The following is a 72,089-nucleotide window of genomic DNA, read 5'->3' as shown; positions in this document are numbered from 1 at the left end:
GCTAGGCATTGATTTCGTCCAATTCCGAGAATATTTCCTTACTAGGATTTCTGGAACCAAAAACAGCAGAAAACAGCAACTGGCCCTTCGGCATCTCGTCAATAGGTTAGTTCCGGAAAACGCATAAATATGACATACAGTATGCATAAAACATGTAGATATCATCAATAATGTGGCATGGAACATAAGAAATTATCGATACGTCGGAGACGTATCAGCATCCCCAAGCTTAGTTCCTGCTCGTCCCGAGCAGGTAAACGATAACAAAGATAATTTCTGGAGTGACATGCTATCATAACCTTGATCATACTATTGTAAGCATATGTAATGAATGCAGCGATCAAAACAATGGTAATGACATGAGTAAACAAATGAATCATAAAGCAAAGACTTTTCATGAATAGTACTTTCAAGACAAGCATCAATAAGTCTTGCATAAGAGTTAACTCATAAAGCAATAATTCAAAGTAAAAGGTATTGAAGCAACATAAAGGAAGATTAAGTTTCAGCGGTTGCTTTCAACTTGTAACATGTATATCTCATGGATAATTGTCAACATAGAGTAATATAACAAATGCAATATGCAAGTATGTAGGAATCAATGCACAGTTCACACAAGTGTTTGCTTCTTGAGGTGGAGAGAGATAGGTGAACTGACTGAACATAAAAGTAAAAGAAAGGCCCTTCGCAGAGGGAAGCATTGATTTCTATATTTGTGCTAGAGCTTTGGTTTTGAAAACAAGAAACAATTTTGTCAACGGTAGTAATAAAGCATATGTATCATGTAAATTATATCTTACAAGTTGCAAGCCTCGTGCATAGTATACTAATAGTGCCCGCACCTTGTCCTAATTAGCTTGGATTACCGGGATTATCATCGCAATACACATGTTTTAACCAAGTGTCACAAAGGGGTACCTCTATGCCGCCTGTACAAAGGTCTAAGGAGAAAGCTCGCATTTGGATTTCTCGCTTTTGATTATTCTCAACTTAGACATCCATACCGGGACAACATAGACAACATATAATGGACTCCTCTTTAATGCATAAGCATGTAGCAACAATTAATGTTCTCATATGAGATTGAGGATATATGTCCAAAACTGAAACTTCCACCATGATTCATGGCTTTAGTTAGCGGCCCAATGTTCTTCTCTAACAGTATGCATGCTCTAATAATTAAATGAGTGGTAAATCTCCCTTACTTCAGACAAGATGGACATGCATAGCAACTCACATGATATTCAACAAAGAGTTGATGGCGTCCCCAGGAGCATGGTTATCGCACAACAAGCAACTTAATAAGAGATAAAGTGCATAAGTACATATTCAATACCACAATAGTTTTTAAGGCTATTTTGTCCCATGAGCTATATATTGCAAAGGCGAATGATGGAAATTTAAAGATAGCACTCAAGCAATTTACTTTGGAATGGCGAAGAAATACCATGTAGTAGGTAGGTATGGTGGACACAAATGGCATAGTGGTTGGCTCAAGGATTTTGGATGCATGAGAAGTATTCCCTCTCGATACAAGGTTTAGGCTAGCAAGGTTATTTGAAACAAACACAAGGATGAACCGGTGCAGCAAAACTCACATAAAAGACATATTGTAAACATTATAAGACTCTACACCGTCTTCCTTGTTGTTCAAAACTCAATACTAGAAATTATCTAGACTTTAGAGAGACCAAATATGCAAACCAAATTTTAGCAAGCTCTATGTACTTCTTCATTAATGGGTGCAAAGTATATGATGCAAGAGCTTAAACATGAGCACAACAATTGCCAAGTATCAAATTATTCAAGACATTTTAGAATTACTACATGTAGCATTTCCCGATTCCAACCATATAACAATTAACGAAGTAGTTTCAACCTTCGCCATGAACATTAAAGATAAAGCTAAGAACACATGTGTTCATATGAACCAGCGGAGCGTGTCTCTCTCCCACACAAGCATTTTATTCAGAGAATGAAAATAACAAAACAAAAATAAAAGCACACAGACGCTCCAAGTAAAGTACATAAGATGTGACCGAATAAAAATATAGTTTCAAGAGAAGAAACCTGATAAGTTGTCAATGAAGAAGGGGATGCCTTGGGCATCCCCAAGCTTAGACGCTTGAGTCTTCTTAAAATATGCAGGGGTGAACCACGGGGGCATCCCCAAGCTTAGACTTTTCACTCTTCTTGATCATAGTATATCATCCTCCTCTCTTGACCCTTGAAAACTTCCTCCACACCAAACTCGAAACAAACTCATTAGAGGGTTAGTGCATAATCAAAAATTCACATGTTCAGAGGTGACACAATCATTCTTAACACTTCTGGACATTGCACAAAGCTAATTGAAGTTAATGGAACAAAGAAATCCATCCAACACAGCAAAAGAGACAATGCGAAATAAAAGGCAGAATCTGTCAAAACAGAACAGTCCGTAAAGACGAATTTTAAAATGGCACCAGACTTGCTCAGATGAAAATGCCCAAATTTAATGAAAGTTGCGTACATATCTGAGGATCACGCACGTAAATTGGCAGATTTTTCTGAGTTACCTACAGAGAATTCTGCCCAGATTCGTGACAGACATAAATCTGTTTCTGCGCAGTAATCCAAATCTAGTATCAACCTTGCTATCAAAGACTTTACTTGGCACAACAATGCAATAAAATAAGATAAGGAGATGTTGCTACAGTAGTAACAACTTCCAAGATACAAATACAAAATAAAAGTACTGTAACAAAATAAACACATGGGTTATCTCCCAAGAAGTTCTTTCTTTATAGCCATTAAGATGGGCTCAGCAATTTTAATGATGCACTCGCAAGAAATAAGAGTTGAAGCAAAAGAGAGCATCAAAAAGCAAATTCAAAACACATTTAAGCCTAACATGCTTCCTATGGATAGGAATCTTGTAAATAAACAAGTTCATGAAGAGCAAAGTAACAAGCATAGGAAGATAAAACCAGTGTAACTTCAAAAATTTCAGCATATAGAGAGGTGTTTTAGTAACATGAAAATTTCTACAACCATATTTTCCTCTCTCATAATAACTTTCAGAGGCATCATGAACAAACTCAACAATATAAGTATCACATAAAGCATTCTTATTCACATGCATAAAAGTATCATTACTCTCCACATAAGCATAATCAATTTTATTAGTTGTAGTGGGAGCAAATTCAACAAAGTAGCTATCATTATTATTCTCATCATCAAATATAGGAGGCATATTGTAATCATAATCAAATTTATCCTCCATAACAGGCGGTACTAAAAGACCAATATCATTATAATCATCATAAATAGGAGGCAAAGTATCATCAAAGTAAATTTTCTCCTCAATGCTTGGGGGACTAAAAAGATCATGCTCATCAGAACCAGCTTCCCCAAGCTTAGAACTTTCTATATCATTAGCAACAATGGTATTCAAAGTGTTCATACTAATATGTCCCATGGGTTTTTTAATTTTCGCATCAAACCATCCATGTCTTAAATCAGGAAATAGAATAAGAAGCTCACTGTTGTCCATTATGCCAAACTAGTGTAAACAAGAAACAAAAAGATGCAATTGCAGGATCTAAAGGAAATAGCTTCGAGCACACACACAACGGCAACAAAAAAGTACTTAGTTACCTGGGACCGGAGTATGAGTGCCTTTTACCTTTCCTCCCCGGCAACGGCGCCAGAAAATTGCTTGATGTCTACGGGTGCTTCTATTCTTGTAGACAGTGTTGGGCCTCCAAGAGCAGAGGTTTGTAGAACAGCAGCAAGTTTCCCTTAAGTGGATCACCCAAGGTTTATCGAACTCAGGGAGGAAGAGGTCAAAGATATCCCTCTCATGCAACCCTGCAACCACAAATCAAGAAGTCTCTTGTGTCCCCAACACACCTAATAGGTGCACTAGTTCGGCGAAGAGATAGTGAAATACAAGTGGTATGAATGAATATGAGCAGTAGTAACGGCGCCAGAAAAGTGCTTGCTGGCGTGCAGTTGATGGTAGTAATATTGCAGGAAGTAAAGATGCAGTAAAACAGTAAACAAGCAGCGATAGCAGTATTTAGGAACAAGGCCTAAGGATCATACTTTCACTAGTGGACACTCTCAATATTGATCACATAACAGAATAAATAGATAGATGCTAGACTCTACACCCTCTTGTTGGATGATGAACACCACTAACTGTGTAGGATTACACGAACCCTCAATGCCGGAGTTAACAAGCTCCACAATATTCAATGTTCATATTTAAATAACCTTAGAGTGCATAACAGATCAACATAACCAAACCAAGTACTAACATAGCATGCACACTGTCACCTTCACACTACGAAAGGAGGAATAGATCACATCAATACTATCATAGCAATAGTTAACTTCATAATCTACAAGAGATCACAATCATAGCCTACGCCAAGTACTACACGATGCACACACTGTCACCATTACACCGTGCAGGAGGAATAAACTACTTTAATAACATCACTAGAGTAGCACACAGATATATTGTGATACAAAACACATTGCAATCATAAAGAGATATAAATAAGCACTTCACTATACCATTCATAACAGTGAATAAGTATTCTGTGAAATATAGCCTAAGAGACCCACACGGTGCACACACTGTCACCTTTACACACGGTCGACGAGGCGGTGACACAACAGGGGGGCGCGGCCCAGGCCCTGGCCGCGCCGCCCTATCATCTGGGCCCACCAGGGCTCCCTTCTAGTGGCTCTCGGGTGTTCTGGAAGCTTCGTGGAAAAATAGGATGCTGGGCATTGATTTCGTCCGATTCCGAGAATATTTCCTTACTAGGATTTCTGGAACCAAAAACAGCAGAAAACAGCAACTGGCCCTTCGGCATCTCGTCAATAGGTTAGTTCCGGAAAACGCATAAATATGACATAAAGTATGCATAAAACATGTAGATATCATCAATAATGTGGCATGGAACATAAGAAATTATCGATACGTCGGAGACGTATCACCCCCGCCCGCCGTCCCCTGGCCGGCCTCCTCCTCGCGCCCCCGCCCACCAAGCTCCCTGGCCGGCCTCCTCCTCCCGCTGCCCGGCCATCTTCCCTGCACACACGGTAAGATTTCTTTTTTTTATTTGTGTATTGGTTTTAGTTGTTGAAATTGAAATGTGTAAGAAAATAGTAATTGAAATGTGTAATTGTTTTGAATTAGAAAGAAAGAAATAGTAATTGAAATTGAAATTGAAAGAAAGAAATTGAAATTGATTTGAAAATTGGAAAGAAATAGAACTGAAATGGAAACGTGTAATAGAAATAGAAATGAATTTGTTTAATAATGGAAATAGAAATGCAAATGTGAATTTGTTCTAATAATGTGAATTATTAATAGGCCATGTGGTGACCGCCTCGTCATGAGCACCCCGGCGTGACGATCCCGGATCTTGACGCGCTTCTCGACGGTTGCCGACATCGACACTTGGTTGTTGGACTACTTCCTCTACAGCCGAGGGTGAGCTAAATTTCCAACTTCTTCTCCGCATTTTCTTATGTCACTAGATTCATTTTCCAAGTCCAGTTGCGTAACCTAGGTGTCACTTCCCGTCCGCGAGCGTTACGCGGATAAATATGTATTAGTGGTCCGCATATTTTGAACCGTAACGCTTGCGGCATTTACGGGACAGTCGGCGGATGCGTAGTTGTCTATGTTTTCCATGTTCTACTCCGGTCCGAGTCAGGATTTCGGCGGCGCCTCCCCGTTGTTCTCCGGATGCACATCCTCTCGGCTTTTTGCCGAGACGTGTATCGGGAGAGCAGTGGGGAGGTGCTGCCGAAATTCTGACTTGGACCGGGGTAGAGCATGGAGAACGTAGCCAACTACGGATCCGGCGGCTGCTAGGAGCCCACCTAGTAGAGATGTAGGTTGATGCATGCGTTTCGCCCGGTAAAATAAATAAAAATATGATGCATTTAATTTCCTATTTGATATAAATGCTATGTCTGTGGTTTGGCTCCAAATAAAGCAGAGGATGACTGATAATGGATGGATGTACCATGAGCGTGTTAGTGCGACTGAGAAAACAGATGAGTGGACAAGGAAGACCCATTTTCTAGTGAATGAGTTAGCGCGTGGTACAAAGGGGCTGGTTCGGGCACTTTGCCCCTGTGTTCGCTGCGTGAAGCGTCAACGTCGTGGGAAGGATGAAATGTATATACACCTTCTGCAATATGGGTATATGCATGGGTACGTCACAGAAATCGACTTTGATGAGCGCGAACATGACAGAGGTGAGGTGATGCGGCAGCGGCTCAATGGCAATGAGTACGATGGAATTAGAGACTTTCTAGATGATCTCGTCCATGCCGATGTCCCGGATTCGCCACCTTCAGAACCGGAGGCGCCGCCAGAACCGGAGGCGCCGCCAGAACCGGAGGCGCCGCCAGAACCGGAGAGGCCTTCTACGATATGATTGCCGCGGCTAAGAGGCCTCTGTACGAGGGCGCCGTGATTTCTCAGCTCGATGCCATCTCCCAATGTCTAGCCGACAAGACCCGGTACAACACCACCCGTGAGGGCTTTGAAGCAAGTCTGAAAACAACTGGTAACATGTTGCCCAAAGATCATTGTCTGCCTCAAAGCCTGCACGCGACGAGGAGAATGATGAAGGACCTCAACATGGATTATCAAAGGATAGACTGTTGTCCGAAAGGCTGCGTTCTATTTTGGAGACAGTATGCGGAGGACAAGTACTGTCCCATCATGCTTGATCTAGGTATGAAGAGGTAACGGGAAAGGATGGTCGGTGAGGCGATCCAAGCACCGCAAAGTCGATTCTTCGATATCTCCCATTCATAAAAACAATCCAGCGGCTTTACATGCACGAGGAGACAGCCAAACAGATGACATGGCACAAGTATGGGAAGAGATTCGTGGACGAAAACAAGAAGTTGAAGATGGGACATCCATCCGATGGTACGGCATGGAAGAACTTCGATACAAAACACCCGCTTAAGGCAGCCGAGGCTCGGAATGTCAGAATTGCGATAGCAACAGATGGCTTCAATCCATATGGTATGTCGAATGCCAATTACAGTTGTTGGCCCGTGTTTGTTATTCCGCTCAATCTCCCTCCCGGAGTCCTAATGACGAGGAAGACCATGTTTCTGTCGCTGATCATTCCAGGCCCTCATTACCCGGGGAAGAATTTGAGTGTCTACATGCAGCCGATTGTGGAAGATTTGAACCACTCTTGGCACCACGGGACATTGACGTATGACCGAGCATCGAAGACAAACTTCTACATGAAAGTTTGGTTGCAGTATACCATGCATGACATGCCCGGGTACGCCCTAACATGCGGATGGTGTACAGCTGGTAAGTGGCCATGCCCAGTGTGCAGGCATCGGCTTGAGTTCCTTTGGCTACAGAAGGGTCGCAAGTATGTTGCGTTTGACACGAATCGACAGTTCCTCAAAAGGAGGCATCCGTTTAGAGAAGACAAAAAGAACTTCAAGAAGGGCAAAGTTGTGCATGAAAAAAAGATGTGCCGAAGTTTGATGGTACACTTGTTGAAGCCGAGCTACGTGCTCTCGTGCCGGCAGCGACGCCAACTGGCCATCAATTTGAGGGATATGGTGTAACGCACAACTGGACTCATGAGGCGGCCTTAACGAAGCTCGAGTATTACAAGGACCTCGAACTTCCCCATAACATCGATGTGATGCACACTGTAAAGAATGTCGCGGAGTCCGTCTTTCACACATGCCTGAACATTCCCGGGAAGTCAAAGGATAATGTCAAGGCTAGAGTCGATGTTGAGATCCTCTGTGATAGGGAAAAATTACACATGAAGCGTCCTATTGGCCGTCAAAAGAATTGGTTCAAGCCGCATGCCAACTTCTGCCTTGATTCCATCCAAAAGAAGGAGGCATTCAGGTGGCTCAAATACGTCGTGATGTTCCCTGATGGTTATTGCTCGAATATGAGTAAGGGAGTTAATCTTTCGACGGGAAAAGTCACCGGGCTCAAGAGTCACGACTATCATATATGGATTCAGCGGCTCATGCCGGTGATGCTTCGAGGGTATTGATACGTCTCCGACGTATCGATAATTTCTTATGTTCCATGCCACATTATTGATGATATCTACATGTTTTGTGCACACTTTATGTCATATTCGTGCATTTTCTGGAACTAACCTATTAACAAGATGCCGAAGTGCCAGTTGCTGTTTTCTGCTGTTTTTGGTTTCAGAAATCCTAGTAAAGAAATATTCTCGGAATCGGACGAAATCAACACCCAAGTTCCTATTTTGCCCGGAAGCATCCAGAACACACGAGAACCGCCAGAGGAGGGGCACAGGCCCACCAAACCCTAGGCCGGCGCGGCCAGGGGGGCCCGCGCCCCCCTATAGTGTCGGCGCCCCTTCGACCTTCTGACGCCGCCTCTTCGCCTATATAAAGCCCCTGGACCTAAAACCTCGATACGGAAAAGCCACGGTACGAGAAACCATCCAGAGCCGCCGCCATCGCGAAGCCAAGATCTGGGGGACAGGAGTCTCTGTTCCGGCACGCCGCCGGGACAGGGAAGTGCCCCCGGAAGGCTCCTCCATCGACACCACCGCCATCTTCATCAACGCTGCTGTCTCCCATGAGGAGGGAGTAGTTCTCCATCGAGGCTCGGGGCTGTACCGGTAGCTATGTGGTTCATCTCTCTCCTATGTACTTCAATACAATAATCTCATGAGCTGCCTTACATGATTGAGATTCATATGATGATGCTTGTAATCTAGATGTCGTTATGCTAGTCAAGTGAATTTTACTTATGTGATCTCCGGAGACTCCTTGTCCCACGTGTGTAAAGGTGACAGTGTGTGCACCGTGTGGGTCTCTTAGGCTATATTTCACAGAATACTTATTCACTGTTATGGATGGCATAGTGAAGTGCTTATTTATATCTCTTTATGATTGCAATGTGTTTTGTATCACAATTTATCTATGTGCTACTCTAGTGATGTTATTAAAGTAGTTTTATTCCTCCTGCATGGTGTAATGGTGACAGTGTGTGCATCCGTGTTAGTACTTGGCGTAGGCTATGATTATGATCTCTTGTAGATTATGAAGTTAACTATTGCTATGATAGTATTGATGTGATCTATGCATCCTTTCTTAGCATGAAGGTGACAGTGTGCATGCTACGTTATTACTTGGTTTAGTTGTGTTGATCTATCTTACACTCTAAGGTTATTTAAATATGAACATTGAATTGTGGAGCTTGTTAACTCCGGCATTGAGGGTTCGTGTAATCCTACGCAATGTGTTCATCATCCAACAAGAGAGTGTAGAGTATGCATTTATCTATTCTGTTATGTGATCAATGTTGAGAGTGTCCACTAGTGAAAGTCTAATCCCTAGGCCTTGTTCCTAAATATCGCTATTTGCTTGTTTCTTGTTTCTTTGCGTTACTACTGCTGCGTTACTACTGCTTGTTTACTGTCCTGGGCAAAGCACTTTTCTGGTGCCGTTGCTACTACTTATTTATACCACCTGTATTTCACTATCTCTTCGCCGAACTAGTGCACCTATTAGGTGTGTTGGGGACACAAGAGACTTCTTGCTTTGTGGTTGCAGGGTTGCATGAGAGGGATATCTTTGACCTCTTCCTCCCTGAGTTCGATAAACCTTGGGTGATCCACTTAAGGGAAAACTTGCTGCTGTTCTACAAACCTCTGCTCTTGGAGGCCCAACACTGTCTACAGGAAAAGGAGGGGGCGTAGACATCAAGCTATTTTCTGGCGCCGTTGCCGGGGAGGAAAGGTAAAAGGTACTCACACTCCGGATCTCGGCTACTAAGCTATTTTCCGGCGCCATTGTAAGTACTCGAAGCTATTTCCTTTAGATCCTGCAATTGCAACTTTTTGTTTCTTGTTTACACTAGTTAGGCATAATGGAAAACAACAAAAATATGAGAGATCTTTATGAACTTTATCTTGAATTAGGACATGATGTGTTTGAAGAGAGAATTAAAAAACCCATGGAACTTTATATGCATGCTAATGGGAATGTTATTAATATGAATGCTTTGAACACTATTGTTGCTAATGCTATGGAAAATTCTAAGCTTGGGGAAGCTGGTTTTGATGAGCATGATCTTTTTAGTCCCCCGGGCATTGAGGAGGAAATTTACTTTGATGATACTTTACCTCCTATTTATGATGATTATAATGATAGTAGCCTTTTGGTGCCACCTACTATGGAGAGTGAATTTGATTATGATTACAATATGCCTCCTATATTTGATGATAGCTACTTTGTTGAATTTGCTCCCACTACAACTAATAAAATTGATTATGCTTATGTGGAGAGTAATAATTTTATGCATGAGACTCATGATAAGAATGCTTTATGTGATAGTTATATTGTTGAGTTTGCTCATGATACTACTGAAAGTTATTATGAGAGAGGAAAATATGGTTGTAGAAATTTTCATGTTACTAAAATACCTCTCTATGTGCTGAAATTTTTGAAGCTACACTTGTTTTATCTTTCTATGCTTGTTACTTTCTATTCATGAACTTGTTTATGTACAAGATTCCTATGCATAGGAAGCATGTTAGACTTAAATGTGTTTTGAATTTGCCTCTTGATGCTCTCTTTTTCTTCAAATAATATTTCTTTCGAGTGCATCATTAAAACTGCTGAGCCCATCTTAATGGCTATAAAGAAAGAACTTCTTGGGGGATGTAATATCCCAGGTAATGGGGTTACAAAAAGAGAGGAAACAGATGTGTGCATTGCATTCATGCATAGAAAATCTGGGGAATTTTCGCGCTTTAAAGTAAAACAGTCACAGTAACTAAAGTTTCACTTGACCTTGGTGGAATTGAAGTAGCTCATCAAGTCAAGCGCTATAAACCTCAATGTGACTTTGTGAAAACCTTGTTTTGGGAAGAGATGAATTGATCTAAGGGGTTAGATCAAATGGAACTAATAATCAACACAACAACACTTTACTCAATGATTAATTGCTTGATCTTATAAAAGATTATAATATGATAATCCTTGCCACAACATATGAACATCCATTTAATTGGAAATCAAGTAACAATAATTAGGAGTAACTATTCCTAACTTATCTTTTCCATGTCTGAAACTAATCCTTGATCCTACCATGAACCTCATGGTATTTATTTTACTTCATTCTTGGAAGCAAGACAAGGAGATAAACTCTAGAAATATATAATCCTCTCTACTACATATTAATATACATCAAACCTAGAGAAGTGAGAGTTCTATGTTACTTATTAGAGGATCAATGATAAACCTTGAGCTAAACCTTGGATATACATCCAAGCATTCAAATCATCATCTTTAAGAGGAATCCTAGGATATTATTCAAGACAATCCTAGAGAGAGAAACCATTTATGTTAAACATAGATATTGATGATCACATCAATCCCTATGGAGCCTAACCTTAAGTTAGCATTAAAGTCCTTTCCAAAATGAGAGAGACCAATCATACAAAACATAGCTTTATCTATTTAAGAATAAAGGACAACCATTGAATTAGAGTATTAGGAGTACACCATAACCTAGAATAATCCATTCTTATATAAGAGAGATCAATTATAGTGTTACACTCAAGTTAGTTGAGGCAACACTTGAGTTTGAGGGAGAGAACTACCCATATACCCAGATGATAATATCATCATCGAATAAGTAGAACCCTAATATAATATCTCAGGCATTCTCCTGGGATATAAACTAAAGAGACAATCATAGTAGACCCATACAAGAAGGTAAATTAGAAGTGCTATACCTTGATTGATCAAGACAATGCTTGATCTTAAAAGTGAGAAACTTAACTCAGGAGAGATATACTATAGGAAGCCAAACCTTGATCATTATAAATTGAGTAATGATCATAAACCATAAGAACTTGAGGTAAAGATATTAAGAACAAGTTGATCATGCCTAATCCATGATCATGCTCTTGAGGTATGTGAGGATAAGTTAAACCCTAAGAGGATAAGTAAATATCATTAACCACATGAAATTATAGGGAGATCACTAGTCATCAAAACCAGGCTTATACCCCAACCTTAACTTGTGAATCACTTGGAGATCATAAGTAGAACTCTAGCACATCTATATTCCATTTATTCCTAAATTAAAGGACCCAAGAAAACTTTAGAGTAAAACTCTATACTTTATATGATGAGAAACTATTCATCATTAGAACCAAAGTTAACTATAAAAAAGAATCATATCTACTTCAGTTACTTTAACAATGGATTAAGGATAACCATAGTGGAATCAAATACAACTAATTCTCAATATCTTAATAACTAAAGTAGAACATAAAATGTTAATAAAGCCACCACCTTACCATGGTTAGGGGAGATTAACCCTAGCACATGCAATATGGTGCTATTTCACCTCTATAACCTAGAATTAAACCTCAACCCTAGTTTGGGTAGCACTTGAGTGATTACTACTAAAATCTAAGCCATAGTTGAGATTCAAACCAATTGCCATGAGATGAATATGACTTGAACCCTAATGGTTCATTAATTAAATCCTATGCTTCAATTATAAGACATAAGAGCCACCTAATGCTAAGTCCCATAATTAAAACCACAAAATTAGTGATCAACCATTTATCTTTGTAACCAAGATCAATTATGGTGGAACCAATATCCACTTAGATCCTTTCAAATATAAAGTTAATATTATCTTTAATAAGGGGATTGTAATAGACATCATAAAAACCCTAACAGATTGATACTCACATAAAATCATATGTGAACAACCAACTTCTTAAATAAGATAACAAGTCCTAATGATAAACTCTAAAATACCTTGAGCTGGACTTACCAACTCTAATACTTCAAATAGATTGATCCACAAGAAAAACATAAAAATAAAATGAGGATATAAAATCATGATTAATGAAAGTTTGCAATGTAGCTCACATGTATAAAATGTTTATCCCAAAAACAATCCAGGAAAGCATTCATCCTTTAATAGTCCTACTGAAATTCAAAAATTGATACCTGCATGGTATCACATGATTTAAATTTGAATTAAAAGAAGAATTATAAAACAGAATTGAAAACAGAAAATAAAAAAAAAGCAAAAAGAGGAAAATAATAGAGAGAAGCTCACCTGGCCACCACAGCCCAGCAGCAGCCTGCCTAGCAGCCCAACACCACGGCCCATAGGCAGCCCGTTACCCCTTCATCCCAAAATATCGGGATGAGCTCGTCCTCATCCTTTCCAGCACGCATGGAGGACAGCGCGACGCCGTGGCCGTCTTTCCCTCGCCGCTGGCAGCTCCTCCTCGACCGAAGACGTGACGAGGCGCGTTCTGGCACCGTATAAAGCCCCACGACGAACCCTAGCCCCAGCTCTTTTCCCTCTGCTCGAATTTCCCCTTCCTACCGAAACCCTAGCCGCTCAGACGTCGACCATCGCCGCCGTTAGGGGCCACCCCAAGCACTGCCGTGAAGCCCCAGAGCTCCGCCTCGTCTCCAGCAACCACCTCATCGACGCACGCTTGCCGGGAAGCCTCGAGGACCTCGAATTGCGACCTCACTGCCCCGCCGGTCACCATCAACCATCGCCGTTCGACGTCGCCATAGACCTTCCCTCGCCTCGCCGACCACACCACTGCGCTCCTGGTGAGCTCACGAACCTCCCAGTACCCTTGCCTCGCTTATTTAAGCCCTGCATCGCCATCGCGTCGCACGTCTGCGGGCGCCGCCGCGGTATCTCGCCGGAGAGCACGCTCCGGTGACCAAACCGGAGCGGCGCTACCACCAACAGCTCCGTCGCATCACCCTCGTTCATTTGCGCACGCGCACGCCCCCGTGAGAGCGCTGATTCGCCGGCGTCGATTCCGTCTGGCCGCCGGCCAGCCTCTGCCATGCCACCTCGTCAATTTTGACTGCGGTCAAAGTAGTCGTGGCGGTGACACAGCCAGCCTACATCGGCGACTATGCGGGTAGATTACCCGGGTAGCCTTAGTAATTCCGTTTCAAATTCAAATTCAATAAACATCTGCAACTTCAATTGAATTTAGAAAATTCAAATTAAGTCAGAAAAATATAAATGAGATATCAAAATTCTTAGAAAAGAAAACTCTATCCAATAAAAATATAAAATGAAATTTTTATTTTTAATAAAAATTCAATTGTTTTTATTAATTAAGCCTTTTCTTTTAATACAAAATGCAATTAAAATTCAAAAATTAGGAAAACTTTCCAAATTAAATAAAAACCAGTAAATAAATATAGAAACATTAAAATTAATTTTCTTTATTTGTTAAATTGTTAAATCCTTATTAGAAGGATTTAAACCCTGATTAATAAATACCTTAATTATTAATTCATTAAAAATAATAAAATATCAAATCCAATATTATTATTCCAAATTTATTAATACCTTCAACTTTATTAATGAAGTTATTAATCCAATAATTACAGGGTAATTAGGAAACCCTAGTTCCATTTTAAGCCAAGTGATAACCTCATAATTTTATGTGGAACCCTAAAACCCTAGCTCAATTATGCACAAACCCTAGTTCCATTATTACATGTGAAACCTAAATTGCTTCTAAACCTAAACCTAGGTTAGAATATGTGATCATGTACTTACTTCTGATCCACAAAACCATAATTAGCAATTAAATACTGGTTATGTCCACATAAAATGTAGGAGCTCTTTTATCAATCATTTAGTATTCCCTATATGCATCCCTATCCAACATGGTTGATCAAATAGGGTCAACCAAATGCAAACCCTAGCTCATATCCTTAGAATTATCATCTTTAAGTAACTTTAATTAGCATCACACCATGGTGATTAACCCTAATAGCAACCATGCCAGTATCTTGCATTACCTAACCATACTCCACTAAACCCTAATAGTGTGAGATAATTATTAATCCTCCTATTTAGGAAACCACCATTCCTTACTTAGTAGATCCAATAGTAAACCCTAGATACCACACCAATAATTGAAATACTTCTTATTACTTAAGAAGTATGTTCTTCGAAAGTTATTCTTTTGAAGAAAATAAGAATCACCATCAACCCTGCTTATAAGAACCTATAAACCCTAGCTAGCAATCACCAGCCAGCTGAATCAACCTTGATAGAAACCATGTATAAATACTTGCTTGGGATGCCTAAGCTTAACTCAGCCTTACCAGCCTTAGGTATTGATGAATCCAACCTTGTTTGGATCCATCTAAACCTTACTCCAGAAACTAAATGAAACCATAGTCAACCATAGAACTCCACAAGCCTAATTATCATACTTGTTCTTTATTAAAGAACATGTTCTTCAAAAGTTATTCTTTTGAATTATATGATAAATAATCATTAACCATGTCAGATAGTGCTAACCCCAACCACTATTCATTACATGTCAGGATTATACAAAATGTTATTGTTGTGTGCTATTAATGCTATTGTTATGATATGTTGCAACACCTGTTTATGATACCATGTAACCACACCTGAATAAGAACCTTGTTTGTGGAATCACTTTAAAAGTGCAACACACCCTAAACAAATCACTACAACTCACTAATCCTAAATCATCGGGGTTAGGTCACGCTTAGAGCGATTGCATCTCATACTTATGCATTATTGCATCCTTGCCAATCTTTTAAACATCGTCCTTATCGGACGATGATGCTATTTCAGAATTTGGAGTTATTGCGTATCGAAGACCTTGCCTGCATAATCTTGCAGTCAAGAAAGGCAAGTTCATCGCTTGCTCATGTCATTTGAGTATTTTTACCAAATTACTTGCAAAGTACTATGTTTATCACTATTGCATAAAAAGCAAAACCACTATTTTCATAACTATGAATATGACTATGTGGTGGGCAATGGAACCATGGATTGTGTTGATATGGTGGAGGTTCCATTGCAAGGGTTTATATCCATCTAGGATTAAACAACAAATGTCGCCAGTGATTCTTGTGCCGTAATACCCGTGTTAACCATAAGATCTGGAGTGGGATGGAATAGTCAATTGTATTTCCACCTCTTGTACATCAACGGATGCGCTTACCGTAGCAGTTGTATCTTGCGGAGCAACTTGTGGGTGGGGAACCCATTCTAAGTCCCCACGGTTATGCTGTGCATACCGTAGCGGTTGCGGCTTGCGGAACAACTTGTGGGTGGGGAACCCATTCTAAGTCCCCACGGTAATGTGGTCTATGATGGGTTGCAGCTACCGGCGAAGGAGTTTGGTTCGATCCCAGACTGTCGTCGTGGCCGGGGTCCCCCCTGTAGTTCCGGGAGTACGGGGACCGGCGAGGCCCGCGGGTCGGGGCATGCAACAAAGGGTGGGTGTGCGAGGTAGCGGAGGAATATGATTGACTATGACCTTATACAGGGCCTCACACCATAGGAAGTGTGGACAAGCCTGCAGCTTGGTTGGCACCAAGGTTAAGATCTCTTATGGGTAAAGCAACACACCTCTGCAGAGTGTAAAGAACCGTGACCTGTCACTCCCTGTTCCGGGATATGGAACTGCGAACGCGGCCGGAAAGGAGCTCCATGAAGTTCTAGTAAACCGGTGAAGGCTGACGAACATAGTTCTTCTGAATAAAAGCAACCTTTTGAAGAAATGGTTATGAAAACCTGCATTGGTATTAGACTTTCTGGTCTAATGCTGTAGCTAGTTCATTAAACACCTCTTTCCTATAATGAACTTGTTGAGTACGCTCGTACTCATCCCACTCTTAAATCCCCTGCTTAGATATGGAGGCATCGAAGGAGGATCTACAGTGCAACTCAAAGGCCGAGGAGACAACAACTACTTGAAGAGACAGGACCCTGTCAGAAGAGTCAAATACCACATCAAATAAGGAGAAAACCTAGATTAGCCCTAGAAGGTAACTAGCTTCCTAAACCCAGCTCCTATTTAGCTAGAATCTATTCATAGCCCCTATAGCTAGTCAAATACTCTACAAATAGAGTTCGTGATAGGATTAGACTACGAGTCGTTCTTCTGGAGTTTATTTGCAGATTTACCTCATTGTAAAGTAGGAGGCTGTGATGATCTTATGTAACAGAGTCAATGTTGTAATTCTATAGACATACCTTGGACCCGCATATGTTTCTGTTGTACCACTCTGAGCGATATAATACTAGTGGAACGGTGTTTCATTGGTGTTATATCAGACTTGCATACTACACCATGCAGTGGTATGCCGGGTCACCACAGTTGGTATCAGAGCAAATGCTTTGACCCTAGGATTAAAACCCTTTAAAGGAGACCTATAGGATTGGTAGTGTGTATAGGAAGTTGTCCTAGGTAAACTAAATATTTCTTATGACTTGAGATGGATATTCACTTGAGAATAATCCTGACACACTTGAGTCAACATTTCCTACCTATCCTTCCTAAGTGAAGTTAGTTAGTTAATGCAAAACATGTAGCACATCAATAAGTCCTTAAAATAATAGATGAGTAGATCATAGTTGGTATACAATACATGGTAGTCCAAAGAGAGGATACAACCATAAGGAAGATATCCTATTGGAAGATGTGTACCAACACATGTAATTGGTAAGTAAATTATCCAAACGTGTAAAAACAACTGATAGTAAGGAATGAATATAAGTTATATGAGGTTGTATTAACCATGATGAGTCAATCATGGGAGGAAAGGAAGAGGGGGGATAGGAATAATATATGACTACTTACATGGTAGAGATAGAAATCATATATGATTCACCTGAGAATCGTTATGGGATGGATTAGAACTTCATAAATACTTAGAAGAAGTACCATAAGAAGTCAGGTGTTCAACAATAGTGCAAGAATTGTGTTCCCAAAACCATGGGAAGTGTGCCAAGCATATCATGACCATAGTCTCATGATAAGTATAAACACTTGAAAGTATAGGAGCTATATTGCAATAGTTATGTATTTAGAGTAGTGATGTTAGAATCTAGATATACCATATGAAGTAGTCCTCAACATAATGGAAGCTAAGTTAGTACTTCCAAAGAAAATTAGGTTAACCTTAATCATCCCAAACCACTTTGTTTCAAGTTTATCACATTGCAAATGTGCAATTATGGTAAATGTTGAGATAAATAGTAGAAATCCCCATATTCGTGCTAAGTATCACGATATAAACCTGTATTATGTGGTGTTATATACTACACATCAGAGCCTGATGTTTAGAGATGTTTTACTCAACTATTATTCGGGCTTATGATGATGTGTATTATAAGCACAAAGCTCAATCTTCTTGGATTTTATTGGAATTTTCATTGTTTGACTAGATCCATACATGAAGTTTGACTTTGATATGCAAGTGCATGTTGCAATATCAAGCCTTACTTGATGCTATAGATCTAGAGGGTAATAGTATTCGTGTGAGGAAGCGACGAATTCTGGAAGATTCCGAAGACACGATGAAGGTTCATCAGAGAAAGGAAGTAAAGTTGTGGGAAGTAACCACAATACTCTGAAGGAAGTACCAATCAAAACTCATGCTTTACCTCAACAAAGGAGTACTTTAGTACATGAGAAGCATGAAGGTAAGAAATCTGGTGATTATGGAGAAGCTCAAGCAGATCCATAGTCAATATTGAAGGGGAATGCATGGGAAATCACTTCGGATACTATAATCATAGTGTCAGTTAGTGGTTCTCTTGCAAAATAAACCCTGACAGAAGGAAGATGACCTATGAAACCATAGCTGAGATAAGAAGATCATAGTTGGTATCAGAAGACCACTGTTGTGGTATAGGATCAAAACTGCGAGATAAAGCAGAAGATGTCTCGTCCAGTTGATCAGAACCTATAATAGAATCCATTTTTAGATATCAAATAGCCACAGTTGGTATAATAACCACAGCTGGTATCAGTTGGTATTACAAATAGTCCACAATTTAATTATTTGTAACAAAAGTTTGTGAACAAAAAAAAAATCTTGTCAGCCAAATAGCTAGATCTATAATCATTTAGTCGAAGGATTCACATTGGATGTCCACAATTGAGTGGATACACCACAAACCTTCTTTGCGAGACCTTAGAACAAGTACAAACCATAAGCTAGACCCAGACTAATATTCTAAATCATAAGCTCAATAGTTGGAAGAAAAGGAGTCGAAGAACATAAGTAAACTCTAAGGGGTAGAGTAAAGATTGAGTTGGATGTACAATAACTCAATACTTTGAGCAAGATAGATGAAGAAGGTCTGAACTGAGAGGAAGTTCGATCTTATTTTCATAAGATTGTTGGACATTACTTTCAGAAGGATGTCAGACCAGAAGCCGAGGTTTATACTTCGAGGAAGTAAGAAGTGGACTATAACTTGAGAAAGTGAGTAAAATTTACTCAGAAGTACGGAAGCTGAAGTAAGTCAAGCATAAAGAAGTTGGACGAAGGAAATACCGTAGACCAATAAAGCCTAAGATGGTCAGAGAATGAAGAAGATTGAACATACTAATATCAAGGACTAATAGAATGATTCCTTTCATGGAACCTAAATAAACCCAAATAGTTATAGGTATCAACTATAAACCATGATTGGATGGACTAAATGAGTCTAATCCATTCTTAAAGAAATAAACCATCATGACCATTCCATGTTTAGTACCTTACCAAGTACCATTATTGCAGTTTTGGTAGTAAGGGAAAAACAAAAGACCTATTTTATCAAATAGGAGAATGTTATCCAATTAGTCCTCAATTAAGACTGTCAGTACAAGAAGAAGTCCCAATCATTGAATATTCAATGAGAAAGGAAACAAGCTTATAATATTGGAGGAAATCATGGAAGTAAAGGAAGTAATAGTTGTTTGATGTCAAACACTAATGGATTCCAGGAAGAATCTGGACAAGGGATATATTCAATTATATCCAGTGAGATCACCAAGGAGTTTGAGAAAAGATGTAGTCTGCACAAGTCAGATCCACACTCCGAAACGTGAGAGATATCAAACTTCGAGGACGAAGTTTAGTTTAAGGGGTAGAGACTGTAATATCCCAGGTAATGGGGTTACAAAAAGAGAGGAAACAGATGTGTGCATTGCATTCATGCATAGAAAATCTGGGGAATTTTCGCGCTTTAAAGTAAAACAGTCACAGTAACTGAAGTTTCACTTGACCTTGGTGGAATTGAAGTAGCTCATCAAGTCAAGCGCTATAAACCTCAATGTGACTTTGTGAAAACCTTGTTTTGGGAAGAGATGAATTGATCTAAGGGGTTAGATCAAATGGAACTAATAATCAACACAACAACACTTTACTCAATGATTAATTGCTTGATCTTATAAAAGATTATAATATGATAATCCTTGCCACAACATATGAACATCCATTTAATTGGAAATCAAGTAACAATAATTAGGAGTAACTATTCCTAACTTATCTTTTCCATGTCTGAAACTAATCCTTGATCCTACCATGAACCTCATGGTATTTATTTTACTTCATTCTTGGAAGCAAGACAAGGAGATAAACTCTAGAAATATATAATCCTCTCTACTACATATTAATATACATCAAACCTAGAGACGTGAGAGTTCTATGTTACTTATTAGAGGATCAATGATAAACCTTGAGCTAAACCTTGGATATACATCCAAGCATTCAAATCATCATCTTTAAGAGGAATCCTAGGATATTATTCAAGACAATCCTAGAGAGAGAAACCATTTATGTTAAACATAGATATTAATGATCACATCAATCCCTATGGAGCCTAACCTTAAGTTAGCATTAAAGTCCTTTCCAAAATGAGAGAGACCAATCATACAAAACATAGCTTTATCTATTTAAGAATAAAGGACAACCATTGAATTAGAGTATTAGGAGTACACCATAACCTAGAATAATCCATTCTTATATAAGAGAGATCAATTATAGTGTTACACTCAAGTTAGTTGAGGCAACACTTGAGTTTGAGGGAGAGAACTACCCATATACCCAGATGATAATATCATCATCGAATAAGTAGAACCCTAATATAATATCTCAGGCATTCTCCTGGGATATAAACTAAAGAGACAATCATAGTAGACCCATACAAGAAGGTAAATTAGAAGTGCTATACCTTGATTGATCAAGACAATGCTTGATCTTAAAAGTGAGAAACTTAACTCAGGAGAGATATACTATAGGAAGCCAAACCTTGATCATTATAAATTGAGTAATGATCATAAACCATAAGAACTTGAGGTAAAGATATTAAGAACAAGTTGATCATGCCTAATCCATGATCATGCTCTTGAGGTATGTGAGGATAAGTTAAACCCTAAGAGGATAAGTAAATATCATTAACCACATGAAATTATAGGGAGATCACTAGTCATCAAAACCAGGCTTATACCCCAACCTTAACTTGTGAATCACTTGGAGATCATAAGTAGAACTCTAGCACATCTATATTCCATTTATTCCTAAATTAAAGGACCCAAGAAAACTTTAGAGTAAAACTCTATACTTTATATGATGAGAAACTATTCATCATTAGAACCAAAGTTAACTATAAAAAAGAATCGTATCTACTTCAGTTACTTTAACAATGGATTAAGGATAACCATAGTGGAATCAAATACAACTAATTCTCAATATCTTAATAACTAATGTAGAACATAAAATGTTAATAAAGCCACCACCTTACCATGGTTAGGGGAGATTAACCCTAGCACATGCAATATGGTGCTATTTCACCTCTATAACCTAGAATTAAACCTCAACCCTAGTTTGGGTAGCACTTGAGTGATTACTACTAAAATCTAAGCCATAGTTGAGATTCAAACCAATTGCCATGAGATGAATATGACTTGAACCCTAATGGTTCATTAATTAAATCCTATGCTTCAATTATAAGACATAAGAGCCACCTAATGCTAAGTCCCATGATTAAAACCACAAAATTAGTGATCAACCATTTATCTTTGTAACCAAGATCAATTATGGTGGAACCAATATCCACTTAGATCCTTTCAAATATAAAGTTAATATTATCTTTAATAAGGGGATTGTAATAGACATCATAAAAACCCTAACAGATTGATACTCACATAAAATCATATGTGAACAACCAACTTCTTAAATAAGATAACAAGTCCTAATGATAAACTCTAAAATACCTTGAGCTGGACTTACCAACTCTAATACTTCAAATAGATTGATCCACAAGAAAAACATAAAAATAAAATGAGGATATAAAATCATGATTAATGAAAGTTTGCAATGTAGCTCACATGTATAAAATGTTTATCCCAAAAACAATCCAGGAAAGCATTCATCCTTTAATAGTCCTACTGAAATTCAAAAATTGATACCTGCATGGTATCACATGATTTAAATTTGAATTAAAAGAAGAATTATAAAACAGAATTGAAAACAGAAAATAAAAAAAAGCAAAAAGAGGAAAATAATAGAGAGAAGCTCACCTGGCCACCACAGCCCAGCAGCAGCCTGCCTAGCAGCCCAACACCACGGCCCATAGGCAGCCCGTTACCCCTTCATCCCAAAATATCGGGACGAGCTCGTCCTCATCCTTTCCAGCACGCATGGAGGATAGCGCGACGCCGTGGCCGTCTTTCCCTCGCCGCTGGCAGCTCCTCCTCGACCGAAGATGTGACGAGGCGCGTTCTGGCACCGTATAAAGCCCCACGACGAACCCTAGCCCCAGCTCTTTTCCCTCTGCTCGAATTTCCCCTTCCTACCGAAACCCTAGCCGCTCAGACGTCGACCATCGCCGCCGTTAGGGGCCACCCCAAGCACTGCCGTGAAGCCCCAGAGCTCCGCCTCGTCTCCAGCAACCACCTCGTCGACGCACGCTTGCCGGGAAGCCTCGAGGACCTCGAATTGCGACCTCACTGCCCCGCCGGTCACCATCAACCGTCGCCGTTCGCCGTCACCATAGACCTTCCCTCGCCTCGCCGACCACACCACTGCGCTCCTGGTGAGCTCACGAACCTCCCAGTACCCTCACCTCGCTTATTTAAGCCCTGCATCGCCATCGCGTCGCACGTCTGCGGGCGCCGCCGCGGTATCTCGCCGGAGAGCACGCTCCGGTGACCAAACCAGAGCGGCGCTACCACCAACAGCTCCGTCGCATCACCCTCGTTCATTTGCGCACGCACACGCCCCCGTGAGAGCGCTGATTCGCCGGCGTCGATTCCGTCTGGCCGCCGGCCAGCCTCTGCCATGCCACCTCGTCAATTTTGACTGCGGTCAAAGTAGTCGTGGCAGCTGACCTGGCCACTGGCCTACCTGTCAGCGACTATGCGGGTAGATTACCCGGGTAGCCTTAGTAATTCCGTTTCAAATTCAAATTCAATAAACATCTGCAACTTCAATTGAATTTAGAAAATTCAAATTAAGTCAGAAAAATATAAATGAGATATCAAAATTCTTAGAAAAGAAAACTCTATCCAATAAAAATATAAAATGAAATTTTTATTTTTAATAAAAATTCAATTGTTTTTATTAATTAAGCCTTTTCTTTTAATACAAAATGCAATTAAAATTCAAAAATTAGGAAAACTTTCCAAATTAAATAAAAACCAGTAAATAAATATAGAAACATTAAAATTAATTTTCTTTATTTGTTAAATTGTTAAATCCTTATTAGAAGGATTTAAACCCTGATTAATAAATACCTTAATTATTAATTCATTAAAAATAATAAAATATCAAATCCAATATTATTATTCCAAATTTATTAATAACTTCAACTTTATTAATGAAGTTATTAATCCAATAATTACAGGGTAATTAGGAAACCCTAGTTCCATTTTAAGCCAAGTGATAACCTCATAATTTTATGTGGAACCCTAAAACCCTAGCTCAATTATGCACAAACCCTAGTTCCATTATTACATGTGAAACCTAAATTGCTTCTAAACCTAAACCTAGGTTAGAATATGTGATCATGTACTTACTTCTGATCCACAAAACCATAATTAGCAATTAAATACTGGTTATATCCACATAAAATGTAGGAGCTCTTTTATCAATCATTTAGTATTCCCTATATGCATCCCTATCCAACATGGTTGATCAAATAGGGTCAACCAAATGCAAACCCTAGCTCATATCCTTAGAATTATCATCTTTAAGTAACTTTAATTAGCATCACACCATGGTGATTAACCCTAATAGCAACCATGCCAGTATCTTGCATTACCTAACCATACTCCACTAAACCCTAATAGTGTGAGATAATTATTAATCCTCCTATTTAGGAAACCACCATTCCTTACTTAGTAGATCCAATAGTAAACCCTAGATACCACACCAATAATTGAAATACTTCTTATTACTTAAGAAGTATGTTCTTCGAAAGTTATTCTTTTGAAGAAAATAAGAATCACCATCAACCCTGCTTATAAGAACCTATAAACCCTAGCTAGCAATCACCAGCCAGCTGAATCAACCTTGATAGAAACCATGTATAAATACTTGCTTGGGATGCCTAAGCTTAACTCAGCCTTACCAGCCTTAGGTATTGATGAATCCAACCTTGTTTGGATCCATCTAAACCTTACTCCAGAAACTAAATGAAACCATAGTCAACCATAGAACTCCACAAGCCTAATTATCATACTTGTTCTTTATTAAAGAACATGTTCTTCAAAAGTTATTCTTTTGAATTATATGATAAATAATCATTAACCATGTCAGATAGTGCTAACCCCAACCACTATTCATTACATGTCAGGATTATACAAAATGTTATTGTTGTGTGCTATTAATGCTATTGTTATGATATGTTGCAACACATGTTTATGATACCATGTAACCACACCTGAATAAGAACCTTGTTTGTGGAATCACTCTAAAAGTGCAACACACCCTAAACAAATCACTACAACTCACTAATCCTAAATCATCGGGGTTAGGTCACGCTTAGAGCGATTGCATCTCATACTTATGCATTATTGCATCCTTGCCAATCTTTTAAACATCGTCCTTATCGGACGATGATGCTATTTCAGAATTTGGAGTTATTGCGTATCGAAGACCTTGCCTGCATAATCTTACAGTCAAGAAAGGCAAGTTCATCGCTTGCTCATGTCATTTGAGTATTTTTACCAAATTACTTGCAAAGTACTATGTTTATCACTATTGCATAAAAAGCAAAACCACTATTTTCATAACTATGAATATGACTATGTGGTGGGCAATGGAACCATGGATTGTGTTGATATGGTGGAGGTTCCATTGCAAGGGTTTATATCCATCTAGGATTAAACAACAAATGTCATGATTCTTGTGCCGTAATACCCGTGTTAACCATAAGATCTGGAGTGGGACGGAATAGTCAATTGTATTTCCACCTCTTGTACATCAACGGATGCGCTTACCGTAGCAGTTGTATCTTGCGGAGCAACTTGTGGGTGGGGAACCCATTCTAAGTCCCCACGGTTATGCTGTGCATACCGTAGCGGTTGCGGCTTGCGGAACAACTTGTGGGTGGGGAACCCATTCTAAGTCCCCACGGTAATGTGGTCTATGATGGGTTGCAGCTACCGGCGAAGGAGTTTGGTTCGATCCCAGACTGTCGTCGTGGCCGGGGTCCACCCTGAAATTACGGGAATAATGGGACCGGCGAGGACCCAGGGTCGGGGCATGCAACAAAGGGTGGGTGTGCGAGGTAGCGGAGGAATATGATTGACTATGACCTTATACCGGGCCTCACACCATAGGAAGTGTGGACAAGCCTGCAGTTTGGTTGGCACCAAGGTTAAGATCTCTTATGGGTAAAGCAACACACCTCTGCAGAGTGTAAAGAACCGTGACCTGTCACTCCCTGTTCCGGGATATGGAACTGCGAACGCGGCCGGAAAGGAGCTCCATGAAGTTCTAGTAAACCGGTGAAGGCTGACGGACATAGTTCTTCTGAATAAAAGCAACCTTTTGAAGAAATGGTTATGAAAACCTGCATTGGTATTAGACTTTCTGGTCTAATGCTGTAGCTAGTTCATTAAACACCTCTTTCCTATAATGAACTTGTTGAGTACGCTCGTACTCATCCCACTCTTAAATCCCCTTCTTAGATATGGAGGCATCGAAGGAGGATCTACAGTGCAACTCAAAGGCCGAGGAGACAACAACTACTTGAAGAGACAGGACCCTGTCAGAAGAGTCAAATACCACATCAAATAAGGAGAAAACCTAGATTAGCCCTAGAAGGTAACTAGCTTCCTAAACCCAGCTCCTATTTAGCTAGAATCTATTCATAGCCCCTATAGCTAGTCAAATACTCTACAAATAGAGTTCGTGATAGGATTAGACTACGAGTCGTTCTTCTGGAGTTTATTTGCAGATTTACCTCATTGTAAAGTAGGAGGCTGTGATGATCTTATGTAACAGAGTCAATGTTGTAATTCTATAGACATACCTTGGACCCGCATATGTTTCTGTTGTACCACTCTGAGCGATATAATACTAGTGGAACGGTGTTTCATTGGTGTTATATCAGACTTGCATACTACACCATGCAGTGGTATGCCGGGTCACCACAGGAGATAACCCATGTGTTTATTTTGCTACAGTACTTTGTTTTATTTTGTGTCTTGGAAGTTGTTTACTACTGTATCAACCTCTCCTTATCTTAGTTTTGTGTTTTGTTGTGCCAAGTAAAGTCGTTGATAGAAAGGTTCATACTAGATTTGGATTACTGCGCAGAAACAGATTTCTTTGCTGTCACGAATCTGGGCAAAATTCTCTGTAGGTAACTCAGAAAATTATGCCAATTTACGTGAGTGATCCTCAGATATGTACGCAACTTTTATTCAATTTGAGCATTTTCATTTGAGCAAGTCTGGTGCCTTTTTAAAATTCGTCTTTACGGACTGTTCTGTTTTGACAGATTCTGCCTTTTATTTCGCATTGTCTCTTTTGCTATGTGGGATGGATTTCTTTGTTCCATTGACTTCCAGTAGCTTTGAGCAATGTCCAGAAGTGTTAAGAATGATTGTGTAACCTCTGAACATGTGAATTTTTGATTATGCATTAACCCTCTAATGAATTTGTTTCGAGTTTGGTGTGAAGGAAGTTTTCAAGGGTCAAGAGGGGAGGATGATATACTATGATCAAGGAGAGTGGAAGCTCTAAGCTTGGGGATGCCCCGGTGGTTCACCCCTGCATATTTCAAGAAGACTCAAGCATCTAAGCTTGGGGATGCCCAAGGCATCCCCTTCTTCATCGACAACATTATCAGGTTCCTCTAGTGAAACTATATTTTTATTCGGTCACATCTTATGTACTTTACTTGGAGCGTCTGTGTGCTTTTGTTTTTGTTTTTGTTTGAATAAATGCTTGTGTGGGAGAGAGACACGCTCCGCTGGTTCATATGAACACATGTGTTCTTATTTTTTAATTTTCATGGCGAAGGTTGAAACTGCTTCGTTAATTGTTATATGGTTGGAAACGGGAAATGCTACATGTAGTAATTGGTATGATGTCTTGAACAATGTGATACTTGGCAATTGTTGTGTTCATGATTAAGCTCTTGCATCATATACTTTGCACCTATTAATGAAGAAATACATAGAGCTTGCTAAAATTTGGTTTGCATAATTGGTCTCTCTAAGGTCTAGATAATTTCTAGTATTGAGTTTGAACAACAGGGAAGACGGTGTAGAGTCTTATAATGTTTACAATATGTCTTTTATGTGAGTTTTGCTGCACCGGTTCATCCTTGTGTTTGTTTCAAATAGCCTTGCTAGCCTAAACCTTGTATCGAGAGGGAATACTTCTCATGCATCCAAAATACTTGAGCCAACCACTATGCCATTTGTGTCCACCATACCTACCTACTACATGGTATTTCTCCGCCATTCCAAAGTAAATTGCTTGAGTGCTACCTTTAAATTTCCATTCTTCACCTTTACAATATATAGCTCATGGGACAAATAGCTTAAAAACTATTGTGGTATTGAATATGTACTTATGCACTTTATCTCTTATTAAGTTGCTCGTTGTGCGATAACCATGTTCACTGGGGACGCCATCAACTACTCTTTGTTGAATTTCATGTGAGTTGCTATGCATGTTCTTCTTGTCTGAAGTAAGGGCGATCTACCACCTTATGGTTAGAGCGTGCATATTGTTAGAGAAGAACATTGGGCCGCTAACTAAAGCCATGATTCATGGTGGAAGTTTCAGTTTTGGACGTATATCCTCAATCTCATATGAGAATAATAATTGTTGCCACATGCTTATGCATAAAAGAGGAGTCCATTATCTATTGTTTATGTTGTCCCGGTATGGATGTCTAAGTTGAGAATAGTCAATAGCGAGAAATCCGATGCGAGCTTTCTCCTTAGACCTTTGTACAGGCGGCATAGAGGTACCCCTTTGTGACACTTGGTTAAAACATGTGCATTGCGATAATCCCGGTAGTCCAAGCTAATTAGGACAAGGTGCGGGCACTATTAGTATACTATGCATGAGACTTGCAACTTATAAGATATAATTTACATGATACATATGCTTTATTACTACCGTTGACAAAATTGTTTCATGTTTTCAAAATCAAAGCTCTAGCACAAATATAGCAATCGATGCTTTTCCTCTATGGAGGACCATTCTTTTACTTTTAATGTTGAGTCAGTTCACCTATTTCTCTCCACCTCAAGAAGCAAACACTTGTGTGAACTGTGCATTGATTCCTACATACTTGCATATTGCACTTATTATATTACTCTATGTTGACAATATCCATGAGATATACATGTTACAAGTTGAAAGCAACCGCTGAAACTTAATCTTCCTTTGTGTTGCTTCAATACCTTTACTATGAATTATTGCTTTATGAGTTAACTCTTATGCAAGACTTATTGATGCTTGTCTTTAAGTACTATTCATGAAAAGTCTTTGCTATATGATTCAGTTGTTTACTCATGTCATTACCATTGTTTTGATTGCTGCATTCATTACATATGCTTACAATAGTATGATCAAGGTTATGATGGCATGTCACTCCAGAAATTATCTTTGTTATCGTTTACCTGCTCGGGACGAGCAGAAACTAAGCTTGGGGATGCTGATACGTCTCCGACGTATCGATAATTTCTTATGTTCCATGCCACATTATTGATGATATCTACATGTTTTGTGCACACTTTATGTCATATTCGTGCATTTTCTGGAACTAACCTATTAACAAGATGCCGAAGTGCCGATTCTTTGTTTCTGCTGTTTTTGGTTTCAGAAATCCTAGTAAAGAAATATTCTCGGAATCGGACGAAATCAACGCCCAGGTTCCTATTTTGCCCGGAAGCATCCAGAACACACGAGAACCGCCAGAGGAGGGGCACAGGCCCACCAAACCCTAGGCCGGCGCGGCCAGGGGGGGCCCGCACCCCCCTATAGTGTCAGCGCCCCTTCGACCTTCTGACGCCGCCTCTTCGCCTATATAAAGCCCCTGGACCTAAAACCTCGATACGGAAAAGCCACGGTACGAGAAACCATCCAGAGCCGCCGCCATCGCGAAGCCAAGATCTGGGGGACAGGAGTCTCTGTTCCGGCACGCCGCCGGGACGGGGAAGTGCCCCCGGAAGGCTCCTCCATCAACACCACCGCCATCTTCATCAACGCTGCTGTCTCCCATGAGGAGGGAGTAGTTCTCCATCGAGGCTCGGGGCTGTACCGGTAGCTATGTGGTTCATCTCTCTCCTATGTACTTCAATACAATAATCTCATGAGCTGCCTTACATGATTGAGATTCATATGATGATGCTTGTAATCTAGATGTCGTTATGCTAGTCAAGTGAATTTTACTTATGTGATCTCCGGAGACTCCTTGTCCCACGTGTGTAAAGGTGACAGTGTGTGCACCGTGTGGGTCTCTTAGTCTATATTTCACAGAATACTTATTCACTGTTATGGATGGCATAGTGAAGTGCTTATTTATATCTCTTTATGATTGCAATGTGTTTTGTATCACAATTTATCTATGTGCTACTCTAGTGATGTTATTAAAGTAGTTTTATTCCTCCTGCACGGTGTAATGGTGACAGTGTGTGCATCCGTGTTAGTACTTGGCGTAGGCTATGATTATGATCTCTTGTAGATTATGAAGTTAACTATTGCTATGATAGTATTGATGTGATCTATGCCTCCTTTCTTAGCATGAAGGTGACAGTGTGCATGCTACGTTAGTACTTGGTTTAGTTGTGTTGATCTATCTTACACTCTAAGGTTATTTAAATATGAACATTGAATTGTGGAGCTTGTTAACTCCGGCATTGAGGGTTCGTGTAATCCTACGCAATGTGTTCATCATCCAACAAGAGAGTGTAGAGTATGCATTTATCTATTCTGTTATGTGATCAATGTTGAGAGTGTCCACTAGTGAAAGTCTAATCCCTAGGCCTTGTTCCTAAATACTGCTATCGCTGCTTGTTTCTTGTTTCTTTGCGTTACTCTGCGTTACTACTGCTTGTTTACTGTCCTGGGCAAAGCACTTTTCTGGTGCCGTTGCTACTACTTATTTATACCACCTGTATTTCACTATCTCTTCGCCGAACTAGTGCACCTATTAGGTGTGTTGGGGACACAAGAGACTTCTTGCTTTGTGGTTGCAGGGTTGCATGAGAGGGATATCTTTGACCTCTTCCTCCCTGAGTTCGATAAACCTTGGGTGATCCACTTAAGGGAAAACTTGCTGCTGTTCTACAAACCTCTGCTCTTGGAGGCCCAACACTGTCTACAGGAAAAGGAGGGGGCGTAGACATCAGGTATATCCCCGAGAAAGTCTGGCGAGTGCTTGCGCAGTTGAGCCATTTCTTCCGCACGCTCTGTGCTAAGCAGATATGTCCCAAGGTTATTGCAAAGCTACAACATACAGTGCCGGAGTTGCTATGCAATTTGGAGATGATATTTCCGCCAGGCTTCTTTACTCCGATGGCACATCTCATTGTGCACCTCGCCAACGAGGCACTCTTGGGTGGCCCGGTGCAGTTTCGTTGGCAGTTCTGTATTGAGAGAGAGTTTAAGTATATTCGAAAGATAACTGGAAACAAGGCCAAGATTGAAGCATGCATAGCTGAGGCAATATGCCTTCGGGAGATGGCAGATGCCGCGACAACGTACTATCCCGATGATGTTCCCACTCAGCATAACCCGGTCACTCGTTACAATGTCGACGTGCCCGAGAATGACCCCAAGCTAAAACTATTCCAATTCCCCGGTGGGTTCGTAAGGTAAAATGGTGAACAAATTACTTTGCAGCTAGTAACCTCGTCTCGGTCTAATGCTTATTTTCTCCTTTCAGCGAATTCACGGATGAAATGTGGCCGTATGATGAATTGCCCGAACCCTCGGAGATGGACACTCTACTGAAAGAGGGTGCTCCCGGAATTAATAAAAACTTTGTGACATGGTTCATGGAAAAAGTAATTTCTAACCTTTCCTCTTACATTGCAACATGTGACTTGTCCCTCTTATTACACGTAACTAATGCACACAACAAATTTGAAATGTTCTTGTAGGGCCGTGAGAGAAACGTTGATATGATAGATGAGTTGAAATGTGTTTCCCAAGGTTGTAGCCGTGAGGTGACCAAGTATGAGAAGTATGATGTGAATGGGTTTCGCTTCCACACAGAGACGCACCAGAAGGGCCGGGCGAATCCCAAAACGATAAATACTGGGGTCTTCACCAAAGGAGCCAACAACTTTGATTACTACGGAAGGTTACAAAGTGTATACGAGTTGACATTCAATCGTACGAACGTGCAACTCAATATCGTCATGTTCAAGTGTCATTGGTTCGACCCAATAGGTGGACAGAGAAGTGATAAGTCCATTGGGTTAGTTGAAGTTAAGCCTTCAACCACCTATAGCGGAGCCGATGTCTTTGTTGTGGCTCACCAAGCCAAGAAAGTTTATTATTTGCCCTACCCATGCCAGAAAGCGGAACTCAAGGGTTGGGAAGTCGTCTTCCAGGTATCGCCACATGGTAACCTACCGATTCCCTCTGAGGATGATTACAACAACACTGACCCCGTGACATACGAGGGGATTTTCTATCAAGAGGAACAGGACTTCGGGGAATATATTTTAGAACCGTTTGTTCAAGAGGACCTCGGGAACGATGCAGAAACTCGTGGTGAGTCAGTGGTGGATCTAAAGGACATATCTATGCTGGAGAAGTTACTTGAGGCGAATGACAATTATGATGAGCCTCCACCCGTCAACCCTTCAACTTTGTACTCACAAGATAGTGATAGTGATAGTGATCCAGAGAAAGAGAAAGAGAAAGAGAAAGAGACGGAGTATGAGAGTGAGCGTGAGAGCGATGATGGCTGGTGAGGGTCTTTTATTCTTAGTATTTATTTGTCAACATGCTTCTTAATTGCATTGTGCCTTTTATTCTTAGTATTTATTTGTCAACATGCTTCTTAATTGCATTGTGCCTTTTATTCTTAGTATCTACATTTTATTATGTCAACATGGTTCTTAATTGCATTGTGCCTTTTATTCTTAGTATCTACATTTTATTATGTCAACATGGTTCTTAATTGCATTGTGCCTTTTATTCTTAGTATCTACATTTTATTATGTCAACATGGTTCTTAATTGCATTGTGCCTTTTATTCTTAGTATCTTCATTTTATTATGTCAACATGCTTCTTAATTGCATTGTGCCTTTTATTCTTAGTATCTTCATATAATATGCCTTTGTGCTTAACTGTTTTATTCTTCTCAATGCAGGTGACTGAACAATATGAGCAGCGGCAAGGCAGACTCCGAGAGCTTGCTTAAGACGCTGTCGCAGGTGAAGAGGAATATTCCTAGACCCACTAGACGGAGTGATCGAGCCCCGGTGCGCAATCCGCGTTACGACGATGGTACCGATGGAGGACGAGGACGAGGAGGACGAGGTGGAGGACGAGGTGGAGGCGGCGGGGTACACATGGACTTTGACGAGCCACCCTCCCCTTCTGGCGACGTGGCTCCTGAGTTGTTCCTAGAGGGTCCGTCTAGTGGGGAGGTGGAGATGGAGACGGAGTCTACACACGAGTCGGACTCTAGGGCTGAGTTGGAGGTGATGGAGGGTGGGGGTGCGCCGAAGCCCTTGAAGATTCGTGGAGAAGCTAGAGTCCCCGATGCGAGGAAGGAGCCGAAGACCCATGATGACAAGATCCTTATCATTCCTTCGAGCGATGAGTAAGTGTACTACTTCAGAAATTTCGAACATGTATTTTTCATCTTGGGCATAATAATCAATTTGGCATTTGTACTAATGTGTGATTTATTTGCAGCAACTGGACATGGGAGGTCAAGCCCGCCCGCCAGCCTAACACCTTGCTTGGGGCTCTGATTAAGAAGTTCTGGCCGGGCAGATACACTCCCCTTAGCATGGTCCCCGGTGGCGAGACGAGGCTAGCCACTACTTGGGCGGACTATGAGGATGCCCCTGCCATAGGCTTCGCGACAGCTGCTGAGGCTGTGACCACCAAGTTCTGGGTAAGGCATATATTTCTCGAGCATCGTTCATAGTTGATGACCCTAATGTGCTAACTCATGACTTTCACAACTGATTTATGCATGATTGAAGTGCTTCTATCGTGTGGACCCGGAGCATGAGACGCAGGCGCGTCTCACTTTGCGTGGTGCTTGCGAGAGGTTGACACCGCAGCAGTGGTACAACCAAAAGGTCACCTGCGCTAGTGCCTTCTGGGCTAACAAGGGTAAGAGGGTCAAGAAGGAGTACTATGTTGGTAACCAGCCTACGGAGGAATGGGCAATGACCATTGAGGAGTACATGTCGGTGAGTAAAATGTCAATGAGATTCTACATTGCTGCTAAGTTTTCATTGGATTATCTTGAGTTGAGTATTGCGTTTTCAGGTTTGTCCCGAGTGGGCCGAGAAGCATAGGGAGGCATGGGAGGAGCTGATTAGGGCGAGGTGGCTCAGGTTGGACGAGGAGTTTGCAGCCGTGTCGAGGCGTAACATGGAGAACCGAGGCACCGGTGGCACACACTGCGCGGGAGGCCGCGACTACACCCGCTTCAAGGGGAAAAAGGTATGTATATACATGGAACGATCTTCTTTCATTTCCCGTCATGTCTCATTTGTGATACACATAACTTTTCTTTTTGCGATGCAGGTGGCCGAGGCACCACCTGGGGTGGTGCTTCATGATGCCCAGATATATGACATGATGCGGCAGAAGCAGAAGCCCAATCCCGCATTGCCTCAGCCACAGTACTACGGCAATGCCAAGGCCGCCAAGGAGGACTACTGCGACATGGTGTTGTCTCGTCACCCGGAGGTGGATGACCCCTTGAGCATTCCGATCGACGAGGAGTCGTTGGTCCTGTCGGGGCACGGGCGTCCGCATGGCCGTTTCCCCTTTCTGAATAAGGTGGTCAAGCCTACCCCAGCCACGAGCTACACGCGTCTCAAGCATACCCTCACCGCCGACAGCCCCCAGCCTCGTCCACGGCCTGCTCGTCCACCCGCCTACGATGTAAGTTTTCCTCATTTTCATCCTCTTTCCGGTTTTCCTTCCTACATGGCTAAGTGTTGACGAGATTCATTGTTTCTGAAATTGTAGCCTGAGTTCGAGGCGGCCTTCGAAGCCTGCAATGAAGCGTATCAGCAGGCCGCTGCCCAGTGGAATAGGCAGAATACGGCCTACATGGCGTATATAGGAGTAAGTCTGAATCTTTCTTCTCGCAAGTAGATGACAAGTCTCAGTTTGATGCTTTATTTCTGCAAAGCCTAACTTGTAACCTATTGACAAGGTATCAACTTGTCAATGCCTATGGATTGTAGGCTAGGGTTTAGTTGGAAGTAGAGGGCAAGTAGATCTCGAAGGTTTCAGCCGAAAAGTACTCGACGGTTATGAAAACTAGGGTTTGTAGACAATGATTCGATGATCTCTTCCTCGACTCCCCCTTTATATAGGAGGCGGAGCCGAGGGATTCGTGTTGTACAAGTTACAGAGTCCGGGACGGTTTCTAATTCATCCCGCCAGATTACAAATAACACTTCCTATTACAACTCTAACTTTCCTTAATATATCTTGGGCTCCCGAATCTTCTTATTCTTCGGGTAGTGGGCCTTCAATAAACCCCGGGTACTATCTTCGGCAGGCCCATTCGGGATGCCTATGTCAGTAGCCCCCGAGATTTTGCTTGAATCGTAGAGTCAGGGAAAATCTCCACTGTTTATTTTTAATCGACAGCTTTAACTTTTCTATATTTCTTCACATAAAATTCTATATTGTACAGGGATAATGGTAGTTGGGGCTAGTTCATCTGACGGATCAGGTACTAGTTAACTGCTCTCGTGGCAATCCGCAAAAACCTACTTCAAGATCACGTCCCTGGACATGTCCTCGGGATACTGGTGTAAACTTCGACAGGCGCCGCTTAAGGTCTTACCATTCTGTCGAGTCCCAGTAAAATTTATCGGGTACCTAACGCGTCCGTTAGGATTTTTCTTCGTATCTGTTGATACGGATAAAAGTAGCAAAGCGCAGTCTTCGGCGATGCCACGCCCAGCAGAACGGATCTGGGGTCTTACCTTCGCAAATTTGCGGCATTCAGAAATTGATCGCAACTTTGGCGTTCTGAGAATATATTGTCGAGTGCTTTTTCGGCTGTTGGAATGGCTCATTTTATAGAGTCAAAGATGACTTATATTGCTCTCCCGATGGGAGTATATGTAGAGTTAATTATAACTCGAAATATACTCTTTTGCTTTTCTATCTTTCTTTTTTAATTTCATCGGGTACGCGAACAGCGTTCCCGATGGGAGTAGCCCCCGAGGCTACAACCAAGGACTCGTGCTTGGTTGTAGGCTCAACATTGTAATCCACCTTGTCGCTATATTGTCATTATTTCTCGATATGATCTTCTTTTCATCTCTCGGGTGCGCGAACAGCGCTCCCGATGGGAGTAGCCCCCGAGGCTACAGCCAAGGACTTGTGCTTGGTTGTAGGCTCCCACAATTTCTATATTGCCATACTCGAAATTTTACTTTTGTCTAAGTAGCCCCCGAGCATTTGGGCAAAAACTTGTATTTGATCAAAGGCTCCCGAAGTATTCAATAACTTCTCCTGTCGTCAATCTTCTTTTATTTTTCTTGTCGGCATGCTTCCCTTAGTCAAATTTACTTCATCTCTGTTACTAGTCGTGATTTTTCTTCCTTGTGGGTCCATTGTTTCCACCATGTTGACACGTCGTGCAAGTGGGGGACACACGTCCTCCGCTTTTCCTGGCGCACGTACTGTAACGCCTGTTCTGTTCCATCTCAGTAAAAATACCTTTTTACCCTTTATCTACAAGATCTTTTTTCACCACACGATTTCTTCATCCAACGGTGCATTACTTCGCCCAATTCCTATATAAACCTTTCTTCATCCTTTGTTCACATCTTCGTTTGCGCCGCACCTCTGTTCCTCTTTGCAAAAAACTTTCACTGCGCCCAACTCTCTTTGATCTTACACACGCACGAACTTTGCTTTTCCAGTGCCGTTGATGCCACCGCGCACGCGACTCACTCGCCACAGTACTCCAGAGTCCAAGATGGCCGCTGAAGATCTTGAGTGGGAGAGATCTAAAATCTCCAACCAAGACGTCAACATGCTGAAGAGGCTAGGCCTGATGAAGAAAGAGGACGCCATCCGCTTTCCCAGCGAAGAAAGCTACCCAACCCCTCCAATAGAGTACCGGGTTAGTTTCGTTGATCACCTCATCCGCGGCCTTTCTGCCCCAATTCACGATTTCCTCCGCGGCCTTCTTTTTGTTTATGGGATTCAGCTGCACCAGTTGACCCCCAATTCCATCCTCCATGTCTCTATTTTTATCACTCTTTGCGAGTGCTTCCTTGGAGTCCCTCCTAACTGGGCTCTGTGGAAACGCATTTTCTGCCTCCGCCGCAATGGCTCCCACAACGCCACCTATAACATAGGCGGCGTTGTTATCTATGTCCGATCTGACGTTGATTACTTCGACGTCAAATTTCCGGATTCTGTCCAAGGGTGGCGCAAAAGGTGGCTCTACATACACGAAGAAAGTGCTAATTCTGTTGAGCATAACATAGTCCCTTTCGACGGAAGTGCCAAAATTCTGCGCCGCCGCTCCTGGGATGCTGAAGCTTCCGAAGAAGAGAAAACGTCGATAGAAGCACTTATGTCTCGTATTCATCAGCTTCAAAATACTCGAGGCAAAGAACTGTCTGGTGTTCAAATCACCGCCTACTTCCTTAGGATTAGAGTGCAGCCTCTTCAGGCCCGCAAAAATCCCCTTTGGACGTATGCTGGTGAAAATGACGCCAATAGGCTCTCCAATGATCTTTCTGTAAAGGACTTGGAGAAGCTGATTCGAAGAATTTCCTCGCTTAACAAGAAGGATCCTATTCCCTCCTCTTGCCGTGTGGAACCATACAGCTCCACCAATCCTCTCCCTGAGGTATTTTGTCTTTCCGAATTTCTGTTTTGTTCCGAACTTTTCCTGCATCTCATTGTATTGATACCTCTCTAATTTTCTTTTGTCGCTATTTTCCTGCAGAACCATCCTACTGTGGCGTCCCTTCCTCCTCTTCCTGAGGATGGAGAAGTCGAAGAAAGGGCCATTGTCACGGATGACAATCAAGAAGCTCCATCCTTTGTGAACGAACCTGTGGATTCACGAAAATCTGCGGGTAATTCCGAAGGTACTTCGTAGGCACAATCTCCTCCTCCCGCTGTCTCCCCGAAAGGCAAAAGGAAAAGGAATAATGTCGAATACTCCGGCACTTCCAAAGCCGAAGAAGTTGATCCTTCACACCAAAAGGCAACTTACGATCCTTATCTTGAATCCCTCGTCAGCTCGTAAGTCATTTTTATTTCTCCTTATTTCTGTACCCGAAATGTTTTGTCTTGTCTTGCTTTTTATGCTGTCTTCTTTTAATCACAGTGATGACGAAGAAGAAGTACGAACTGTCGACGTGGCTCCCCGTACGAGCACGTCACATACTTTGCTTGCTTCGGACACACTAGTTGAAGGAGAAGAAACTTCGCCTCGTCAACGAAACGTCGTCACCACTACTTCGCCATCAAGCCCCCTTGCGCCTTCACCAAAAAGGACAAGGATCGAAACGATTGTTGAGCCTGCCCCTCAGTTAGGCGGCTCTTCTACTTTGCTCTTGGATGATGTAAGTTTGTCGATATCTATATTTCCTCTATTTTGCTTTTTCACGCCTTCACTCGTTTTTCATACCGATATTTCTCTCTCTTTGTTCTTCTTTGACAGCCTATGATCAAAGAGCTTATTCGCATCGGATCCCAATTCATTGGGTACCGTGAGTATGCCAACAGAGCTGAAGGTAATAACTTTTTTACTGTCTTTGTTTTTGACTTCTTGCTCCTGTCCTTTGTCGCCATTTTTGACCTTTCCTCTTTTTTTTTATTTCGACAGAGAAACTTGCAGAGGCCAACAAACGTGCCGACGCACTTGCTCAAAAACTGGAGCAAAGTGAAGCGGCCCGCAAGAAAGCCGAACTTGTTGCTAGCGAAGCCAAAGCAGAGGCTGATGAAGCCAAAGCGAAAACTGCTCGTGTCGAGGATCTGCAGAAAGGACTTGAGGATGCTGAAACTGCTTTAAACGAGCACAAAGCTGCACAGGCTGATCGTGAGCAGGGGATCCTCAAGCGTCTGAAATCACAAAGTCGACGTACTCAAAGTAATATTATTGGTCCCTTCTATTTTTATGCTACCCGCTGTTTCTTGTTTTTGACCAACGTTTTGTTTCGTGTGGCAGATCAAACAAACCAAGAGTTTGACCTGGAAAATCCCGACAATGATCCTCTCCTTGACGCACTTTCTTATCTGGAGCTTCATGGAGCAGAAATTCGTGAAGGCGTGGCAAATGCTAGTGCGGGACTGTCGGCGCTGTTCCCCTACTTCTTCCCGAAGAAAGAGGAGCCCCCGACTTTCCTTGCCCTTGCCAAGAGCTTCAATTCATCAGAGGACCTTGGACTGAAGATGCGTCAGGAAAATATGAAGATTCTTCATCGAAAGCACTGTTGCCCTGGTTGCTGACAGCCAACAGACTGTTGATTGGATGAAAGTTGGCGACACCGATCAGATAGAGCAATCAAGATGGAGGTCGCTGATTAAGGCAGCCAAGCCCAACACGAAGAAAATCTTGGCCTATCTCGGGATCAAACCAGCTCCAACTTCTAGCTCATCAAGGCCGGAGGTCTAGTTGCATGCCTCTTTGTTTTTCTTTCTCTGTTTCTTTTGCTCTTGTCGCCAAAGTAGTTATTTGGCGACACGTACTTCATTAGCTCCACTGTAAGGCCTTTGTAATTATTCCGAAAGATTAATGAAAACTCTATCTTTGCTTGTTGATTGATGTTGTCTTGTTTTATTAAATTTCAGTTGGTATTTGATAACTATACTCCATCTTCCGCTCCTTCCAATGTTTCGCCTTCTTCTTCTCGCTCAAGGAAAACTCTTGCTGATACTACACCTGTCGAAGATTCCTTGCCGCAAGAATTGGATGAACTTCGGCAGCAACTTCAGTATGCAAAGAAGCAAACACTTGTGATGATGGAAAAGTCACGTAAGTCATCTGAAGCCGAAAAAATTGCACTTCAACAAGCTCGCGAGGCCGTGGCTGCTAAGGAAGTCGCTGCTTCCGAGGCTGAAAAGGCGACTACTCGAGAAAATTTCATGCTCGAGTTAATGAATGAAGCCAGTGTGGATATGTCGGGTATGCTTGTTTCATCCTCTGATATCTTCCGTCTTCATGCTGCGTCTCTTAAAGTTTTCTGCTCTGTTGTTTTAATAGGTTCCTTTACTGATGCTGTTGCCGAAGAAGAGAGGGTAAATACTAGGACGAACCTCCTTGTTAACCTTGCCCTTGACCATGGTTCTCTGTTTTGGGCTACCCCAGAGAGGACCCGCCAGATTGTCAGATTTCATGATCGTGCCTCTCAAACTCGCGACTTCCTTGACTTCTGTACCAGGACCCTGTCTATGGTTTATAACTCCATGTTTCCTCGGAACGTTCAACCACAAACTCTTCCCGAGTTAATGGGGAAATTTAAGGATGCCCACAAGATCCATGATTTTGTCAGAGCTCAACTGGTAGCTGGCGCCAGATTTGCCCTTATCATGCTTCAGATCTGCCACTCAAAGCTTGACCTGACCCAAGTTGTTGCGAAAGTTCATGAGAAGGTAAGGCGCCGAAGAGTTGGTGTCGACCGAATTAACACGAAGGTTTCGCCTATAGCCGAAGAAATGATTGAAGACCTTCTTCGGATGGATGCCGACTTTTTTGCAGATGGTCATTATGCTGATTTTCTTGGCGCTGCTCCTGAAGAAAACAGAATTACCCTTGATGACATATTGAATCATGACTGATTATTTTCCTTTGGTAGATAACTCTTCTTTGTTTCCCATAATTGTGTTTATATTGTGAAGCAATCATCATATTTCTGTATTTGTCTAGCCCCCGAGTGTTTCGGTGGCTATTTACTGTATTTGTGTATTGCGAGGTTTTGAACCAAGGCATTTATTCAATATGTAGTTTTGGCGAATATCAGCCCCCGAGCTTATTAACTCACGAGGTATTTGAATACCAAGGCGAGGCTTTTCTTTTTTCGAGGAATTATATTGAAATTCGTCGGGTCGGAGACTTTGAGTGTGTCGATGAAGAAAAGTTATATTGACACTATCTTTATTATATTGCAGCACCGCGAGCCCGCCTCATTAAAAACCTTTTCCGGCCCCACTCGGTGCCCCGAAAAAGGAAAAGAGTGCGTCTGAAAACTCGCGGGCGTTTCATTACATTGAAGTTTTACAAGGACTATATTTTAGCTCTAGGCGTAGAACCGCCTGAGTTGCGCCACGTTCCAGGGGTTTTGCTCCTCCACCCCTGTCTTCTTGTCCTTTATCCTGTATGCTCCTCCTCCGATTACTTCCGTGACAATATAAGGGCCAAGCCATGGTGACTCGAGTTTTTCATGACTTTTTTGCGTGAGCCGAAGAACTAGGTCTCCCACCTGAAAAGATCTTGGCCGCAAACGTCGACTGTGGTAATTCTTCAAGTCCTGTTGGTATTTGGTTACCCGAGACAGTACTTCGTCTCTAGCTTCATCAAGTGCATCGACGTCATCTTCTAGCGCTTTTCTCGACACCTCTTCATCATATTCTACGACTCGTGGAGAGTCATGCTCTATCTCGATTGGTAATACTGCTTCTGCTCCATGAACCAAGAAGAACGGAGTTTCTTGTGTTGCTGTGTTTGGTGTTGTTCGTATGCTCCATAATACACTGGGCAGCTCCTCTGGCCAGGTGTGTCGAGCTTTCTCCAGTGGCGCTAATAAGCGTTTTTTAACGCCGTTGCAGATGATTCCATTAGCTTTCTCGACTTGGCCGTTGGTCTGCGGGTGCGCAACTGACGCAAAGTGTAACTTGATACCCACTTCTTTACAATAATCTTTGAATTCGTGGGATGTGAAGTTGCTGCCATTGTCTGTGACAATGCTATGGGGCACTCCAAATCTGAAGACGAGGCCTTTTATGAATTTTACTGCGGATGCTCCGTCTGGTGAGTTTATCGGCTTCGCTTCTATCCACTTTGTAAATTTGTCGACAGCTACTAGCATGTACTCCTTTCCTCCTGGCCAGGATTTGTGTAACTTGCCCACCATATCAAGTCCCCATTGGGCAAAGGGCCACGACAATGGTATTGGTGTTAGTTGTGCTGCTGGAGAATGAGGTTTTGCGGCAAACCTTTGACACGCGTCGCAAGTTCTTACTATTTCCTTGGCGTCTTCGATTGCTGTCAACCAATAGAATCTTGCCCGAAAAACCTTGGCTGCAATAGCTCGACTACTCGCGTGGTGGCCACATATTCCTTCGTGTACATCCTTCAGAATTATTCTTCCTTCTTCGGGTGTAACACACCTTTGCAGGACGCCTGAAATACTTCGCTTGTACAATTCTCCTTTGATCATCGTGAAAGCTTTAGAGCGTCGAATTACTCGCCTTGCCTCAACTGGATCATCGGGTATTTCTTTCCTGAGGATGTATGATATATATGCTTGCATCCAAGGAACTTGTACCATCATTACAAGCTCTTGGTCCTCTTCATCCTCCGTGTTTTCTGTGAGGGGTGTCGAAGTTTTCTCTTCTTTTGATTTTTTCTGCACCTTTTTTGGCTTCGTGGATCTCTCCGTTATTTCTTCCCAAAATACTCCTGGTGGGATTGGAAGGCACTGCGACCCGATGTTTGCGAGGACGTCAGCTTCATCGTTGCTCAATCTACTGATGTGATTTACCTCGCATCCATCAAATAACTTCTCGAGCTCATTATACACCTCCTTGTATGCTACCATGCTATCATTGACTGCGTCACATTGGTTCATAACTTGCTGAGCCACCAATTGTGAGTCGCCAAATATTTTTAATCGAGTTGCACCGCAAGCTTTCGCCATCTTCATCCCGTGTATGAGGGCTTCATATTCTGCTTCATTGTTAGATGCGTTAGGGAACGTCATCCGAAGGATGTACTTCAACTTGTCGCCTTCAGGTGATATAAGTATTACTCCTGCGCCAGCTCCTTCTATTATCTTGGACCCGTCGAAATTCATGGTCCAGGTTCTCGACAAGTCTGGGGGTCCTGTGTTTTGCAGTTCCATCCACTCTGCGATGAAGTCTGACAGAATTTGTGACTTGATTGCTTTTCTTTTTTCATACGTGATGTCCCGAGGGGAAAGTTCTATTCCCCAAAGGGCGACACGACCCGTAGCTTCTGGATTGTTTAGTATATTTGACAAGGGAGCTTCATTGACCACTATGATCGGGTGTGCCGAAAAATAGTGGCGCAATTTTCGTGCTGTTGTGAACACTCCATATGCTAGCTTTTGGTACTGAGGGTACCTTTGTTTTGAGGGCGATAAAACTTCGCTGATGAAGTATACTGGCCTCTGCACTCCGTGGAGTTTTCTTCTTCCTCCCTTTCAACGACAAGGACTGTGCTTACTACCTGGGGTGTGGCCGCAATATACAGTAGTAAAGGCTCCTTCTCTTTTGGCGCCACCAAGATGGGGGGTGTCGAGATTTTGCGTTTGAGGTCTTCAAAAGCTCTGTCCGCTTCTTCATTCCACTGGAATTTATCTCCTTGCTTTATGAGGGCGTAAAATGGTAGCGCTTTTTCCCCTAGCCTGGCGACGAATCTGCTCAAGGCTGCGACTCGCCCAGTTAACTGCTGTATTTCTTTCAACTTTGTTGGCTTCCTCATTGTTACGATAGCTTGTATTTTATCGGGATTTGCTTCAATCCCTCTTGCTGAAACTAGAAACCCTAGAAGTTCTCCTGCTGGGACGCCGAAAGAACACTTCGTCGGGTTCAGTTTGAGGCAGAACTTGTCAAGGTTGTCGAAGGTTTCCTTGAGATCCTCGATCAGCGTTGCCCCCTTTTTTGATGTTATGACGACATCATCGATGTATACTTGCACGTTTTTCCCAATCTGTGTCGCCAAACACTTCTGCATCATCCTCTGATATGTTGCTCCCGCATTTTTCAGGCCAAAGGGCATTGTTCTGTAGCAAAAAACGCCGTATGGTGTAATAAATGCGGTCTTTACTTCATCTTCTTCTTTCAATCTGATCTGGTTATAGCCAGAATATGCGTCCAGGAAGGAAAGACGTTCGCACCCAGCCGTGGAGTCGATAATTTGATCGATCCTCGGGAGGGGAAAGTGATCATTTGGACAATGTTTATTGAGACACGTAAAGTCGATGCACATGCGAAGGACTGTCGTGTGTTTCTTCGGCACCATCACTGGGTTAGCTACCCATGTGGCTTCTGTAGATATCTCTTTGATAAAACCAGCATCCTTCAGTCGATTTATTTCTGATAACATAGCTTTGCGGTTTGGTTCCGAGAAACGCCGCAAGGGTTGTTTGATTGGTCTCGCGAGGGGATCTAAGTTGAGGTGGTGCTCGGCAAGTTCCCTGGGTACTCATGGCATGTCAGCTGGACACCATGCGAAGATTTTCCAGTGCTCACGGAGGAACTTGACGAGCGCGCTTTCCTATGCGATATCCATATTTGTTGCAATGGACGTCGTCTTTTTCGGGTCTGTCGGGTGAATCTGCACCTCCTTAGAATTTTTCTCGGTATTGAAAGTTGATTCTTTATTTGGCCTTCCAACGTCTGGCAGCACGTCGTAATCAGTCATGCTTTTTGACGCCAAATACTCAGCTTGCATCCCGAAAGTTTCTGATAGCCGATGAAAATCCTTGTCGCACTTATCGGCTAAGGCGAAGCTTCCTTTGACTGTGATTGGTCCCTTTGGTCCAGGCAATCTCCACAACAGGTATGTATAGTGTGGCACTGCCATAAATCTAGCGTATGCTGGTCGTCCCAACAAGGCGTGGTATTGCGACGGAAAATCCACGACTTCAAATTCCAGCCTTTCGATTCTATAATTTTCTCGGGTTCCAAACTGAACGTCGAGATTGATCTTCCCCAATGGATAACTTGGTTTCTCCGGTGTGATGCCGTGGAACCTTGTGTCTGTTGGCTTCAAGTTTGCTAAGGATATGTTCATCTTCCTCAATGTATCTGCATACATAAGGTTTAAGCTGCTGCCACCGTCTATGAACACTCGAGAGACATCAAATCCCGCAATAACTGCTGGTAGAATAAGTGCTGACTGCCCTGGTCGAGGAACTTGCTGCGGGTGATCTGCTATGGTGAAGCCAATATCTTGCCCTGACCAGTTGAGATACTCGACTGTTGGTGGAGGCATTTTTTCTGCCATAAACACCTGTCGTGAGATTACTTTCTGAGCTCTATTGGATGGCCTTCCCTTCTGAATCATCGACACCACTCCATTGGAGTTAGGATCAACATAAGGTGGTGGTGGGGGTGCTGCCGCTATTCTGAGCTGATGCCGATTGTCGTCTGTAATCGCGGGAGGAGGCGGCAAGTGAATCTCGCTCCTGGGTTCTCGAGGATTTCTCTGTGTTGCCCGCGCATTAGCGTGCTCTGCATACCTTAGCATTGCCTGAAAATTTCGACAGTCTTTCTGCAGGTGCCCTGACTGTCTTTTACCGTTGCTGTCGAGGAAAAAGTGCATTTGACACGGCCCATTCATCATCTCTTCAGGGGACACGAAAGGCCTTGGGAACCTAGGCCCGCTATTTTGCCTGTTGTTGCGAGAATCATCCCTGTTATCACCTCGCTATTCACTGCTTCTCTGATAATCATCTCTGTTGTTTCCTCCTGCGTTTGCCCGAAAACCTGCCGAAATTTGCCCTGGAGCGTCATAGTTCGGGTACTGCCGAGGAAATCGTCGCCTCGGTTGATAGTTTCGACCACGGTCCTCCTCTGGCGACCTGTGCCGTTTGTTGTGGACAGCGTCTTCTCCATCTGCCCATCTGTTTGCTATCTCCATTAACGCGGATACTGTCTTTGGATTGGTCCTTCCCAAGTCCTCGACAAAATCTCCACGCCTGATTCCTGCGACAAACGCATCTATTGCTCTCTCGTCAGATATATTTTCTGCCGAGTTTTTGATGATATTCCACCTTTGGATGTACTTTCTCATTGGCTCATCTGGCTTTTGTCGACATGCTCTCAACTCCTCTAACGACGCAGGTTTTTTGCACGTGGATCTGAAGTTCTTGACGAACACGTCCTCGAAACTTTCCCAGCTGTCGATAGATCCTGGAGTGAGTTTCTTTATCCAAGATCGTGCGGCTCCACTCAAATGCACCTGGATGCTTTGCATAGCTGTTGCCCTGGTTCCTCCTGTGAGCTTCACTGTCTCGAGATAATCAACTAGCCAATCCTCTGGATCTTGAAGGCCGTCGAACTTCTTGAAGTTATCGGGTAACTTGAATCCTGAGGGGACTCGAGTTTTTCGGACTCTCCTCGTGAAGCATGGCAAGCCGCACATATCTTCGTCGTTAAGCTCCGGAGATTGCCGATGATCCCTTCTGCTTTGCCGCGCTCTGTCGACCCTTGCTTGTGCTGCTGTGTCTCTTGCTCCACTTGGTCCTTCAAAGTCTTGCCCGTTGCTGCTGCAGGTCGTGGACTATTTTGCCTTGCCGCTCCTTCGGGAGGCGTTGATACAAACGCTGTCCCCATAGCTCCAACTCCTGCTACCGCCATATTGTATAGTGTTTCCCTTGGATCACCTGGAGGTGGTTTAGATGCAAGGATAAAAGCATGTGTCGCCATATACCCAGCCTCTGGTGTCTTAGGGATGATATTTCCTCTTGTATCTATCGACATAAAGGACATGTCGAGGTTTTGGACCAAGTGCTCTCTTTCTGCTTCGGGTATATGTTGCAACCTTGATCTTGCTCTGTTCCGCGCCTCCCTGTGGCTATCACCCGAAGTTCTAGATTGTCGGCTTAGATCTGCCCTTCTCCTGCTAGATGCAGAAGCTGCCTCCTTTCTTCTGTTTAACTCAGCTGTCTGTTTTTCCAATTCTCTTGCAGCTCGTGCGAGCCTATATTGATATGCTTGCAATTCCTCTGGTGTGGCTGTGGTGGCCATTGGTTCTGAACCGTTCATAGCTCTCGCGGCTCTATCCCACGCTGCTTGCGAAAGTTGAACTCTGTCTCGCGGCTGTGGCCCAACGTATTTGTTGCCCAGGCCTTGTCGCAGATTGGAGGGATCGACGTATGGATTTCCCAGATCGTCGAAAGCCTCGGATGTTTCCTCTTGATCCTCAATGGCATAAATCTGATGATATTTTGTATTCAGATCTATGTTGGGTTTGGTGACATCATCGTTGAGATTGATGAAGACCTTGCCCACTGTGATAGATTTGTCGATGAAGTCGTAACTGTCGACATCGCTTGAGCCATCGCTTATATATGAGTCCGCAGATGACTCAAACGACATGTCGTTGAAGATCTTGGCGAGTTTCTCTCTTGCTCTGGTGCTGACGTAGCGTGTCGACGAAGTTTCTTCTTCACCTGACTCGGTTGACGATGTATAGCTTGAAAAATCGGAATCGACCGCCGACGATCCCAACGAAATCGGAATTTCGACACGATACGATCCTTCCTTCTCGACGCGAAAGTGAAACCTTCCGAACGTCATCTCCATGGGCTCCGCCAGATATGCATATGCATCCAAACGGGAGGGTGGGTGAGGAACAAAATCGACAGGACCAGCAGCGATCTGTTTACCTCGATCCATTGCGTTGCTTGCGGTTGACGATGTCGAAGATCTTGAACGTGCCATCGAGATCAGATCCTTACGCCTCTAGTTCCCACAGACGGCGCCAATTGACAAGGTATCAACTTGTCAATGCCTATGGATTGTAGGCTAGGGTTTAGTTGGAAGTAGAGGGCAAGTAGATCTCGAAGGTTTCAGCCGAAAAGTACTCGACGGTTATGAAAACTAGGGTTTGTAGACAATGATTCGATGATCTCTTCGTCCCTCGACTCCCCCTTTATATAGGAGGCGGAGCCGAGGGATTCGTGTTGTACAAGTTACAGAGTCCGGGACGGTTTCTAATTCATCCCGCCAGATTACAAATAACACTTCCTATTACAACTCTAACTTTCCTTAATATATCTTGGGCTCCCGAATCTTCTTATTCTTCGGGTAGTGGGCCTTCAATAAACCCCGGGTACTATCTTCGGCAGGCCCATTCGGGATGCCTATGTCACCTATCTTGCAGGAAATGATGATTTCTATGTCTACTGGTACACCGCCACCGGCTCGAGTTACCGTGGCGGGGGACATGCCTATCATGCCATCGAGGGCAGCTTTCGCTGCGATTTACTACGGATCCACACCAGAGGTAAGTTCTTTGCCAAACCGGTAGTTACCACTTCCCTTTGCATCGCAAGTTGCTAACATGTAGGGAACACGTAGGGAACGGGATGCTCCGGGAACCAGGCCTCGCCGGGTGGGCGCGAGGTCACACCGGTTCATCAAGATGGTCAGTCTGCTGGGCGTTCTGCTGGTGCCTCTCCTTCGACTACTCCTGGGACTACTCCCGGTGCCTCTCCGTCGACTTCTCCTGGGCGTACCACCGGTCCTTCTCCAGGTGGTTCTTCTGCAGCTTCTACCGGAGCGCAACCCCGGGCTGCTCGTTTCGCCAACGATAAGGGCTGACACACCCCGCCCGGGTCCTTCCTTCGCTAGTCAGCTTAGAACTAGGGTTGCTTGCTACTACTATGTATTTGGATGACGTTGCACTCTCTTGTATGCTATTATGTGCACCATGTATGCTACTATGTGGATTTTATGCTATTTATGTGAATTATGGTGAATTTGGATGTGTGAACTGTTGTACTGTGCAAACTGAACTGCTGGAACGGTGCAAATTAAACTGCTGAAAAATAAAAAAAAAATTGAGCAGGTCTACGCCGAGGGCAATGCCGTCGGCATAGACCCCTGCTGCGACCATATGGTCAGGTCTATGCCGACGGCATTGCCGTCAGCGTAGACCCCCGCCTGGTAGCCGCGCCTAGCCTGCCGCGTGTCCACTGCATGGGCCATGCAGTCGCCGAGGGCCTGGCCGTCGGCGTAGACGCCGCACGTGGCAGCCTCGCGACGCGCCACGTCGCCCCACGGCGCCCCAGATGGCATGGCTATGCCGAGGGCACGGCCGTCGGCGTCTGATGGAGCACCGTTAACGGCGACGGCGCGCCGTGGCCAAACGCCGAGGGCAGCTATGCCGAGGGTGAGGTCGCACCGTCGGCATATGCGGCGTACGCCGACGGCCGGGTCTACGCCGACGGCACGGTGCCAGGTGCCGAGGGACCTGAACGCCGAGGCGCTATGCCGAGGGCTGCCGTCGGCGTAGCCTACGCCGAGGGCAGCTGGCCGTCGGCGTCTACGTCGATTCCTGTAGTGAGATGCTCTTACTCGCACTATGGGTAGTCTAGAGCACAACATGACACGGCCATAATAAGAACTAAATACCGAATACGAGTAGTGCACAATAATATTCATTTATTCAATAGTGTAATAAAGCACAACATGAGACGACCATACGTAGTATAACAAGAAAGCAAACAGTGCAGGATCCTAGACGAGCGAGACAAGAACGGTGCTCCAGCCAGAGGAACATAGATTAGATCTCTGCCGCCATGCCAGAAGAAGAACCTCCATTCAGCCGATTACAACAATGTTGATGGCGCTTTTCTTTCCCTCCACTTGTTCGACGTCGAACTGGACCGTCTGCCCCTCTTCGAGGGTACGAAGGCCGGCTGCCGCGATAGCGGACATGTGAACGAAGAGGACCTCGCCGCCGTCGGTGGCGATGAAGCCGTACCCCTTGCTTGGGTTGAACCACGTACTTCACCGTCCCACTCTGCCTCTCTGTCATTTTCTCGCCTCTCTCTCTCTCTCTAGATCTTCTTGGCTTGGGGATGGTCGACTCGGCCTGATACGAGGAAGCTTTATATAGCCCGCTGGTTGGGTGTGAGAGCGCCAGGAAGTCAGCTCTTCTTGGTTTATGTGAAGATTTTCTTCGTATATTTCGAACACAACGTGAGCGACGCGCGTGGCGCGTCGGGCAGACAGCGAGGCTAGTCAACGGTTGCGATGCTTCTTTTTCACTGAACACCTGCGTCGCGTGCGAGCAAAAATCAATCTGAGCGCCCACTTAGGCTGTCACACAGTGGCAAGTATGATCTATTCCCTTTTTTCTTAAATTAGGATGCATATTCTCTCCAAAAAAAATTAGGATGCATATTAGTTTTGGTTAAAGTCAAACTTTGTAAACTTTAATTGAATATATAAAAAAATTGTAGCAACATCTACAACATTATCTCAATGTTATTAGATTCATCATGAAATACATTTTTATATTATATATATTTGTTATGGACATATTCATACTACACCCGGGTGTACACCCACATGTGTTTCTCACAATCTAGTAAGTATCTATAATAGCGGAGAGTATGTATATGTAGTATGAAGTATATAAAACAATTTTGGTAGTATATATACTAATTGTAGGCAGTATGTAGATTTTTCTACGTACACTCATTTTTTACGTATAGATAAGCATGTATTTATGATATATAGTGCAAACTATGAGTTCACTTGCATTTTTTTCACCAAACTTGATTTGGAGTATCTTAGATATAGTGTATGAACATACTGAAAATGCGTATGACAGTATATTAGATATAGGTGTAACTACACCCGGGAGTAGGAAGTATTTATCCTATTTGTTATAATAAAAGTTAATATATTTTTACATATAGTTCGACCAACTTTATGAAGTTTGACTTTTTTACCAAACCTAATATACATCCTAAATTGGAAAGGAGGTAGTACTACCATCATGCATATGATACTGATATAATATCATCTCTACAATATATAGTATTATTAGTTAATACTTCCTCTTTTCCAAATTAGAATGCATACAGTTTTAGTCAAAGAATTTTTAAAAGTTTGAGCAACTATATAAAAAATATCTACCGTTTTAAATGCATATAATATGAAAAATATATTTCATGATGGTTCAATTTGGGATTATAAATGTTGACACTTATTTCTATATGATTGGTCAAATTTTGAGAAGTTTTGACTTTCTCCAAATATTATAGGCATTATTTTGGGAAAGAGGGAGTATATCATAGTTCCATCATATTTAATATTTTATAGAATATCAATGCAAGTTTATGTACATGATGTATTTTTATTTTGTGCTATGATACTTTATCTACCTATGTTACCATCCTCGTCTCTCCCATTATCAAAAATACATTTTTCATCTATGCAAGGTCGCTAACATTACTAATCGAGAAAAAAAACGATTAGGTTTCTACCTCGTAAAATGGTGCTCATTAATGTGAATGTTGCATGCACTCATAGAGAAGAAATGGTGCTCATTAATGTGAATGTTGCATGCACTCATAGAGAATGAGGCACCACATGCAAGACATTATCTAACACGAAACACAAGAGTATTTTCACATAATTAATCATGCCATTTATTAGTAGGTTTTGTTTTCTTGGTATCTGAAATACTCCCTCTGTTCCATTCTATAGTGTCTATAGTTTTTTAGCACGGAAATTAGCGCAAGAGTATTTTTTTACATAAGACCCCCTAGCTGAACGATTTGAGATCAACGTAAAATTTGGGAAATCCATATCTTCATAACTTACCATAATAAATCCCACAAATCTCTCTTGTTGATTCTCCATATATGTGCAGCCAAGTTCAACTAAGGAAAGTAAAACATTGATGCCTAACTTTAAGGAATCATTGGACCATGCATTATGAATCTCAATTGTTTCCAATTTTGTATGGATTTTTTCTCACGTATGTTGTGTGGGAGCTGAACGGGGGAGGGGGTAATTGAAAAAAAAAACCAAGCTACAATCTTATATTCTGAAACAAATGCCAAAAATCTATAGGCATTATAGAAAGGAACGGAGGGAGTGTGAGTTTGTGGCCTTCTATTCGAAAATAGAGGAAGCACTACTCATAATACTAACTCACCACTCAAACTACTACACCCTCCATTTAGGGGTTTCTCGTTTTTCATGTTTTTTCTTTTACATGAAATTACTTTAAATATATAAAGATTATTAGTATAAAATTAGCATCATTGAATTTTTTTAAGAATCGAATGATAGTAGTTACGTATAATATAATTAGGATTTGTATAATATAATTAAGGTTTTGTTGCTCAATTTTTTGTTAAATTCATCTTGAAACACACGTTCATTTTGTTCATCGAAACAGAGGTAATACCACCTCCTCTGTTTCGGTTGTGAGAGTGTATATGTTTTGGCTCTCCGAGAGCCTAGCTCAAGAAAAACATCTCGAACCTACCCCTAATAACTCCCCTCTTTATATACTCCCTCCGTCCCAAAATATAAGGCGTCTAAGGATTAGTTAAAAGTCAATGTTTTTAAAGTTTGACCAAGTTTATACATAAAAATATAAATATTTACAATACTAAATCATTATCAATAGATTCACCCTAAAGTATATTTTCTTAATATGTCAATTTGATATTGTAGATGTAAATATTTTTTTTCTAAATATTTGGTCAAAGTTTGTAAGGTTTGACTTTTGACCAATCCTTAGAAGCCTTACATTTTGGGACGGAGGGAGTATTCCTCAACACGAATCCATAATCCCACCCCACCTCCTCCATGATGGGATTAATAGCATAGAAAACAAAAAATTTCCTACCGCAAGAACGAAAACACAAGCCATGATCTAATCTAGAAGACGGTAGAAACGAGGGGATCAAGAGACTAACCCTTGAAGATTTCCAAAGCCTACGAGATTAGATCTCGTTGTTGCAGAAGATGATCACTTGCCGCTTTCAAAAGCGCGTAGAAGATCTTGACGGTGCCACAATCGGGCTGCACCTCCGTACTCGGTCACACGTATGGTGTTGATGAAGACGACGTCCTCCTCCCCGTTCCAGCGGGCAGCGGAAGTAGTAGATCCTCCTCGGAATCCCGGCAGCACGACGGCGTGGTGGCGGTGGTGGTGGAGATCTCCGGCAGGGCTTCGCCTATGCGCTGCGGGAGAGATATGTGGAGGAGGGGCGCTAGGGTTTGGGGAGAGAGGGGTTCTAGGGCGCCGACCACTTGGGGGCTGCGGCCTAGGAGGCTTTGGTGTGGCCGGCACCTCCCCTTGGCTCCTCATTATATAGGTGGAAGCCCCCAAGAGTTGTAGTCCAAGTCTTCGAATAAGACCCCAACAACAAACTTGCCATAGGTGGGAAACCTACTCAAGGGGGAAGTCCTACTCAAGGTGGGACTCCCACCTTTCCTTGAGGTGGGGTGGCCGGCCACCTTAGGTGGAGTCCACCTGGGACTCCTCCCCCTTAGGGTTGGCCGGCCATGCTAGTGGAGTCCCTTCCATAGTGATTTCTTCCGGACTTTTCTAGAACCTTCTAGAACCTTCCATAAATGCACCGGATCATTTTCAAACTTGTAAAATGACTTCCTATATATGAATCTTATTCTCCGTACCATTCCGGAACTCCTCGTGATGTCCTGGATCCCATCCAAGACTCCGAACAAAACTTCGAACTCCATTCCATATTCCATATTTACTCAAACGACATCAAACCTTAAGTGTGTCACCCTACGGTTCGCGAACTATGCAGACATGGTTGAGACTTCTCTCCGACCAATAACCAATAGCGGGATCTGGAGATCCATAATGGCTCCCACATATTCAACGATGACTTAGTGATCGAATGAACCATTTACATATGATACCGATTCCCTTTGTCACACGATATTTTACTTGTCCGAGGTTTGATCATCGGTATCCCTATACCTCGTTCAACCTCGTCTCCTGACAAGTACTCTTTACTCGTACCGTGGTATGTGGTCTCTGATACGCGTAAAGCACACGTCCGTTGGGAACCCCAAGTGGAAGGTATGATGCGTATAGAAGCAAGTTTCCCTCAGTAAGAAACCAAGTTTATCGAACCAGTAGGAGCCAAGAAGCACGTTGAAGGTTGATGGCGGCGAAGTGTAGTGCGGCGCAACACCAGGGATTCCGGCGCCAACGTGGAACCTGCACAACACAATCAAAGTACTTTGCCCCAACGTAACAGTGAGGTTGTCAATCTCACCGGCTTGCTGAAAACAAAGGATTAAACATATTGTGTGGAAGATGATGTTTGTTTGCGAAGAACAGTAAAGAACAATTGCAGTAGATTGCATTTCAGATGTAAAGAATGGACCGGGGTCCACAGTTCACTAGTGGTGTCTCTCCCATAAGATAAATAGCATGTTGGGTGAACGAATCACAGTTTGACAAATAAATAAGGCATAACAATGCACATACATATATCATGATGAGTACTATGAGATTTAATCAGGGCATTACGACAAAGTACATAGACCGCTATCCAGCATGCATCTATGCCTAAAAAGTCCACTTTCAGGTTATCATCCGAACCCCTTCCAGTATTAAGTTGCAAGCAACAGATAATTGCATTAAGTATGGTGCGTAATGTAATCAACACAAATATCCTTAGACAAAGCATCGATGTTTTATCCCTAGTGGCAACAGCACATCCACAACCTTAGAACTTTTTGTCACTGTCCCAGATTCAATGGAGGCATGAACCCACTATCGAGCATAAATACTCCCTCTTGGAGTTACAAGTATCAACTTGGCCAGAGCCTCTACTAGCAACGGAGAGCATGCAAGAACATAAACAACATATATGATAGATTGATAATCAACTTGACATAGTATTCAATATTCATCGGATCCCAACAAACACAACATGTAGCATTACAAATAGATGATCTTGATCATGATAGGCAGCTCACAAGATCTAACATGATATCACAATGAGGAGAAGACAACCATCTAGCTACTGCTATGGACCCATAGTCCAGGGGTGAACTACTCACACATCGATCCGGAGGCGATCATGGCGATGAAGAGCCCTCCAGGAGATGATTCCCCTCTCCGGCAGGGTGCCGGAGGCGATCTCCTGAATCCCCCGAGATGGGATTGGCGGCGGCGGCGTCTCTGGAAGGTTTTCCGTATCGTGGCTCTCGGTACTGGGGGTTTCGCGACGAAGGCTTTAAGTAGGCGGAAGGGCAGGTCAGGGGCGCCACGAGGGGCCCACACGCTAGGGCCGCGCGGCCCAAGCCCTGGCCGCGCCGCCCTGTTGTGTGGCCGCCTCGTCGCCCCACTTCGTTTCCCTTTCGGTCTTCTGGAAGCTTCGTGGAAAAATAAGCCCCTGGGCGTTGATTTCGTCCAATTCCGAGAATATTTCCTTACTAGGATTTCTGAAACCAAAAACAGCAGAAAACAGCAACTGGCTCTTCGGCATCTCGTCAATAGGTTAGTGCCGGAAAATGCATAATAATGATATATAATGTGTATAAAACATGTGAGTATCATCATAAAAGTAGCATGGAACATAAGAAATTATTGATACGTTTGAGACATATCAGTCTCTTATGAACCATTCATATGTTTGCAAACTAATTAGACGACATTCCACCGAGAGGGCCCAGAGTATATCTATCCATTATCGGGATGGACAAATCCCACTGTTGATCCATATGCCTCAACTCATACTTTCCGGATACCTAATCCCACCTTTATCACCACCCATTTACGCAGTGGCGTTTGATGTAATCAAAGTACCCTTCCGGCATAAAGCCTCCGCCGGTAACCCATCCAGACATACCTTCTCCAACGCTCCGGCCACATCGGCAACCTTTGCAAGATCGACTGGTCACAAAAATGGCACTTCCAGGAAGCCCATACTTGAGAGGCGCAACGAGCGTCTGAAACTCTGCACTGTCCTCACACCAGAGCTGCTAAACATACGGAGCTCAATGATTATATACAATAATCCAAGGAGACAATTTTACTCAGGTTACGACTACAAACCTTGAGCTGCTAAGCAAGTATAAACACACTCCTTCCAGGTTATCTGAATCTATAAGCCTAAACAAAAAACCTTACTTTTTTCCTACAATTTCATAACAAGATGATTTTGTCAATAACCAAAGAACCTTTTTTGCAGACATTCACCAGCCAAGAGAAATGACCGTGCAAGAGCCCTGGACCTGTCACAAGGAGCCAAGTTGCTGCATCCCAAGCTGTTACTCCACCACCGAAGTCTCCTGCAAAGAAGAGGAAATTAAGCGAAATCTGAACTAGTTTGTGGCTGTCATGAATCCTTAGTTTCCTATGCATGTGAGGTGCAAAGACACTTCCTTTTGATGTGTACGTGAGGGTAAACTCACTAGAATTTGGTGTCAGTTGAACTTATGCTCTATGTTGTCATGTTGAACTTATTTGCTGTCATATTATCATGAAACTATGTTACTTGATGTCTATTTGTGTGGATGACAAGTATGCAGAGGAATTATACAACTTTTTTGGTTTGAAACATGGCACAGCTGTGGCGGAATTGTACTGTTTTTCTGGTTTGAAACATGGCACAGCTGTAGCAGTTTTGAAATTTCTGTGTATCCCTGTGTGTTTTAAACTGATGGGTATTTTGGTCCATTCTTATTTATATTTGACTGTCATATGCTGACAACTTTGTTAACCATGTCAAAGGGGGACATTAGATAGAAGAGATGCTGATATGGGGGGTTAAAACAGAGGCAGCCAAAAAAAGGGGCTCAACAGAGAAGTCATGCCAACAGGGGGGGTTATAATCGATTCTCCTCGCAGAAATTTATAGAGAAAGAATCACATGACTTGGGGTACATGGAGATGGAAGTGGCCAGCGCCGAGAGCGCTTTAGGCTACAGAAAGACCTCCAATGCCGTGGCGCGCAGGAACTCGCGCTACGCGTTGAGCCGCGCCAGCAACCGCGACTGGCCCACGGAGCGCCGGAGGGGAAGGAGAATGGGCAGCACGGCGGGCTCGCCTCGGAGAGGACGAGGTTGGGGTGGAGGCGGGTTGGTGCTGGAGGTTGGGGAGGCGACGAGGCACCGGGATGGGCAGGGGTACCGTGGTAGATCTCCGGACCGATGTGCAGGGAGGGGGGAGGGTGGAGGTCGGGGAAGGCAGTGAAGAAAGGTACCACGACGCCTGGGCGATAGATGCACTGCCAAGCCCAACGGATCGGAAAGAAACGGACAAGTCCAACGGCTCCTCTCTGCGTATCAGATTTCTGACGGGCTCAGTCATTGGGCCATTAAAAAGGAGAGATGCTCCTTTAGAAAAGAATCTGTTGCGGTCAGAAACCCACCGGCGAGCAACGACGGGCAACACAGTAGAGCCGGGAACAACTTAGGGCTGCGGCTGGCCCTGCTCCCTCCGAGCGACGGCCCGCAAAGAACTCCGGCACGCACGTCCGATGCTGGTGCAAGGGCGTGCCACCTGACCTATACCTGGTCAGGAAGGTGATGGAGATGCCTCGCTTGGTTTCCTGCATGGCATACACGTAAACATTAAATACGAGCCTCGATCGGCTCTCAGGTTGTCCTGTGAATCGGCTCAAGGAGCCGATCCACCCATGATTCGTACGAGGTGCACGAATATATGGTGGTCCTGCTTGATCAAGATAAAGCTAAAACGATCTACGACGATTTAGGGTTTTCACCGCATAATCGGATCATCCTACTCACGATTGGGCCTCGCGGCCACGCACGGTGATCGTAAGCCGATCCTAGATAGGGCCTAAAAACCAACACGAGGTTGATCCTCGGAACATCCTGTCTAGGATTAACAAACGACACCCTACGCGCCGCTGGATCCTCCAACCCTTTGTAAGGCCTAACTATTGCAGATATTAAACTAATCCTTGAAGAACAAGGAGCAACCGTAACGGATCGGATCTACTAAATAATGATCAAGCGGGGTGCCGCCCCTACACCTAAGATAGGTGTAAGGGCGGCTAGATGTTTAAGGGTTGCACGACGATAGCATATGATACGAAGAACAATGCTAACCCTAACACATCTAAGATAACTACGTTGCTCGCCATCAAAAAGGCTTCAGTACGAGCAACGCATGAACAACAAATAAGCTTGTGCTGCCTAGATCGCAAGATGCGATCTAGGCAGCATGATGCTTACCGGAAGAAACCCTCGAGACGAAGGAGTTGGCGATGCGCCGAGATTGATTTGTGGTGAACGTTGGTTGTTGTCTATTTCATAAACCCTAGATACATATTTATAGTCCGTAGACTTTCTAACGTGGGAATAAACCCAACCGTGCACGAGGCAAACTCTAACTAACCGACACGTATCCTACTATGTTACAGATACACGGGCTAACTAGCCCAAACTTTGCATATAAAGGCCGATTCACGTATTTCTTCCATGTATATTCTTCAAGTCCATCTTGATCGCGACCCACCTCTGACTCGGTCAAATTCTGGTGATAACACATGCCCCCCTGGTTTTGGAATTGATAATTCCAAAATCACTCTGCTTTATCTTCGTCGGGTCATGTCGTGGCAGAACCGTCGCAGTATCCTTCATCATGATGCCTTGCCTTCTCAACTTCTCCGCGTGACCTGGCAGTTTTTATTTCTTTTAGGCACCACTTCCTCGGAAACTGCTGTGGCATTGAATTTCCACTATATCCCCTTTTATTTAACCGCTCCAAACAGTTTACTTCCGCATCCCCTTCGCATTAGCACTCCAAAAGCCCTCCTGCGCCACCATGTCTTCTTCCTCCTCTGCCTCATCGGATCTTTTCACCCAGTCTTCCTCTTCCCGCGAGCCGACACCGGAGCCGAACCCGGAGGAGGTTCACGCGGCCAACACCCGCCGCGCCATCGAGGCCGGGGAGGAGTCCAGCCATGACTTCTTCGTCTGGTCTGAGGACGACAAGTCCTTGACCGACGGGGAAAGCGACCTCCGCTTCCTCGCCGACGGGGAAACGGAGGAGGAGAGCGATGACGATCGCTTCTCCTGCGACGACTTCACCTCTCCCGAGGAGGAGGAGGAGGAGAAGGAGGAGGAGGAGGAGGAGGACGATACCTCCTCCGACGAGCCGCCGGCCAAACGCTTCTGTCCTTGGCCGGGGAACCTCAGTGACTTCGACAGCGATGACAACGACGCTGACGAGGAGGATGAGGACAATGAGGGCCCGGTCGGCGGCCGCTGGAGCAGCGACGACGAGCCCGCCGGGAGTAGCGCCGACAGCGGCGACGACGGCGATGACGAGGGCAGCGACGGCCCATAGATAGCACCATTAGCATAGGATCAGTAGTAGTAGACGGGGCAATGTATCCCCTAGTACTTCCTTTTGCGCGCAATCAGCTCTTTATGTAAGAAATCTTGCTTATCAATGAAGACTTTCCCCAATTTGATTTTGCCGATTTCCTTTGAGCCAATTTAGCCGATTTCCCCTCATACTGATTTTGCCGATTTGTCCCCTTAGCCAATGCTTAATGAGCCGATAGCAACGCATCGGTCCTTTACAATCCATCCTTCAATTCTTCAACTGACGACCTTAAGATCTGGTGGATAATGAGGAGTCTTCAAGAAAGCCTTTAACTTCTTCCCACCAGGCCCAATGATCTTCTTCTGCAAGAGCTCAGCATTTCTGAAGAAGGTTGCCATGAAGGATCAGCCGATGACGCCTCAGTCGGCTTCTAAAACAGAGCATCTACCGGGCCATCTGCCCCCCGAGCCTCAGCCAAGGCGAGAATACTGGTGAGGATGCACAGATCAGACCAAAGGCTTGGAACTCAGATAATTCTGAGACAGCCACCCTGCCGATTCAGCCGCTCTTGACCCCATCGATTGCCTCTTCCCCCATTGAAAGCCGATGTTGTACGCCAAAACTGACTTCTGACAGTACTGTTGCAATCGGCTCATTGCAGCTGAGGAAGCTCTCATTGTTTGCCCCCTCGAGGAAGCAGAGGGCCTCACAGATGAACTGGACTTGGTCGAAATCCGTGTCTTGCACCCGCAACCGGTAGATCTTGCGTAATTGTACTAGAGTCGATGGCTGCGCATCGGCTTCGTTTCTTAGTTCTAAAGTCGATGTCCTTGCATCGGCTGTATATCATGAAGTTTTTTTTACTGGCCGATTTTTTCTATCGGCCCCCAACATTTCGCTGCACACACGTCTATCTGCACACATGTTCATCTGCACATGCTCCTCTGACCAGATGCCCCCCGAGCCGAATCTGTCAGGGAACTGCAGATATCGGCTCTGTAGTTAACCAAGGCACTGTATTTGCACGTCGGCTCCGGTAGGACCAATGTTGATTTTCTTAACTCATCAGCCGACGTAAGACCGTTGCCCAGTAGATCAATGTTGAACACAAGCAAAACATGTGGTGAGGATAAATTTTGGCCGATTGTTGGAATCGGCCTCCATATTGATCGAAGCGCTCAATGAAGGTTTTGTAATGTTCCTTCATAGATCTTTGGGGCCGATCCCAAGGATCGGCCTCGCCACGTTTGCTCATCGGTTTGTTCTTGCTACACGGTCAGGCCGGTGGATAGGACCAGCCTAACCCTGCCCTTTGTCACGTCGATGCGCTCGCAGTCGTCCAAATTGATACCTGAGAGTGGCTCTTGGCCTGCTGTTTCCCAAGCGTTCATGCCAGCCGTTGAAACCTCGGCTGAGTCATCGGCCTGGACGACCTCTACCTCATCTCCATCCCACTGTATTACGCATTGGTGCATCGTGGAGGGAATGCAGCAGTTGGCGTGGATCCAATCTCTTCCTAGCAGAACAGCATAGGTGCTCTTGCTATCGACGATGAAGAACATCGTAGGGATGGTTTTCCTTCCTACGGTCAGATCCACGTTTAGAACACCTTGTGCGTCAGACGCTTGGCCGTTGAAATCGCTCAATGTCACGTTGGTCTTGATCAGATCCGAGCTAGAACGTCCCAACCGACGTAGCATAGAGTATGGCATAATGTTGACTGCCGCTCCGGTGTCCACCAGCATCTTATTGACAGGCCTCCCATCGATATAACCTCGTAAGTACAGGGCCTTCAGATGTCTGTAGCTTCTTTCTCGTGGCTTCTCAAAGATAACCGGCAGTGGGCCGCAGTCAAGTTGTGCCACAGGTGCCTCGTCTAATCCTGGAGCACTGAACTCCGAAGGAAGGATGAACACCATGTTTGTGCCAGCCGATGTTTCATCATCGGCTTTCCTTTGCTTGGGGCGCCACTCCATTTTTTGTGGTCGACCCTCTTCATCCAGGGTTCGCTGAATTTTCGCGGCCAGATCAGGCCGCGCCTTCCTTAGTGTGTGCAGGTATAACCTTTCGGCTTCCTCCAAGCCACGCAATCGCTGAACCCTACGCTTTTGGGAACGGCTGAGTCCATCAGGGCACCACCTTGGCCGGTGGTACCTGTCTTCTTCTTCTTCATTGTTTTCCAACTCCTCGAGATCTTCTACTCGAGGGGACTCAGCGTGCTTGTTTCGAGGCGGGAGAGGCCCTAAGCGTTGGAACAGGGACACGTTAGCTGCCTCCCTCTTCTTCTGGTTACATTCTGGGCAATTGCCGATTGTAGGTAATCGGCTCATTCCTGAGTCCCAGCAGTGTCTAAAGAAGGGACAGTCCCAATGCCTATCCTCGTCGTCTTGCTTCCTCGATTCTTCCTTGGCATGGCGCTCGTACTCCTCCTCATCGCGATCATGCCGACGATGTCTCCTGGCGTCCCTAGCCAGACGGTCTCTATCATCATCGTCACTGGATCGTCGGTGTTGGCTATATTGACTCACATACTTATTGAGGAGGTGATCAGAGAGAGGTTGCTGATATCTTACATTCCTCACTTCTCCCTCTGTGATGTAGCGCTTGCCATCGTGACGGAGCCGATCGCGTGGAGCGGCCTCCTCTGTGTCCTTGCTACGAGAGCAGCTGCCCTCGTCTCCATCCTTGCCAGCGTGGTGTCTAGGTCCTACCATGTTGATGCTGAACGAGGATCCCGGCTGGCAACCTTCAGGGTAAGTGCACTCCACCATGTTAACGGCGGGGAAGGGGTGGGTGTCGACCTTCATGGCGTACTGGTTAAAAATCAGACGTCCTTGTTCTATCGCCATTTGGATCTGTTGACGCCACACCCTGCAGTCGTTGGTGGCATGGGAGACCGAGTTATGCCATTTGCAGTATGGCTTCCCGTTCAGCTCCTGTACCGTGGGGATTTTGAGGCCTTCGGGTATCTTCAACTGCTTCTCCTTGAGTAGGAGGTCGAAGATTTGCTCAGTTTTGGTCACGTCGAAATCAAACCCTCTGGGCGGACCTGGTGGCTTAACCCATTTGCAGGACACGGGGGTTGCCCCCCGAGTCCATTCAGCCACTGCTACTTCTTGATCTCCCGCAGAGCCTTCGTCTTCATCGGCCTCAACCAGTACTACCGCACGCTTGAATTTATCCTGGTACAAGTCCGGGTGGCGCTGTTCATATGCTGACAGTTTCTGAACCATGTGTGCCAGTGAAGGGTAGTCTGCTTGAGAGGCCATGTCCTTGATTGGTGACGCAAGGCCCACCACTGCCAACTCGACCGCTTCCTTTTCAGTTACACGAGCCGAATAACATCGGTTCCTTAGATTTCTGAAGCGCTGGATGTATTCTGCCACAGTTTCTCCACGCTTCTGACGTATTTGTGCCAGATCGGCAAGGCCAGACTCGGAAGCCTCTGAGTGGTACTGCATGTGGAACTGTTCTTCCAACTGCTTCCAAGTCCGGATCGAGTCCGGTGGCAACGAAGTGTACCACCCGAAAGCCGATCCCGTGAGGGACTGTGCGAAGAACCTCACGCGTAGTGGATCCGACGCTGAGGCCGTTCCTAGCTGCGCCAAATATCGGCTCACATGCTCGATGGAGCTGGAACCATCTGATCCACTGAATTTGGAGAAATCAGGGAGCCGATATTTGGGTGGTAGCGGGACCAATTCGTATTCGTCGGGGTACGGCTTGGAATAGCCGATTGTCCTCCTTTTCGGCACCATGCCGAACTGGTCTCTCAGGATTGTACTGATTTGATCCGCGGTGCTGGCTGCAGGAGTCGAACTCTGAAGATTCGCCGGGGTGGCGTACTTAGCCAGCCATGCTTGCTTTTCCAGCTCTGAGCCAACTGCAGGAGCTAAGCTCTGGAGGTTCGTCGGAGTGGCATATTTAGCTAGCCACGTCTGCTTCTCAAGATCTGTCGCTGACGTTCCTCCTGCTTTTCCCGAAGTCCCTGCTGTTGCGGCCTGGTTTGTGAGCGCCCAGTTACCGCAGTCTGGCACGTATGTGCACATGTACCCGTGAGGGATCTCCTTAGGCGCCTCATGCAAGAACTGGCAGTCACTAGGGTCACCACCGATCTTGTAGACGACGAATGCCGGTGAATTCGGCACTTCTGGTGCTGCCAACGCGAATGGCAGCGGTGGACGGGACTGGAGTGGCATCTCTCCTTGGTACGTCCCGAGAGCTGGTCCTGACGGAGAGTACTGGTGCCTCATGATCTCCTGGATCACCCGAAGAGCGACACGCTCCAAAGTGTTCACCAGGTTCTCAGAGTGGCGGTGCAGCGAGTGAGCCACCATGTAGTTAATCTCCTGACGCAGGGACCTGGTGCGTTCTTCTGACGGGGCGGACAGGTCTATTCCATCGAGCGCACCATCAGGCGAGAACCCTTTCCACCTGATGCCATGTGAACGGGTCCTGTGAAAAGAGCCGATGAGGTCGGCTTCGAGGATCGCTTTGACCTCGTCATACTTCTTCTTGAGCTCGTCGATCAGATCCTCGTACGTGACTGGGGTGCCGTCCGCCATCTCAGATGTAGATGGCGATGTGGTTGATGTCGAAGATGGTCCCACCGGGCGTGCCAGAATGTGTTGCGGTCAGAAACCCACCGGCGAGCAACGACGGGCAACACAGTAGAGCCGGGAACAACTTAGGGCTGCGGCTGGCCCTGGTCCCTCCGAGCGACGGCCCGCAAAGAACTCCGGCACGCACGTCCGATGCTGGTGCAAGGGCGTGCCACCTGACCTATACCTGGTCAGGAAGGTGATGGAGATGCCTCGCTTAGTTTCCTGCATGGCATACACGTAAACATTAAATACGAGCCTCGATCGGCTCTCAGGTTGTCCTGTGAATCGGCTCAAGGAGCCGATCCACCCATGATTCGTACGAGGTGCACGAATATATGGTGGTCCTGCTTAATCAAGATAAAGCTAAAACGATCTACGACGATTTAGGGTTTTCACCGCATAATCGGATCATCCTACTCACGATTGGGCCTCGCGGCCACGCACGGTGATCGTAAGCCGATCCTAGATAGGGCCTAAAAACCAACACGAGGTTGATCCTCGGAACATCCTGTCTAGGACTAACAAACGACATCCTACGCGCCGCTGGATCCTCCAACCCTTTGTAAGGCCTAACTATTGCAGATATTAAACTAATCCTTGAAGAACAAGGAGCAACCGTAACGGATCGGATCTACTAAATAATGATCAAGCGGGGTGCCGCCCCTACACCTAAGATAGGTGTAAGGGCGGCTAGATGTATAAGGGTTGCACGACGATAGCATATGATACGAAGAACAATGCTAACCCTAACACATCTAAGATAACTACGTTGCTCGCCATCAAAAAGGCTTCAGTACGAGCAACGCATGAATAACAAATAAGCTTGTGCTGCCTAGATCGCAAGATGCGATCTAGGCAGCATGATGCTTACCGGAAGAAACCCTCGAGACGAAGGAGTTGGCGATGCGCCGAGATTGATTTGTGGTGAACGTTGGTTGTTGTCTATTTCATAAACCCTAGATACATATTTATAGTCCGTAGACTTTCTAACGTGGGAATAATCCCAACCGTGCACGAGGCAAACTCTAACTAACCGACACGTATCCTACTATGTTACAGATACACGGGCTAACTAGCCCAAACTTTGCATATAAAGGCCGATTCACGTATTTCTTCCATGTATATTCTTCAAGTCCATCTTGATCGCGGCCCACCTCTGACTCGGTCAAATTCTGGTGATAACAGAATCTGGCTATATTTAGCACCAATCTTGGCACGGAGATGGACGGCAATTTTAGCATGCACTGCAGTTTGGTTACATACCAAAGCTTTTGTCTATATATATATAAACCAGAACACAGGTAGTAATCCCTTTCCAGTAAAATGATTGACGGAGTTGGTAAATAATTCTCTCTCATAGAGGAAGAAGAATAACATTTGGACAAGCATTGTCCCATGGGAAGTACAATGTACTTCCAGGAAGATTCCATTTGGGCAGAAATGAATCGTGGAGTCACAAAACAGCAAAGTAGATATCTTCTTCGTGAAACGAAACAAAAGGTTCTCATGCCAAAGTTCTGTAAAATAATCATGTATTTTCTTCTTCCTTTTTAACTAACAAAACAAATTCTTGTTGGCCCAAATAACATGATAGAGTTTTGAAACAAATGTCACACTAATTCTGAGGTGAAAACTACACTACTCATACTAATTTTCAGGTGAGGTCTCACACTAATAGTGAGGTGAAAGTGGACAACATAACTCTATATGTAAGTCTCTTCTTATTATATATGCAAGGTTCTTTCATCAAGTATCACCTTTCCCAGATGAATATATTCACCTTTTCACTTTTATTTGTATAGCTATATTGAGATACTGGAGTAAACCTAGTTCAGTCACATGATGTGAAGTTGTTCATATGATAATCTTTCCAAGCTATTTGTGTGCGTCGGTTTTGAACTATTTTTAGGAAGAGTATAACGACCACGAAGTGGTCCACTATTTGTAGAGCGTCCGACCAGCTAGAAGCTGAACCAGCTGATCATTTCAACGGCGTCAGAAAATTATGGCCCAAGACTTCACCTTGCGGCAAAGGTGCCAGAGATTTATGGCCCGGAGACTCCATCACCATTTTGCATTTTACCAATGTCTCGTAATGTCTCTTATTGCGAGCCGTGCAATTTTTTCTCTTTTATTCAAGTGAGGCCTTTGAAATGCATGTAGAAGAAATGAAACAACAGCAGAGATCGCATACCTGTCAACCTCTCATTGTGGAGTATATTCTACTCCCTCGGTTCCATATTAGTTGTCATTGATTTAGTACAACAGCAACTAGTATGGAGGAGACAGAGTACAATATTTCTGTTGTAAGGATTAAGCACACTGATTAGGGCTTTGTCCATACTAATTGGGAGGTGGCACGGGCTGGTTGCATATATGCATGGGTCATATGAAAATTTTGAACAATGCATGGAACTCTTCTGCCATGTCTAATCGACAACGCAGTTGGTTAAGGTTATTTGTGTAACAACTAACCATAACGAAGTGGCGACAATGATGACGACCATCAACATCTCGCCCAGATTAGAACCACCGAAATTGTCACCTAATCATTTGAGAACACTAATATTCGGCCGTTGCTAATTCATCAGATCCATACATCGAATCCATTATGAACGGCTGAGAAATAGTCACCACCAAACTTTACTTGTATCCAGAGAATTGCGGGTTCCGTGTTGATATTTTAAGTGCAACCAACAAACGTGTCCCCCGCAAAAAAAAAAAAAAAAACCAACAAACGTGATCACAACACACAAAAATAATAAGTCTACACAGACTACGAACCAATTTTGCATATAATACACGGTTTAAAAACACTTTCTTGTTTGCGAGAAAAAAATTATATTGATGCATCATTCCTTACAAAAAGATCTAGACACATAATTTTTTTGCACAAAGGACCTCCGGATCCCGACCACGCCGGCGGCCAGAAGGGCCTGGTGGCGCGCCGCTGCCACTGCTCCACTCGATGCCTTGGATGAGAGGTAGCCCCTCTGCAGCTGGGAAGTCGCTGGACTACCAGATCCGAAGATCCGACGCCCTGGACCACCGTCGTCGCCGCGATGCTTCGCCCTAAAACCTTCTTCTCCAAATTCGATGACCGGATCCGCCGCCACTCGGGATCCACGAAGGGTATGACATGCGAATAGATCCGAGGATCTGCGAGCGTGAGGAAGACGGACACTCCATCGCCGCGCTCCGCGGAACACCACCACCAGAGGGGACGAGATCCGCCACAAAAAGCATCTCCGACCTCGCCACCACCTCCACGACGCCGCCGGCAGACCACCCCACAAACCCTACGCTATGTACACGTCGTGAATCGGGGATCACCAATCCTCCCGCCGGTGGAGCAACAAAAGGAGGGTGACCATTAAAACACTTTCTAATGATGCTATTATATCAACTATTTTTATATGTTTGGAGTAATTTTTTTGCCGAAGTGAAAAAAATAACTGAAAGTTATGACGCCTTATTCATCGAAATAGAGGAAGTACACGCTTTTAAGAGCCCACGGGAGGAAAAAGAAGAACATTTGGACAAGTATTGTCCCGCGAAGATTTTATTTGGATAGAAATAAATCGTGGAGTCACAAAATGGCAAAGTGGATCTCTTCCTCGTGAAATGAAACAAAACGTTCTCCGCTAGAGCCAAATATCACCAATCAAAAGACACCACAATTGACCAATAAGTAGAAGGGAACAGTGGGCCGCACCTCGCCAACAATGTGCAGCCTATTGCGAGCCTGAAGATCTTTTTTTTTTCGAGAATATGTTCTGGTAGACATATCAATTACGTAGAAGAAGATGCCGACGGCCAATACATACTGCCAACAATGGCTACATCACACCACTAATCAGAAGATTAGCCACCACGCACTATAACAACGATGATACCAGGGCCTTGCCCAAAACTGGACTACAAGCCGCATCGGGACCAAAGCCAAGCACCTCCAAAGAACAAACCTCCCCACAACTCTTCTCGTCAATGTACCAACAACCCTTGAGCGCCTAAGAGCGGGCAGGTGGATGGCAGGACTTGACTAGCCCCGATAAAGACACCGCATTGAAGTCGCTAGCGACATTGTACATTACACCCTGGAAGCTCAACCCTGAGGAGCGGCAACACTAGAGGAACACCAGTGATAAAGGGGAACCCAGCAGATCCTCCTAGGTGTTGTCCGATCTTTCACAGCGAGAACCCGGGGTAGTAATTCCTTCCAACAACGCAATGAACGCAGCCTGAAGAAGAGGGAACGAATCCAGCAAGCAACGAATCGATGAACGATACGCCTCCAACCTTGAGCTAGATAATCCTTGATGAACACAAGAACCTTCGCAGCGGATATAATAGATAAACGGCAGCGCCGTACCCCCGGAGGGATGATACACGTGAACACACGCAATAGAGTAAACCCTAATCTTTAGTCTAAAATTGCCTCCAATAAACCCTAGCCGCCCCACCTCCTTATATGAGGGGGAGTGGCCGGTGGCCGGCCAGCCCCTAGTGGGCCTCTATACCTTGGTTTGGATAGGCCCAAACCAAACTGATTCAAACCAATAAAACCCCTAATTGGCCCACATATGACCATTACATAAACTAAGATAATTAAGCTGGTGGAGTCCTGAATCTGGGCTCCACATAGGCCTCCATGCCCGTATCAACCAGGCTGGAAACAAAGTGCTCACCAAGTTCGTGCCACCAAAATGTCGCTTGCAAGAAAGAAACGACATCGTAGACGCCGCCATCGCCGACCGGACAAGCCGATCTGAGTTTTCACCCGGAGACACCAAACTGCGTGGGAGAGGGAGTTGTCAACACTTTTCACTGATGCCTCCAAGGAGGGGAACGACGCCCGCAAGAATCACCATCACCGGCTCCGGCCGAAGATGGAGCAGGATTTTCATCCAAAGTGCCTCGAACATCATCCCTTCCCACCAGGCCTTGGAGCAGCACCACGCCCCTGCCGGATTGCACTGCCACCACCACAGCACCACGAAGACGCTGCTGCTGAGTTGCATGCCGACCACCGGCACGACCGGCGTGGGCTCGGGGGAGGAAGCCCTCCATGCCAGCCGGCCACCACCACTGCCGCATCCACGCAGCACACCGGAGCCAGAGCTCCATGCGCCTCCAACGAGCCCGGAAGCCATGGCCCGCACAGGCCCGCAAAAGCCTATATCGGGCCTTACAACCATGCACGACCACGGGCACCGGAAGCTCTCCACGCGCAGCAGCCTCGACCCCGTGCCCTCCACACCGCCGCCACGCGCCCTTCCTGAGCCGCCACACGCCGCCGCGCCATCAAGAACCGCCGCCGCCCAGGCCAACGTCCCTCACGAAGAGACGTCGCGGGAGAGAGGCCCCGCCCCCGTCGTCGGTGGCGCAAGTGGCACGGCATACATGAGGAGATCGACAAACATGTTGTGAGCGACGAGGACTTTGAAGCAAATGTATGCTCACTCGCTGTGGCTCCTCCGTCGAATGTACATCGTCGTGGCTCACGAAAATCTTGAATCGCCGGCTTGTTTTTGCAGATTCGGCGGGCGCTCGACATGTACGCGGACGACTGCGACGGCCAGATGTTCAAGTACCTCAACCTGTTCGCCCGCATCGCGGAGTGCGACAAGTGGAAGGCGGTGCGCAAGAATCTCGCCAATAACAAGGGCGAGCAGTACAACCCCGACGATCCAGCACCTGCCGCGTCGGCGGGCCGCCCCTAGCTCGGCCAGAAGAAGCTGAAAGAGCAGAAGAAGGTTGGCCATCCAGCCGACAGGTTGCAGGCGTCCTTCGACAAGTGCTGGGCCGACGCGAGGGCGCACGCCGCTGGGAGGGACGACAAGCACGACGTGCGGTGGAAGGCGATGCTCGCCAACCAGGGCGTCTGGATTGCCTTGCTCAAGGAAACCTCCACAGCGAAGATGAGGAACACCGACCTGGCGTTCCTGATCGGCGGAAACGACGCCAACATGGACGAGGAGACGAGGGCTTGGTACGACACCCATCGCCAAGAAATCCTCCGGCCACCGTCGGCTCCTTCGTCCTCCACTTCGACGTCAACTCCCGTCGCTGCGACAACTGCAGACGCTGATGCATTGCCGCCCGATGTCGCGCCAGACGTCGATGCTTCGCCGTCCGATGACGTGGCAGACGCCGATGCTCAGGACATGACCGCCGATGAGCCACTAATCGTTTAGTTTCGATCGCCGGAATGTGGCTGATCCGATCGCCGGACTTTGGCGATTCTTTTGTGTAGCGGGAAGACGATATTTTGAATCTATCGCCGCTGATGGGCGAATGCTGAGGGTGCGACTGGGAAAATATTGCCCCCCACGTCCTTTTTATAACTAATCCGGCGTTTGTTATATCCGGATTTTCGTCCGGGAGGCTCGAACGGCTGGAGATGCTCTCATTATCTTCTTGTTTCTGGCTACACGGGCGTCGCGTGGGAGCAAAAAATAATCCCTTGCCGCCTGGCCACGCCCTATCACCAAACGCACATGCATACACGTGCATAGAATATCACTATATTTTTTCGATAAAGGGAATATATTAATATCAAGAAGATACCAATTACACCCAGCCTCTGCAATAACGCACCACCCTAATGGCACTACGGATGCACACAACCAAAAAGGAAAAGAAAACTAAGAAACAAAAGTCCAGCTACATTATCTCGGGCCTAACAACAGCAATACATCCACCGCTAAGACAACACCTGAATTACAGACTCTCTAAAAAACGACGTCTCCAAGAAGGGAACAGTGCTCAAACACCGTCGTCGCCCGATCAAAGATCTTAGGTTTTCACCCTGAAGATAGCCCCCGCTCTCAAAACAATGCTTCCACCAAAGAATATCACTATATACAAGCTTTTAAGAGTCATCCGGTATAAGTAATTGTCTCTCACACAGAGGAAGAAGAAGAACATCTGGACAAGTATTGTTCCATGGGAACAACAATGTAGAGTAAAATGGTAGTATCAAAACTTCGAGACCCAAATCCATAAGGTCACCGACCTTAGAAGTACGACATATAAGGTCACTAAATAGGGCGTAGAGTTCATCTAGATCACTGGGTTACGGTAGAACTCGGTATTCACTGACGTAGCACTACATGGACCCATATGTCAGCCTCCCACAGTAGGCGAATATTTGGAATAATAAAAAATAACTGGGCTGAAGTGCACAACTACCAAAGAGATAAGGCTGGCTCTTCCTCATCCCCGCCGTCGGATGTGTCGCTACCGCCCGTCGGCCCGCCGCTACCCTCCGTCGGCCACGCGTCGGCAGCCACTCCCTCCCGTCGAACATGCCTCCTACAGCCCTCCAGCATGCTCCTCTGTTTGCCCCTTTCTGGCCGTTGGGCTGCCACCTTCTTTATAGCATGTCAATGCCGCGCGGCTGCTCCGCTTGACCTTGTACTCGCCGCCACCGCTTTTTATAGCATGTCGATGTCGATGAGCAGCGGCGGGCGCTCGCCGTCCAGGCCGTCACCTCCGTGCTGCGGCACGTGTTGCCAACCGCCTGGCGGTGGCGGGGCTGTAGCAAGGGGCCGGGGACGCGAAGTCACATGCCGGAACCGTTCAACGGCTAGTACCTTGCCGCCATACCCTCCTCCACGACCCACGAGCTACAGGATGAGCAGCGTGGACGAGCTCGCCGAGCACCAGGGAAGCGGCGTGCCGCAACCCGTGCCCGTCGCGCAGGCGTTCCCGATGGAGCCATGTCAACATCCTCACCTGCTGCAGCCGTGCTAGCGCGCACCGCGGGCACGTCCGCACCTAGGCATGTGCAGTGGTTGTGCCGCTACGCCAGAGAGGATGCTCCCGGGCTGCTTCTGTCGAAAGCGCCCGCTTCCACCACCTGCCTCATCTTCGTCGGAGGGGTTGAGGTCCCGGCTGGTCGGGGAGGACGCTGGAGCACCGCGCGACTCCGAAGGTCCAGCTCTCCGACCAACCTCTGCCACAACCTGCAGCTTCTGCTCTACGCCACCGCCCCGTGAGGACTAGGCTGATGCCTCTGGAGGAAATCTAGGATTTTTTGCAAAAAGTTGCACAATTTAGACTAGTTAACCCTTGCCACATCAGCGAATATAAAGCTATACAGCAAGCCAGTGAACTAAATGTCATACTTTTAATGTCGGTAACCGTATTGATTTGGATCTCCAAGTTTCGGTACTGCTCACCAACTGAAGCATAAACATGATTGGGATATGGTTTAAGGTTTTACTTGTGATCATCAAGTAATACACAAGTTAGTTTGAGATATGGGCATAGGTTATATGTGGATTTTGATACCATGTTAAGTTGACTAGGGTTTGGTCTTCCTCACCACTCATAGGATGGTTCCATCAAGGATCACTTAGGTTAATATGGCTGCTGAACTATACAAAGGGTTGTTACTATTCAGTTGTTTCTCTAATTAAAATATTGAAAATGGTTTAGGGTTGCTAGTAGTCTCCCTATGATTTTATGTGAGGGTTGATGTCTGCTTATCATATTAGAATTTAACTTATCCTCACATATCTCTAAAACATGATCATGTATTAGACATGATCAACTTATTCTTAATGGCTTCTACTTCAAGTTCTTAAGTTTGAGAGTGGATTTGGTGACTAGGTGTATACGTGAGCACCCTCTAGATGCCGCACGATCTGCTTTGAGATTCGGTTCTCGTCAATTCGGTCTGTTGCCTTGACGTTGTCTTATGCATCGCTAATCGTACTTGGCGTGGGCTGCGGGTCCCGCGTTTCAATGATTGATAACAGGGGATTGCTAAAAATGTGATTTGGGTGTGTTGTTAGTGCTGATGTGCTTTGCTAACCCAACAATGATGGTAACAGGGGATTTCTAAATGTGACACGTGTCAGCCAATGAATGCGTGCTC

At 44.5% G+C, this 72,089-nt stretch overlaps 1 protein-coding gene across 1 annotated transcript; it reads left to right on the top strand.

The window, feature by feature from the left end:
* Nucleotides 1-13,270: 13,270 nt before the first annotated feature.
* On the top strand, nucleotides 13,271-34,690 carry LOC139835404 (uncharacterized). The gene is made up of 7 exons (XM_071825253.1): nucleotides 13,271-13,360; nucleotides 13,446-13,777; nucleotides 33,263-33,362; nucleotides 33,559-33,771; nucleotides 33,851-34,027; nucleotides 34,112-34,474; nucleotides 34,562-34,690. The coding sequence occupies exons 1-7, from the start codon at nucleotides 13,271-13,273 to the stop codon at nucleotides 34,688-34,690; spliced, it is 1,404 nt and encodes a 467-aa protein (XP_071681354.1).
* The last annotated feature ends 37,399 nt before the right edge of the window (nucleotides 34,691-72,089 follow it).

This window comes from Lolium perenne, chromosome 2, assembly GCF_019359855.2.
Source record: "Lolium perenne isolate Kyuss_39 chromosome 2, Kyuss_2.0, whole genome shotgun sequence".
NCBI classification, from domain to species: domain Eukaryota; kingdom Viridiplantae; phylum Streptophyta; class Magnoliopsida; order Poales; family Poaceae; genus Lolium; species Lolium perenne.
Note: the sequence above shows the minus strand (reverse complement) of the source record. Positions and strands in the feature narration are given on the sequence as shown.

Excerpts from the sequence above, each read along its gene's own strand:
- LOC139835404 (XM_071825253.1), top strand. The coding sequence starts at position 13,271 with ATGGAGGACAGCGCGACGCCGTGGCCGTCTTTCCCTCGCCGCTGGCAG. Across the intron at positions 13,778-33,262 it reads TCGCCGGAGAGCACGCTCCG|CAACTGGACATGGGAGGTCA; the intron begins GTGACCAAACCG and ends ATTTATTTGCAG. Across the intron at positions 34,028-34,111 it reads CCCGCTTCAAGGGGAAAAAG|GTGGCCGAGGCACCACCTGG; the intron begins GTATGTATATAC and ends TTTGCGATGCAG.